The following is a 70,759-nucleotide window of genomic DNA, read 5'->3' as shown; positions in this document are numbered from 1 at the left end:
ATCTAATTTCTTTTGCTTGGAATTATCAAGAAGTTGGTGGGGAAAGAGAGAGGAGAGAAATGGAGGTGATAGGACTTTTCATAGTGGGTTAGTGTTAGTAGAGTTAGTATTAATTTACAAATGGAATTGAATATTTACAATGGGAGTATCCATGTAGGATACAAATAAGGAAGAAAAAACTCTTAAGAGGTAAGAAAAGGTGGATTTCTTACAAGGTTGATGCTCCAAGTGTCTTGAGTAGGGCCAATTTTGACGCTTGTTGACGGTCCACTAGCTTTGACGGTACATTTTTTCTCCACTCTTGACCTTCCTTGAGAGACAAGGTAATTGAAGCTGAGTAATCAACCACCATGATGCTGTCTTTTAAGAGAAGAGACTGAATTTTGTGGTTTTTTGATAGATATGGGTAATTTGGAGGAGGAAAAATGAGACTAGGTGGTCAATTTTGGAATGGAATTGTGTGTGGGAGGTATGAGTTCACCATGGTTTCTCTTATTCTTCAAGGTTGAGGAGAAGGTGAGTAGTGTGCAGAGAGGAGTGGTGAGAGAGATGGGGATGATGAGTAGAGAAGTGTGTGTGAAAGAGGAAAATGATAGTGGAAGAGAGAGTGTGGCTGCATAGCATGGGAAAACTGGGGTCCACTAAAAAAATCATAGCTCACAGCTGGTAGCTCCAAAAATCATGAAAAAATTTGAGGTGATTATTCAAAGTGTGGGCTACATTTTCTCTTTTGACCATAGCTCCAAATTCGGAGTGGAGATAGGTGCCAAAATTCTCACCAAAAAGCCTGTTTTTTATGCCTGCAAAAGTCTTTTAGTGGTCCCCTCCTTTGTTGAATTTGTACAATGCATCCAAGAGTGAGCCCCTCCTTTGTCATATTATAATACAAAGCATTCAAGTTGCCCTTGACCCATGCATGGAGGAGGATTATTGGTGAAATAAGAAATATATACATGGTGGGACTAGTGTATGGACTATTCATGGACTTTAGCTCAATGAGCACATGGTGTTAGAATAATGAGTAAAAATAATAATAAAAATATGGAGGAGTTATGGATATGGAAAGATATTGGAATCATATCATATGGTCCCTCCTTGAATTATTTTTGGTGAAAGAGGAAAATGTATGCAAGTAAATAATATAATAAAAGTAACCAATGAGTAGAAATCAATTTTTTGTTTTCACGAGGGTGAGGGTGAAAATGTGGGAGTGATTTGTATAAAGGAAAAATATGAGGTTAGAGTATGTACATATTGGCAAAAAAATAAAATTATGATGTAAGAGGATGAAAGAAGGTGTACATAGGTTTAATAAAACACACACCTGAGTAGAAATATTTAAATAAAATACCAAAATAATTATAAAAAATCCCTATATTTAGGCCATATATACAATGAAATATTTACACACAAAGAGGCCATAATATACTTTTATTTTTTTTATTTTTTTTTTTGGCTCACCTAGCCCAGTGACTAGCTAGCTGAGGGTTTTTAAGAAGATATGGGAAAAGTCTCGTGACTCACGCACGCCTATGTACAGTGAAATGGTAGGGGTAGCCACAGTGTTTGGGTGATTTTGGTAGGGTGAGGTAACTCACTGTGGCAATTACAAAGAGCCGAAAAAACGGCTATCAATGCAGAGCTAGGGCACCATTTTGAGGAAAGTAAGAAGAAGAAGAAGAAGAAGAGAGAGATGATCCCTAGCGAGCTCTATTACTGTGAGATATGTAGTGTAAAGGCTGTTGAAGCTTCAAAGGTCAACACTTCTCTGGACAGCCCGCTTCCACTGCAGGATTCGTGACGTGGAAGGTAGGGTTTAGCTACTACCTTTTTTGTCACATGCACACAATTTTTTGAAAAGGCTTTTTTTGCGTCAAGCCTGGCCGGACCTCTGGGCATCTGGCCTTGCCCGCCAGTCTGGGATTGGTGATGTGAGGCTTGCGCTGTAAGTATGTTAATCGTGGTTATACAGTGAACATATGTGGGAGCATGCCAAAAGAAAATTGTGTTCTCGTTTCCTCACCATCATCGACCCAATTGTATTATTTGATCCAGGCTGCGAGGTACCCGATGCAATGTCACATGCGTACCCAAGACGGCTGTCTCCTACATAGGATTCACATTTGATCACCTTTTACGTTGCATGCTTTGTTGCATGCATACCCAAGACATTGTGCTCGTACTGATTTGTCGTCTCTGCGAATGCATTGATTGTGAGATATGGCCATCTTGGGCATAGCCATCAAGCTCTGGGCTGTTTTCGACGGATGCAAATTGAGGGTGTATGCTTGCATCTTAAAGGCATCAGGGTGAGATCTAGGATGTTTTCAGCAGATGGAGAGTAAGGGCATCTCTCCATATGCAATCACGTATGGTTGCAATCGTCTCTTGGAATGAACTGATTGTGGGCGTTCATACCCCTTCGACCCTTCATCCAACTGCCTCAGAAAAGCTATTGAAGAGAGAGATTAGTGCACAGGAGAAGTTTCACAATTTTCAGCTTCAGGTAGGGAGTATAACTGAAACTTTGAGTGATAAATTAAGAAACCGAGACATCAGATTTTCTTGAGGCATTTAAGTTTGATGCTGAGAGAGAGAGAAAGAGAGAGAGAGAGAGAGAGAGAGAGAGAGATCGATCAACTATAGCTTAGTATATCCAAACACTATGCTAGCACTGTGCTCAGTCTGCTTGGGGTCTTTTTCCAGGAAGAGTTTGATACATATGACCCCAAAGGAAACTGGATTCTTCAGCTCAATTTCTTGAAGAAGCGATCAAAGGTTGTTGAGATTGTTGTTGCGAAAGAAATAGTATTTGAATTGGTTCAATCAGGAGTTTGCGCTGCCTTCAGCCGGAGGGGTAAGTGACATCTTTCTGATTTTACTTAAAGATCCATCGAGTCTTGAAATCAAGACCTAATCAGTTCAGGACTTTGCATACTTGATAGGTTGTTAACTCTTAACTAGGAGGGAGGGAGAGAGAGAGAGAGAGAGAGAGAGAGAGAGAGAGAGAGAGAGAGAGAATACCTGTGTAATGAGCGAGCGCACGATGGCAAAGCTGCCAGCTTTGTTGCGTTGCACTTCCTCTCTCAAAGATTCTGATGCCATGTCAGCTATGTGACATGACTAGGACGATCAATGGTCCACGTCAACGGTAAGAAAATAGGATTGCATTATGCTTAGTTGTGACCCTAATGCAAAGGAGGCTCGAGGTCACATGGGTGGAACTTGGGAGGTGAATGTTCTTTATGGATGCAATGATTAGTAGAGCGTGTTCTAGAAGGGGGCACAAGGTTGGTGGGAGTGTTGAGGGCTTGCAAGCTCAAGATTGGTGAATGCAGCAACAACAAGCGACCAAAGTGGTGCGAAAAGCAGGGGTCTTAGTTGGGGCAGTGGGAGGCAACCTACTACAATCAAAAAGAATTCACCATGGTATTGTTATTTAGTGGTTGTTGAAAGAAAACGTCGTGCTTGGCACTGTCCAGGTCGACATGTATGCCACATGTGGTGCACTTCATAAAGCATAAAAAGTACTCAAGGAGCTTTATGTCCGAGATGTCGGCTCTTTGAATTGATTGATTGTGGGATATGCCCAACTTGGGTAGGGCCAAGGAGCTCTGGGCTATTTTTGGCAGGTGCGAAGCAAGGCTGTCTCTCCAAATGTGATCACATAAGCTTGGCACTACCTTGGTCGACATGTATGCCAAATGTGGTGCACTTCATAAAGCACAAAACGTGCCTGAGGATCTTTCTGTCCGGTATGTCGTCTCTTGGAATGCACTGATTGCGGGATATGCCCACCTTGCCTGGGTTGTTTTCTGCGGGTTTTCACTGAAGATGCAATCATCACACCTTGAAGGCATGTGGCATTACACAAGATGCTGATATGTGCAAAAGAAATCACGATGATATGGTTAGTTAGTGGTTGTTGAAAGAAATATGTCATGCGTGGCACCCTCTAGGTTGACATGTATGCCAGATGTTGTGCACTTCAAATCACAAAAGTACTGGAGGAGCTCTTGTCCAAGATGTCATCTCTTTGAATGCAATGATTGCCAAATATGCCCAACTTGGGTAGGGCCAAGAAGCTCATGGTGGTTTCTAGCAGGTGCGAAGCGAGGATGTCTCTCTAGATGAGATCACATAAGCTTGGCACTGCCTTAGCGACATGTATGCCAACTGTTGTGCACTTCATAAAGCACAAAAAGTGCTTCAAGAGCTTCCTGTCCAGGATGTCGTCTCTTGGAATGCACTGATTGCGGGATATGCCCAACTTGGGCAGGACCAAGAAGCTCTCGGCTCTTTTTGGCCGATGCGAAGCGAGGGTTTTCACTCCAACGAGATGTATGGGCTGAGCCGCCAAGGGATGTTTGTAGCGATCAATTAATGGCATGAAAACCATAATGTAATAGCATTCATGGCTTGCCGTGGTTATACCACCCTTATGCATAAAGGACATGCATACTCGAAACACGTGAGCATGTGTTGTGTGTGTGTGTGTGTGTGTGTGTGAGAGAGAGAGAGAGAGAGAGAGAGAGAGACGTTTCGGGGAAAATAAAAGAGAGGTGGTTCTTGAAAGAAAACGTTGTGCTTGGCTCTGCCTCGCTTGACATGTATGGAAGATGTAATGCACTTCAGGTGCTTGAGGAGCTTCCTGTCCGGGATGTCGTCTCTGTGAATGCATTGATTGCGGGATATGCCCATCTTGGGCATGGCCATGAAGCTCTGGGATTTTTTTTACGGATGCAAAGCGAGGGTGTCTCTCCAGATGCAATCACATATTCTTGCATCTTGAAGGCATCAGGGTGAGGAAGCTCTGGGCTGTTTTCAGCAGATGGAGAGTGAGGGCATCTCTCCAGATTCAATCACGTACGCTTGCAATCCTGTCCAGGATGTCATCTCTTGGAATGCACTGATTGTGGGTGGTGCTCAAGATGCTGATATGGCCAAAATAATTCACGATGATATTGTTATTCAATGGTTGTTGAAAGAAAACGTCGTGCTTGGCACTGTCTAGGTTGACATGTATGCCACATGTGGAGCACTTCATAAAGCACAAAAAGTACTCGAGGAGCTTTGTGTCCGAGATTTCGTCTCTTCGAATGCATTGATTGAGGGATATGACCAACTTGAGTAGGGCCAAGGAGCTCTGGGCTGTTTTCGGCAGGTGCGAAGCGAGGCTCTCTCTCCAGATGTGATCACTAGTAAGCTTGGCACTGCCTTGGTCGACATGTATGCCAAATGTGATGCACTTCATAAAGCACAAAAAGTGCTTGAGGATCTTCCTGTCCGGTATGTCATCTCTTGGAATGCACTGATTGCGGGATATGCCCACCTTGGGTGAAGAAGCTCTGGGCTGTTTTCAGCAGATGGAGAGTGAGGGTATCTCTCTAAATACAATCACGTACGCTTGCAATCCTGTCATCTCTTGGGATGCACTGATTGTGGGTGGTGCTCAAGATGCTGATATGGCCAAAAGAATTCACGATGATATTGTTATTCAGTGGTTGTTGAAAGAAAACGTCGTGCTTGGCGACATGTATGCCATATGTGGTGCACTTCATAAAGCAGAAAAAGTACTCGAGGAGCTTTATGTCCAAGATGTCGGCTCTTCGAATGCATTGATTGTGGGATATGCCCAACTTGGGTAGGGCCAAGGAGCTCTGGCCTATTTTTGGCAAGTGCGAAGCGGGGCTATCTCTCCAGATGTGATCACGTAACCTTGGCACTGCCTTGGTCGACATGTATGCCAAATGTGATGCACTTCATAAAGCACAAAAAGTGCTTGAGGATCTTCCTGTCCGGTATGTCGTCTCTTGGAATGCACTGATTGTGAGATATGCCCACCTTGGGTGAGGAAGCTCTGGGCTATTTTCAGCAGATGGAGAGTGAGGGCATCTCTCCAAATGCAATCACGTCGCTTGCAACCTGTCCAGGATGTCATCTCTTGGAATGCAATGATTGTGGGTGATGCTCAAGATGCTAATATGGCCAAAAGAATTCACGATGGTATTGTTATTCAGTGGTTGTTGAAAGAAAACGTCGTGCTTGGCACTGTCTAGGTCGACATGTATGCCACATGTGGTGCACTTAATAAAGCAGAAAAAGTACTCAAGGAGCTTTGTGTCCGAGATGTCAGCTCTTTGAATGCATTGATTGTGGGATATTCCCAACTTGGGTAGGGCCAAGGAGCTCTGGGCTAGTTTTGGCAGGTGCGAAGCAAGGCTGTCTCTCCAGATGTGATCACATAAGCTTGGCACTGCCTTGGTCGACATGTATGCCAAATGTGGTGCACTTCATAAAGCACAAAACGTGCCTGAGGATCTTTCTGTCCGGTATGTCGTCTCTGGGAATGCACTGATTGCGGGATATGCCCACCTTGCCTGGGTTGTTTTTTGCGAGTTTTCACTGAAGATGCAATTATCGCACCTTGAAGGCATGTGGCATTACACAAGATGTTGATATGTGCAAAAGAAATCACGATGATATGGTTAGTTAGGGGTTGTTGAAAGAAACGTTGTGCTTGGCATTGCCTTGCTGGACATGTATGCTAGATGTGGTGCACTTCATTAAGCACAAAAAGAGCTTGAGGAACTTAATGTCCGAGATGTCGTCTCTTGGAATGCAGTATTTGTGTCATATGCCCAGCTTGGGTAGAGGCAAGAAGCTATGGGCTGTTTTCGGTGGATGCGAAGCGAGGATGCAATCACATACGCTTGCATCTTGAAGGCAAGGGTCAGGGTGAGAAGCTCTAGGCTGTTTTCAGCAGATGCAGAGTGAGAGAGAGAGAGAGAGAGAGAGAGATGGAGGGCGAGAGAGAGCGGCGAACGCACGAGATACGCGAAGTTGGCAGCCTGGCAGTGTTTTTTGCACGAAACACAGAGAGAAGAGAGAGAGACCACACCTACCTCTTCCCCTTGCACCTCGAAACCGTCGACAACAGTCTCATTTTCAAATTTCACCAACATTGTCCCCACACGACGCACCTCTCCGGACAAGAGTTCCCACCCTATTTTATCTTCGGCATACAATAGTGTCGAGACACAGGAACACCATGGCTGAAGTACTCAATATCGATAGAGCTATTTTCAGCTGGTGCAGAGAGGACATCTCTCCAAATGCAGTCATATACACTTGCACCTTGAAGGCGTGTGGCATTACACAGGATGTTGATATGTGCAAAAGAATTCACGATGATAGTGTTATCGAGTGGTTGTTGAAAGACATCGTCGTGCTTGGCACTGCCTTGGTCGTTGGTCGACATGTATGCCAAATATGGTGCACTTCATAAAGCACAAAACTGCTTGAGGAGCTTCCTGTCCAGGATGTCATCTCTTGAAATGCTCTGATTGTGGGATGCCTAACTTGGCCACAGCAAAGGAGCTCTGGGCTGTTTTCAGCAGATGCGACATTGTGCTTGGCACCCCCTTGGTCGACACAAGGGAGGGAGGGGCATAGAAACTCACCCCAAAGAGAGAAGGGGAGAGAAAGAGAAAGAGAGATCGTGCGTACCAACTCACCCTAACGAGAGAGTGAGAGAGAGAGAGAGATCTATGAGACCAAAAGTGTATATATATATATATATATATATATATATATATATATATATATATATATATATATATATATATATATATATATATATATATATAGAGAGAGAGAGAGAGAGAGAGAGAGAGAGAGAGAGAATATTTTTCTTGATTTGGTTTATGAAATTTGCGAGGAGCAAGGGACTTGAGGGTAAGAGGAGCCATGCCTCTGCCGAAGGCGGCGCCGTTTTACTAGTAGTACTAAGTATTGTGGCTTTTTGACAGAACTAAGAAGTCAAAACTAAGTCTTTTTATTTTTACTATCACACTTCTCAAAACTAAGTCTTTTCATTTTCTACCATCACATACTTGCTACTTACCCTTCACTTTTACATTTCACACCAAATGTTTCTTAAGATTCTTAAAATGAAGGAGAGAGTGACACGTGGATGCCCTCTCCTTCCTTGAAAATTTTAAGCTCCACTAGTAAAACGGCGCTGCCTTTGGCGGCAGCACCACCTCTGACAGTGCTACATAGACTTTCATCATCGACAGAGCTTCGTGTCGACACAGAATAACATATTTGAGTTTCTCTTTTTTCCCTCTTTATTCGTTTGTTGCTCTGTTGATGATGAAGCTACAGAACGATGCCTTGATTCCTCCTTCTCCTCCTAATTTTTGAAGCCAAGCTTCCTTTGTGTTTTCCTAGCTCCAAGCCCAAGTTGCCCCTATCAGCATATCAGTTTTGTCGCATGGGGGGAGGGAAACCGGCGATGACAAAGGGAGGGCAGTGGTAGACATCTCTCTCTCTCTCTCTCTCTCTCTCTCTCTCTCTCTCTCTCTCTCTCTCTCTCTCTCTCTCTCTCTCTCTCTCTATTTTGAATCTTTCCATTTGCTTCGTTCTACTCATCAATTCCAAGCCCAAGTTGCCCCTGTCAGCAGCAGATCACTTTTGCCGCATATGGGGGGAGGGAAACCGGCGATGACAGTGGAAGGGCAGTGGTAGACATCTCTCTCTCTCTCTCTCTCTCTCTCTCTCTCTCTCTCTCTCTCTCTCTCTCTCTCTTGCACTGTGTGCATCCCTATATCTCTGAGCTAAAGAGCTCACTGGTCGGAGCAAGCAGCTTGCGACACATGGTCCCGGGGGGAGGGGGGTGCGGGATCCCTTCCCCCTTTACATAGTGTATAGAGTATAGGTAAGGGTTGAAGGTTTTTACACTAAATCTCAAAATTTGTAGGTAGGATTATATCAAGCCTTAGTATTTTTTGCTATGATCCCACCGTCAACAGAGCTTCATATCGATGCAAAACAGTGCATCTAAGCTTCTCTTTTCCCCCTCTCTTTATTCGCCTACTACTCCATTGATGATGAAGCTACAGAACAATTCCTCAATTCCTTCTCCTTCTGGGTTTTGAAGCCGAGCTTACTCTATGCTTTCCTGGTTGCAAGCCTAGGTCACCACCGTTAGTAAATTGTTTTCGCCACGTGGGGGTAGGAGAACTGGTTGAAGGTAGTGGGAGGCACTTCTCTCTCTCTCTCTCTCTCTCTCTCTCTCTCTCTCTCTCTCTCTCTCTCTCTCTCTCTCTCTCTCTCTCTCTCTCTTGAATCTTTCCATTTGCTTCATTCTACTCATCAATTCCTCTCGTGTGCATACCCTTAATTGCTTCTATCGATGTCCGCCCTGCCATTGCATCCTCTCTTCTACAACTTGAGTATATATTCAATGTACATTATTAGGTCCATTTCTTCTTCCATTGTTTAAACCCTCAATTCTTGTATATTTATGTCTATTCTCGTTCTTGCCTCTAGAATTCTCTCACGACGTAGGGTAAAGGGGCCAAATAGGGATCGGGTTCCGGAATTAGGATCGGTCCACCCCCAATATTGAATAAGGTTTCACACCACTTGTAGTATAGCATCTCCCCAATGCTAGCGTGGTTAGATGTGTCACAGTGTTGGACCCACAAAATTCGGTAGCATTTGCGGCACTCATTTTACTGCAAATATAGTTGTTGCACTCACTGTTCATTTGCGCCATTTAAAGCTCGACGGAATTGGTTACAAAGCTTAGGTGTTCCAAGAATGGGGACATACATGGGATTTGGCATGCAACGCCTCTCGTTCTCAATCTCTCTCTCTCTCTCTCTCTCTCTCTCTCACACACACACACACACACACACAAAAGATTCTAGTGTAGCACGTGTGACGTAGTTCTTTTACTCTCTCACGAGACTGGCGATAGATGTGCACCAACTTTGATATGACCGGAATCGAGATCACGTCATAGAGGAAGCTAGAGAGAGAGAGAGAGAGAGAGAGAGAGAGAGAGAGGTGCTGAGAGTTAATTTAGTTGAAGGGCAGCGCAGCAAGTAGATCATGGGGCCGGGATGATTGTGTCACAACATCATAGGAGAGAGAGATGGCGCCTGCACAGGATGGACCCTCTGCGATGAGCGCCGCATTGACCCTGTTCGATGAGCTCCGCTTGCAGACTGGTTGTACCCTCAGCCACAACGGCATGGCCGCCTCGACGTGATTCAAGACACGTATGCAAGCCTCTCTTCGAAACTTTAACATCCCTCCCTCCCTACCCATTGTCTTCTTCAACCCGCATCTACAGAACCTTCTTGGGATGTGCCACCGCATCATTCACAATCCCTGCTGAGAGACAGGAGGAGGAACACACACGACCCATGCTTTGTGGCCCATCCTATAGCTCTTGTCAGCCCACTGTCAAACACGGTGAGCACACCCTGCCCTTGTTCAACACCCCCTTCTGCACTTGTGAGTGGTCCAAGCACGACCCACATATCAGCCCGCAAGCACTCGCACATTGATTGAGATTCCCCTTATGCAAAGGCCCCGCTGCATTTCTCACGATCTCCAATCGTCCTGTGGCACTTGGACCTCTCCCTAGCTTCGTTCCTCAATTGTGAGCACACCCCGCCTAACAATCCAACAAAAAACCCCACCCACACGTGCCCTCTTTGAAGAAGCTTCCTGCAGATAGGGCTACCATCAGACCCAACATTTGCTACCCTCTCGCAACTTGAACTGGAGGAATCGAGTACCCTCTGCTCCAGTCAGCACTTCCCCATTTCACAACTGCCCTTGCAACCTGCACGCCTTGCTGCTCCACATGCAATACAGGCTCCTATAGGCCTCGCCCTGCCTGGCGGAGAGGAGTTGAGTGACCCATGCTTTGTGGCCCGTCCTATAACCCACACTGTCAACACGCTCAGCAGGCCTTGCCCTTGTTCAACACCCCGTTCTGCACATGTGAGCTCGCACTTCCTGCCGATTTTCCATCTTCGCTCTCGTCTTGTCCAATAGGAGTGGGATAGCTCTAGGTTATATATTTAGAGTGTTATCCACTTATCCCTCAAGCGAGACGTTACAAAAATAGCCGTTTGAACCCGTTTCAACAATCCGCTGAAGGAGTTCAAGAGGAGCGCCGTGACTCTCAAACAGCCTAACATAACAATAATGTTCACTGGTCGGAAGCAGGAGCTACGGCCACGTGTCAGGGGGGGGGACCGGAATCCCTCCCCCTTTTATAATAGTATAGATTATATATAGTATAGATTCTCCAAAAGTCCAAAGGTGCATTCATTTTTTGACACGCTTGACAATGGCTTTTTGAGAACAAATAAATAAATAGTATATAGGAGTTTGATCCCATGCTATGAGATATTGATAAAAAATCCTTTCATTTAAGGATTTTAAATAATCTTATTTTATTAATTTTATGCTTATCAAATCACTTTTTTAAAATAAAAAACATTATTTATTTATTTATTCCAAGAAACTTATTGAAAAGACTAATAAAAAATTATAGAGTATCTTTATCTAAATAGGTTTAAAAGAGATCCTTTTCTTGAAAAGAGTAGAAATCTTACAATGCCAAACTTGGATCTTCAATTGCTTTCTTTTCTCTTTCCTTTCCCAAATCCTCTTTAAGAATGGTTTCACACTCCCACTCTTGATAGTGCCTCCTCCCCTAATTTGGCTTCTCTTGGGCAAAGATAATCAAATGACACTTTCATGAGTGTCTTTCTCAAAAGAGCTTCCCTTTCCTCTTCATGGTTCACTAAGGGTGGAGCTAGTCATCTATACACATGCTAGATTTATGTAGAGGAACGAAGCTACAAAAAAAAGAAGAAGAAGCATTTTGTGTTACAAAAGGCACATACGTGGATCACAAATTGCGAGGTGTCAAGAGGGCAAGATTGTACTATAGAGCAAAAGTGGTGAATGTGTGTAGAAGATACGAGGTAGATAGCAAGGGGTGGTGAAGGAAGAGGCTTGAAGTGGTTTAGAAAGCCCTAACAAAAACAATATTTTGTTGGTATTTCATATTTGAACTTGAATAATGAAGAGGATTGAAGTGGCGTAGGAAGCTGCAACAACAATATTTTGTTGGTATTTCATATTCAAGCTCGTCTGACCATTTAAAAAAATTCATTTCTTTTCCTTTGCTATATCTTATTAGAGGCGGGCCTCATGTTTTTACCACTTGTTTTTAAATTGTGGAGACATGTGGTGAAGGGTTTAAATTTTTAATTGTATCCTATAAGACCAAAAATTGCAAAGTTCTTTTTAGTCAAGGCAAGAAGAGTTTGGCAAGTTAAGGCAATGCCTTTGCACATGCCAAAAATGGGTTAATGTCAAATTTCATCTCATATCATAAATGTTAAATCAAACATCCTTTTAAAGTTCTCTCTCTCTCTCTCTCTCTGTGTGTGTAAATAAATAAATAAATAAATAAAGTCATCTTCTCAAATACATTAACTAGTTCGAAAAAATATTTTCAATGTGTTTGGATGCTTTTTTTGTGAAGAGGACTTTTATATAGTGGCATGGATGATTCTTTAAGGCTTCGATCTCCCTCCATGGCCAATGAGATAGAGCAAGATCTATTGTAACCTTGTAAAGAGGCAAGCTTTTATAACCCCTTTGATGAAGTTCTTTAAGAATGCATAGGCAAACAAGTAACAGCTCTATGTTCTTTAAAATGTGAATTTCTAAGCTTTGTAAATGATTTCTCAATTAAAAATGATAATTATCCATTTTTATCTTTTGTACTTTAATTGTTATGGCTAAAGTTTGCACACTTTCAATCATAGATCACAATTAATAGCTTAAATTTTATAAATATACCTTTACATTAAGAGCTAAGTAAAAAGTTTCTTTTAAACACTACAACCCCCCCCCCCCCCCCTTTCTCTCTCTGTGTGGAGATTATTACGAGTTTTTACCTTTCTAAAATAGATTTTTAACTCTCACGCCCCCTCAATAGTCACTTTTTCTGCCTTCTGAAGACTTCAACTTGCTAGATGTGTTTGTGATCCAATACTCAATGCCCCTCTTTAAAGAGAAAGTCACACAAATGTCAACACTCTCTCACAAGAGCTTACAAGAAATAGCAAAAAGGAAAGTTTGTTGGCATGTGGCACTAATGAACAAGCTTTACCCAATGGTCCACAGGTTTGTGTGCCATGTGGCACTAATCAACAAGCTTTATTCAATGGTCCACAATTGCACCCAAAACGCAATCATTTACTAAGGCCTTGTGCAATCCAAAAGTTAGGAATCCACGGCTATTCACATTGTGGTATCCACTCATCAAATACAAATAAAAGGGCACCATCACTTTTATTTAATGCATAAACTAAAACTAAGATCTCCACCTTAGAGTAACCTTAGCCTCAATCCTTCCACTCAATTTCTCTACTTGCAAATTAGCCTCGTGAATTCTTAACTTGTGATACTTTATATTTTATCTCTTTCTTCTTTCTTAATATAAAAGGCATGCTAGTTTAATTATAATCTACAACCTTTGGAGACAAAGCAACTTGGATCAACGGTTACCTTTAAGTCATTGTTTGTTCTTTAATGAAAAATCTTGAGATTGAAAAGATAAAGACAATTCCCTCTTTGTTGTGCACTCATTTCATGAGCCTCCCCCATCTCTTTCTCTCATATTTACACATGCATTTTTGGCTTGCAGGTGGCAAAGCCCTTGGCCTTTTTAGCTTTGAAGATAGAATAACGATGGTTTTGAATGGACACTTTCAAATCATCGTTTGTTCTTTAATGTAAATCTTAAGATTGATAAACCCAAGGTCATTGTCCTTCAATTTTCACTCTCTCTCTCTCTCTCTCTCTCTCACACACACACCTCCCCCTCTCAGCACCAGAAGGCATAGAGAAGTGGGAGAGGTGGGATCGACGGCACAGAACTCGGGCACAAAAACAGATGCGCTATGGGACGCACGATTTCACTTACAAATAAACTAGGACATAAATAAGTAAACTTGGACAACCAGACCCACAACCATCCAACTTTACTTATTTATCTATACTCTATATGAATGAGACTAATATTCCGACTGCTACGTGTCTTCAAAAGCACATTCCGGCTCAAATACAGGCGGGGCAATCTGAGGAGTTCAATTGCAAGAAAACGTTAGGCGAGCACTTCAGCCAACCTTGCAAGAAAACAAGAAGAGAGAGACCCTTCAACTCCCCTGGCCGTCGTGCTATAAAAGCATCGATGAGTGAAAAGTTTCGCTGCTGCTAACCTACGACATTGTGCAAGGTGAGCTAGATTATAGAGTATAGATAGATTTGGCTCTCTCCCGCCACAGTATGCAATAGCCAACTAATGCTCTTTCTGTTGCTATGCTAGGCGGTTCTCTCCATTGGCTGTAGGCGGTTCGCTTCTCTCCATTGGCGTAGCCACCTGATCGACAACGACCAGCTGCCCAGGTTCTCTCTCTCTCTCTCTCTCTCTCTCTCAGATACTCTGTCGGGAGGGCAGCAGGAGGCTTATAAGCCTTTCTCAACCTTTCTCTCTCTCTCTCTCTCTCTCTCTCTCTCTCTCTCTCTCTCTCTCTCTCTCTCTCTCTGTTCTCCCTTCGGCCAGCAGGGGAAAGAAAAAAGGCAGGCCCCTGCAAGCATTTCACTTCGTGGACGTGGGAAGCCGTCGCTTGCCACTGCTTATGTTGTCGCCTTCGCTACCAACAGAGCTGCCTCTGCACTTTAGCTATGATCTCTCTCTCTCTCTCTCTCTCTCTCTCTCTCTCTCTCTCTCTCTCTCTCTCTCTCTCACACACACACACACACACACACACACACACAGAGGATAATTGTCTCTGCAACTGCGCTGCCTCTACCTGCTTTGTGAGCTTGGTGTGCATGCATGGGAGGAAAGCATGGCGGGGAGGAAAGCTTGCGGCCGCACAGAGAGCGAGTGAGAGTGTGCCTGCACGCTCTAGGCTACCACGGCCAAGCAAGGGAGAGAAGAGAGGTTGTTGTACATTTGTCGGGCTGTGAGCAGTCGCGGGTGTCGATGGACAGCATCCGAACTGTCCGTAGTTGTCGACGGATTATAGCAGCTGAGCTGTCCGCAGCAAGTGAGCAACAGCCTGGGTGTGAGCAGCAGAGGAGTAGGGAGGTGCTCCGGCAGGCCTGCAGCGTGGTGCCCTTGCATGGAGGAGGGCCTATTCCCATGCGGCCGACGCCGCTGCCACCCCAGCTGCAGCATGCGCCCATGAATTGCTTCATTATTTTTAGCGCACTCAAAAACGAAAACGAAATATAATGAATTGCTTCATTATTTTTAGCACTCATTATTTTAAAATCTCAGGAATAAAGTCTTTAACAATCCAACCAAAATAAAAACAAGGGTATTTTGGGGAAAAAAAAATGAAATTTGATGGGTATTGTGGGAATTCTTGCAAATCAGAGGGGTATTTTGGTAATTTTCCCTAAATGTAATTATGGGCGGCACCCACATGTGCGTCCTTGCGAGAGTAGAGGAGAGAGAGAAAGCCTTTTGTTGAGCCAATACCGAGTTCATCGAGGGGTGAAGGGGCAGTGTCCTACTCCTCGCTCTCCTTCAACCACTAGACTCTCGACAAACGTTAACATTCTTCTTTAGCCCTGCATGTTATGTGAGGTTCTCAACAAGTGAGCTTATATTACTGAGAATGTCTTGCTCAACAGAAAGTTACGAAGGTACCCAAGCTTTCAGGTGCGAGTTGCAAAGAGAGACATAGGCAAGACCGCTGCGTTTAGAAGTAGCCGTCCTTGCGGCCCTTGAATCCATGAAGGAGAACAATGAAGACATTGTCTTCTTCTTTATCTTCTACGTGGAATTTATTGCTAAACTGGGCGAGCACGAACATTGTCCACGTGTCTTGATGAGGCAAGGGTTGGCGCCAAGATGCGTGCAAAATTTGTTTATGGAAGCTCTCAATAATGCTTCCAAAATTTGTTTAAAAATACTATTTAGATGGGATTATTTAGATGCCATCACAACCATTTGGAAATGTATGCCTAAGAAAACTCATTAGAAAAGAATCAAATTATGATGATTGTTAAGTAATGATTAGGACTCACATGGGTACTTCTACTTATATATGCTTTGACACAATATATAGACACTTGGATTTGAGGCCAAAGCACATAGATGATTGGATAATCACATGCAGCCATCGACACATGATACTCATTCAGAATTACCCATCTTTGAAAACGCCACAATATTAAGCTGAGACACATTTTTTCCCAGACACTGGAAGAGAGGTGCAGCACTGACTTCATGGCCATTTTGCATGTAATCTTTGTCAAAGCCTTTACCAATGGTTATTGTAATCGGGTTGAGTATGCATTGATATGAAAAACTTGGTCATTTTTAAGTGGGACCATGGCAAGTGAAACACATTGCCAACAATAGATAGGGCTAGGGCCACAAAGCTATGGCCTATTTTTAGTGGATATGAAGTGGAGACATCTCTCTAGATGAAAGCGTGATGCTTGGCCAAATGTGGTCTCCCCCCCTCTCCCCCCCGCTATATGCACCTCCATGACTAAGCAATGACAAGTGTCTCTCTCTTTGTAGACCTAAGTTGTTCCACTTCATCATAATTTGTTTCTACTTAACCAAAGCATACTTTTTCATGATCACTTGCAATTAATCGACGCATCTATTCTCTTTCAGTGATGGATAGCCCTTCTTCCGACTCTGGGAATGTTTCTCAAAGAGATCATGATGTAAATGAAGTCATCATGCCTACACCTCCAGAGTGCAATAGTGTGCGAGCCGCAAAGCAGTTGGCCAGATCAGGGGGGCGATTGAATTGCGAGGGGCCTTCAAAGCGTTTACAAATCATTCATGGACTTTGTGAACACAACGAAGCTGTCCAACAAGAGTGCAAAAACTACTTACAAAAGGTTTGCAAACAAGTTCAAGGTGAAGAAGACCACATCACCTTTCGAGAGGAGGTGATTTTGGCATTGCAGGGTATCAAGGACGAAACTGCACGTTTGGAAATCAATCAACATGAAATCTATACATTCATGGAAAATTTCCAGAATGAGGTTGTGCAACAATTGTCTTTGTGCTTCAAGGAACACAAGGACCAAGTCGAAGCCTTGAAAGCACCCTTTAAAGAACACAAGGAGCAAGTTGAAGCTCTGAAAGCGCATGTAGCAGATTTAGGGTTTGAGATGAAGACCTTAAAAATTGCAATTAATCTCTTGAATGCCATCGATAGGAGACTTAGTCGTGTTGTCATGCCTAACGCACAGGGAGGTGTTACTACATCTTATTCTAAAATGTAATGTTTTTTTAACTAATGTTGTAGCAAAACTTCAAATTATCATTGCCACGCATAACGCACAAGGGGGTGTTACTGCATCCTATCCTAAAATGTAATGGTTTTTGATCTAATGATGTTGCAAAATTTCAAATTATCATTGTAGTCTCTCTCTCTCTCTCTCTCTCTCTCTCTCTCTCTCTCTCTCTCTCTCAGGAACACATGCATGAAAAGCTCTGTGTGTGTGTGTGTGTGTGTGTGTGTGTGTGTGTGTGTGAGAGAGAGAGAGAGAGAGAGAGAGAGATGAGGGGACGAAAGAAGGTTTTAGGGGTAGGGAATGAACAAAAAGGAAAACTTAAAAAGATATAGGGAGGGGTAGAAAGACAAACGGAGAGGTAGCGAAAGGGGGAGGAAATAGTCAGGGCCAAGTAGATTGGTGGCTCATATTAGATAGATGCAAATCTTCCTATTTAGAAGACTCCAATTTATTGACAACCTTTAAAAAAATTTATTTAACACAGATGGTGTCCGGACCACGGGTTTTGTCCCCAGGACACACACATCGAGCTAGATTGTGCAACATTTCTCGAAAAGCTAGGCGAGAAACAACACGGGCTAGGGCTCAACGATCTTTGTAGTGAATCCCATTGGGTATTTTAGGAGATTGTGTGAATATCATGCATTTAAGCCATGGCGGTCAACAAATGGATGCAATGGCTATGCATATTGAAAATTGTACTACAAATGCTCAAAGCACTAGACCTTTAGAAGTACCTTCCGTTATTGGAGTTGCCAACAATTGGGAGGGTCAACAACAACATCCCTGCATTGTTTTTGAAGAAGGAGGATTCTCTAAAATTGAGCATTATTGTCTATCTATTCGTTGCATTTATCCAAATGCAACAATCTTGAAGCATGACTCTATGCTTGTCCTCTACCATGGAAAATGCTTGGTCCACAACTTGGGTGGCTTAAATTTTGTGTGCTCCTTTGTGGTGCATGTGCTTGGAAGGTTGAAGGTAGGTCTATACGCACATTTATAGGTAAGTATTGTTGCTTATCAGGAAAAGTCAAATTACTTCCTTTGAGTGATCCGCCAATGGAGCTCAAAGAATTGATGCAAGGTGGTACTACCAAGAGCAAAAAATTTATTAAACACATCAGAGCATATAATAATGTATTGGCTTTTGCTTCTTTGCGTGCTCATGTTGATGAGAAACTTACGCGAGGGAGAGGTGTGTACACTTTTAAAGTTCACGGTGCCATCTACCATAATATTGGGCCCATGACACCGTGCGAAAGAGTGGATTAGATCCCTTGCTTTGCACAATTGTACTTTTTTGATACAGAGAATGAGCTCAACAATAGATTGCATCATGTGCCAGATTTAGATAGAGATTCCTTGCATAGTTTGCAAGCTATGATGCATCGTGTTAACCCATATGCAAATGCCTTTCGGTTTGCTGCTACAACAATGGGGAATGAAGGAATCCCAAACATGAAGATGGTCATTACTGAGAAGCGTACAAATGGTTGGCAATATTTAGCTCCACGTGGATCTGAGGTTGCAGCTATTATGCCAGGGCAAGGAGATGAGAGCAACATCGGCCATCGTGATATGTATTGCAGTATCGTGATGGGGGGCTTAAAAGGATCTCCAGCCTACATCGATCATATATGCCTTTACTGTATGTTCTATTATTTCCTAATGCAGAGGATGGGTGGCATCCATATATACCGCAAACTCCCAATGAGCAGCAATTTATTACACAAAAACAATATTACACTTTTAGGTTGCAGATTAGGAGTGACACCACAGAATGCCTTTTACGTGGAGGACGATTGTTGCAGCAGTACATTGTTGATGCCTATAGTACTATGGAGGAGTCAAGGTTATTATGGTTTAGAAACAATCAAAGATCAATTCGTGCAGAAGTGTATCAAGGCCTTGCAGACATGCTTGCTTCCAGTGACAATGCGCATGGGGTCATAGGTGTTAATGTTGGAAGAAGAATTGTATTGCCTTCACCTTTTGTGGGGGGACCTCGGTACATGCAGCAACTCTATCAAGTTTCTATGGCAATTGTACGTAAGAGAGGAAAGCCTGATCTATTCATAACTTTCACATGCAACCCAAGGTGGAAGGAAATAGAAGATGCGTTATTGCCTGGACAGACTGCTTCTGATCGTCCTGACTTGACTACACGTGTCTTTTATCATAAATTCAAAGATTTGACGGACTTGCTTCTTAAAAGGGCTATCTTTGGAAAGGTTGTTGGACATGTTTGTGTGATAGAATTTCAGAAGAGAGGTCTTCCCCATGCTCATATCTTACTGATTCTTGCATCCGAATATAAGCCGACAGAGATGTCGCATTACGATAGAATGGTTTGTGCTGAACTTCCAGATAAAAAATTATTTCCTGATTTATATAATGTTGTGAGTCGTTGCAATGTTCATGGTCCGTGTGGCGCATTGGATCGAAATGCTCCATGCATGGTAGATCAAAGATGTAGATTCAAATACCCGCGCGAGTTTTGTGAATCTACTTCTGTTGATGGTGATGGATATCCAAGGTATATGCGGCGAGATGATGGTCAATATGTGGTTCAAAAGCAAGAGAGGCTTGATAACAGATGGATTGTTCCCTATAATCCATTGTTGTCTCTAAGATATAAAGCTCACATCAATGTAGAGATATGCTCAACCATATCAGCAGTGAAGTATCTGTATAAGTATGTGTACAAAGGACATGATTGGGGCCACAATTGTGCTCCAAGATGGAGAAGGTGTTCTTGATGAAATCAAGAGTTATTTAGATGCACGCTATGTATCCGCATCGGAAGAAATTTGGAGAATTTTTGGATTCTCACTGCATGAGGAAAAGCCTATTATATTGCGTTTGCAAGTGTATCTTCCACAACAAAATATGGTTGCTTTTGGAGACTCTACTGACATATCCAATTTGGTGAATAATGATGATAATAGAAAGACAACACTTACAGAGTGGTTTGTAGCGAATCAACAATATCCAGAAGCAAATGATTTATTATATATAGATTTTCCCTCCGAATGGGTTTGGAACCCCACTAATAAAGTGTGGTCACATAGGCAAAGAGGTGATACTATAGGGAGAATGTACAATGTTGTTCCCAATGCAGGCGATCTATATTATTTACGTATGCTGCTTACCATATGCAAGGGTTGTAAATCATTTGAGGAGCTTCGCACTTTCAACGAACAAACCTATGCCACTTTCAAGGAAGCTTGTAGTGCCAGGGGTTTGCTACAAAATGATGATGAATGGTTTGTGTGTTTGCAAGAGGCATCATGTACAAGTACCAACTTGCAATTACGACAACTATTTGTTATGATCTTGGTATTTTGTGAGCCATTATGTCCAGGTACGATGTGGCACCGATTCTCCTTGGAGCTTTCTGAGGATTATGTTTATGATTTGCATGAATGTACAAGTGATGAGGATGTATGTCATGAGATAGCTAAGAATCGAGCATTATGTAGCTTGGAGTCTCTGCTTCAATCATATGGAAAACGACTTTGTGACTACTCTGGGATGCCCGAAGTAGACCGTTCTGTATTATCTGGATGTGGGAGTGGTTTGATAGCAGAAGAGAGGATGTTCAATGCAAATGAGCAAATGACTTTAGCCATTCGTATGGAAGCATCTTTGATTTGTGGACAAAGAGCTGCTTATAACGAAATCATGCAAGCAGTTGACTCATCAAATGGGACAATTTTTTTCTTGGATGGACCCGGTGGGACTGGGAAGACTTATCTCTATAATGCACTACTTTGTCGTGTACGTGCTCAACAGAATGTCGCTTTAGCATGTTCATCCTCGGGAATTGCAGCTTTACTTCTTAGCAATGGATGTACAACACATTCGAGATTTAAGATACCAATAGAAGTGCATTCTGAATCAACATGCAACATCAAAGTAAATAGTCAACTTGCAGAGCTTTTGAGATTAGCATCATTGATCATCTGGGACGAGGCTCCCATGGTCCATCGTTATGCTTTTGAGGCCTTGGATAGGACATTGAGAGATGTTATGCAAAGTGATGCATTGTTTGGGGGAAAGGTGTTTCTCCTTGGGGGTGATTTTAGACAAATTTTACCAATTGTGCCCAAAGGAAGTCGAGTAGATATTGTTGATGCCTCTTTGTGCCGATCTTATGTATGGAAACATGTGAAGACTTTGAAGCTAATAGAGAATATGCGTGTACTTCATTGCTCCAATGACTTGGTTGAGAGAGACTTTGCAAAATGGGTACTAGACATTGGCAATGGGAATGTATGTCATGGGGATTTTACTTGATATTGTAGCATTTCTAAGTAGTATGATACTCGAAGATAACAATGTTCAAGGCCTAATTCACAGTATATATGGTGACTTACAAAATGTCCAAAGACATGCAAGCTTCTTTAGGGACAGAGGTATTCTTGCACCACGCAATAAGGATGTTTCCAAAATCAATGACTTGGCTATGCATAAAATGAGAGGACTTGACAAAAAATACTTGAGTGCAGATTCTCTTTGTACATCAGATTGTAATGGTAGGTTATATCCAATAGAGTTTTTAAACTCATTGGATCTTGGTGGTGGCTTCCCACCACACTACTTGCACCTGAAAGAGAATGCTCCAATCATGCTCCTTCGCAACCTGGATCCAAGGCGTGGTTTATGCAATGGGACAAGATTGATATGTAAGAATTTTTATCACAGGGTCATTGAGGCGGAAGTAATCACAGGTTCTCATGTTGGAGACAATGTGTTCATACCAAGGATCGACTTTATTATAGGATCTTCTCAAGGATTACCTTTTGAAATGAAGCGCAGACAATTTCCGGTGAGACTTGCATTCAGAATGACCATCAACAAGGAACAAGGTCAAACACTTGGATTCTTAGGTTTGTACCTTGCTACACTTGTTTTTACTCATGGTCAGCTCTATGTAGCAATGTCTCGCGTGCGTTCTTCTACTGCCATAAAGATTTTGATAGATGGTAGTCAAACATCGATGGCAAATTCAAATGCAAATCCAATGGCTTGTAGCCCAAACATTGTCTACAAAGAAGTGCTAAAGGTCAGAAATGTTTAAGGTATCATACTATCTTTCATCCATGCATTACTCTTTGTCATTAACTTTTTGTTAAATGAAGTTTTATATTAATCCTAATTTTTGTTGTCGTTTATAGATGGCCAGCCGATCTACAGTCAAATACACAATGGATAGGGTGTTTGAATATATTCGAGGTAATTTGTTGAAACTTTACAAAAAAATGACCCCCACTTTGAAGTTTGAATGATTAAAGCATACTAATCATGTTGTATGATGCATAGATCCACTTTTTTGGAGGGGACCCATACCTGCAAATGATGTTGTCCATATCTTAGAAGACTTTGATGTCATAAGGTATGGCTTTTGAATTATTATTATTTATTTATGTCTTGCAATAGGCTTGGATTTTTTTTAACATACTCTTCTTTTTTGTAGAAAACACTATTATCCAGCCCATCTATTGGTAGGTCTATATGAGTCCACGTGCTATTTAGGACTCATAGGATACTATCATGTTGCCTTAGAGCTAGACGAGGCAGCAGGACGGGGTCATGTCTCTCTTAGAGAGATAGGGTATCAACGGCCCATAAATGCACTACCTTCCTTTGGATTTGAAGCAGAGAATTGGAAAGTGAGAATGTATGCTGTCGATGATACTCCAAGGCGGCTTGGACGAAGTGTGCAATACATTGGGCCCTGGGTGTTACGGGTGCGAAACCGTGTCTATCGCAAGCTTTGCTTTCAACCTAAATGATGCCTTCTACAATGGGTTTGGTTTGATGGTGATCTCTTTTTGGGGTTGGGATTCCTTATGTTTTATCCCTTATGTTTCTGATGATTACTCTCTTATCAAGAAGCCTCTTTTTTGTAACAAAACTATTGGCTCCTATTTGGAATGAAAACCATGGTGCACTCTTTGCGCGCGCGTGTATGTGTGTGTGTGTGTGTACCATGAAAAAAACTAATTAAGATCATACAAGCACAACTTATATGAATACCATGTGTGTCATCAATTTAATTTGTGTCAAAGTAAGAGCGAGCGAGACCCATCGGTCGGCGGGTCGCGCAAGCTAGTGTATTTGTAAACTCGGACATATTTCACAAACGTCACGCAAGTGAGGTGTATGGCACAATTACCTTGCTAGCATGAGGTCTCACAGGTTCAAATCTCGAAGGTGTGACCACGTTTACTTTTCATTTTCCTCAAATCCAAAGCGCCTCGAGATTCTCACTTTCGACCAACACTCTGGATCCCATCTCTCCCCATTCGTGTCCTTTAGTGTTGAGGCTCCCCCTCCCCCTATCAATGTTAGAAAAGAACCGGAGTACAATGTATTTTAACCGATTAAAATCATAAAATCTCGATTAGATTTTGAGTTTGTCTTAAAAAAACCGACAAATTTACACAATTTTTAGTGTAAATACCGAAAAAACCTTCAAATTTTGACCTAAAAACTGATAGAATTTCAAGTTTGCCCTTATTTTCTTCGGTTAAGAAAAATGTATTTTTCTAGCCTTGCCCCCTATCACTCTCCAAACTCCCCCTCCCTTAAGGAATACTATTTCCTATATTATTTCTTTCTTTTAAGATAGGCTTTTTTAAATTTTAAAACAATTTTTATGTTTGTTGGACCACCAATGACAGAATCCTCAACGTTCGGTTGGTTTTTTAAGCTTTAGTCATAAAGTAATGATGGTTTTGAGTGGACATTTTCAAATCATTGTTTGTTTTTTAATGTTAAATCTTCAAATTGAGACAACCAAGACCATTCTCCTTGAATTTCCACTCATTTCTTGATATCTCTCTCTCTCTCACACGTGTACACACCCACCCTCCTTGACAATTCCTCTTCTTTATTTTATTTCTCGCCTCTCAAGCAATCCGTTTTAATTTTTTTAACATTTCTTATGATTGTTAGCAATACTATTCTTTGTTTTTTGGAGGCCATTTCAACTTTGTAACATTTCTCACTTTTGTTAGCTTTGGAGATAAGATAATGATGGTTTGAAGTGGTGATTCTTTCAAAATAATTGCTAGCTTTTTTTATTTTAAATCTTAACCTTGAAACCATGCTAATCATTAACCTCGGAAAAACCAACGTTGTTACTTAACTTTGTTGGTTTCTTTGATGTTAAATCTTGAACCTCCAGAAAACCAATGCAAATGATTAACCTTTGTACTTATTCTTTCAACACCTCTCTCTCTCTCTCTCACACACACACTTGAACACTTTCATTGTTCCTTTGCTCATTTACTCGTTTATTAAAGTTACCGAAAGTAGGCCACCTAAAAATTAGCATTTCCTATGTTGATTCTTGAACGCTTAGTTAATGCATCCGCTAGCTTTTATTTACACAAGTGCTAGATCTTTATTTTTCAAAACACATTATCATAACACGGCGTATGTAATTGGTTGCTCTAGCCAATGACAAATTTTTGCAACCAAAAAACTATTTAACAACGGCCAAAAGAAACCCTAAGTAGGTAAAAAGGGACCCAATTCTGTGCATTCAGAGACTTCACAAGCGCTTGAACATGTGCATTGCCTTTAGACTTCACAAGCGCTTGAACTTGAGCATTGCCTTTCGCTCTCCAACCCCTTCAATAAAAAGTTGTGAGTAGGTGCTACAATTTTTGAAAAGAAAAAGAAAAGGAGAATCTTCGTGGATCCCTTCTCTCTCATCATTGTTTTGTAGGTATGTTTGTATGCACTGCCCATGCGACTCTCTCTCCCTCTCTCCCTCCCTCTCTCTCTCTCTCTCACACACACACACACTGCCCATGCGACTCTCTCTCTCTCTCTCTCTCTCTCACACACACACACACACACACACACACAAACCCCGCCCATGCGACTCTCTCTCTCTCTCTCTCTCTCTCTCTGTCACACACACACACACACACACACACACACACACACGTTTGAAAAGGATGACGCCTTGAGATTGCGAAGTAGGGCAGGGGTTTTGTGTGTGTGTGTGTGTGTGTGTTTCACGAGGTTCGTCGTCCTCGAGGATCTGTGTCTCGATTGCGAGGCATGAGTTCTCTCTCTCTCTCTCTCTCTCTCTCTAGTTGCGTAGTGCACGACTCTCGCTCTGTCTATGCTTGGAGGGGGACGCAAGGCTAAAAGCAGGGGAGCAAGCTTGTCAGGCTTGGCGGCGAAGGTAGGTCACAAGGGAGCGGATGCAAATTGGGCGCGCACATGCTCACGATGAGGGGCACATTTGGTTTAATATGGAGCCTCGAGCGAAGTAGGAAGAAAAACAAGGAATAGAGAATAGGGTAGAGGGGCCGATAGAGAGACTCCTAAATTCAAGGGGAGAAATCAGCCCTTCTGCTTCACAATTGCTAGCTCTGAGAGGCGCATTTGAAAGTTGTTGGCCCAATGACTCTACAACAAAAGCATTCACGTTGGCGATGAAGCGCAGAAGAAACGCGAGCTCCTTTCGTGTTTTCAATGTAACAAAAAGTGGCAGTAGAAGGCAACCGGAACTAGGGGTGAAAGGAGACACATGCGCCAGTAGGGCTCAAACGCCTTCCCTCACGAATAGGAGAGAGACAGCCAACGTTGGGTTGCTCACTACTCAAATGAAATCGACTTGCTTTTGAGGCTTTATATGCGAGGTATACTGAGGGTCAACCCGTCTTTGCGGAGGACCCTTGCTCGTCATTGGCCCCTCTACCCTATGCTCAAAACGAATAGCGATGGTTAGCTCATTGGCTAGTGAGCTATAACTTATAGGTTTGATTCGATGCCTGGGCTGTGAGGTCATGCGGGCAGTCTGAACGCTGCTTTAATTTAATATTTGGGTGTCGTTCCCATGCCCGCGCGCACGCACACTTAGGTGAGTCGGAGACGGCTCGGAGTCGGGTCCCACACGCCACAGCCCCCAGGCCCCCGTCTCGCACACGCGGGCCTTCACACACGATCCGGTGGCCGGTTTCTGCTCCAGCGTAGCGAGGGTAGCCCGCCATCGCTGCGGGCCCTCTCGCTTTGAATTTTCTCCTGGTGAGCTTGGGAGTTCTTCACGTCAGACACTTACCCTTGTCATTGTTGCATCTCTCTTTACTGTTGGCGATCAGATCTCTCTGTGTGAGTGCGCTCGGTCAGAGTGGGGGCCAATTTTCTTGGAGCTGCCATAGTTTCTGCAAGAAGGCTGTCGAGGGTCTGGTGGAGCAAGCATTTCCACTTTAGGAAACGACTCGAACTTTGCAGACAAGCTTTTCTTGGAGCTCTGTAGGAAGGCCAGAATGGGGCAGCTCTCCCCACGTGTTTCTTTGAGCAAGCAATCTTTGTAGCAGAAGCCCATTTTTATTGCGTGTTTGTGCAAGTAAGTGAGCAAGCGGTCCAACAGATGAAGTAAGCAACAAGGTCTTTACATAGGGGTGTATGAGTGCATTCGGGTTCAGAGAGGGCACTATTTAACTGGGTAGGAGCACGGAAAATCTCGGAAAATTGGACGTTTGTCCACATAATGCCATCCCAGCTTGGACCAGTGCATTTAACATTCTGAAGTTACTGGAATTCCATTTGAAGATAGAACCCTTCATTTCTTTGAGTCAATATCTGGAAGAAAAGCATGTGTGCCTGTTGGGAAGCATTGCATGTAAAGTTCTGGTCCGGCTCGTGCAAAGAGGAGGCTGCAACAGATGTCAGTAGTGGAGCTAAACCAGGCATGCGCTTAATGCTTCTGTTTCTTGCAAGGTCATGATAAGCTCTATTTGTTCTCACTGATATGCATGTAGGCTTTAGGTTATTTGCTAGTAAGGCTGTTAATTAATCTCTTTCATTCAATGATTCCCCAGTGCTGAAATGTCTTCTTGAATCTTTCTGTTGGAACGTGCAAGAATCTTCATTTTTCATTTGAAACTTTGGTAGATATGATAAATACTTTAATGTGAAGGGAGGACAGGTATATTGTGGAGTGGTTGTTATATTTATAGGTAGAGGATATATGATGAGAGGGATCTCTGCCTAGAATTCCCGATAATATAATACTTGATTTGTTCTTGACTTGCTTAAGTGTAGGAACTGATAGATGAAATGATTGCAGCATTTTGGTCTGAATGATCTCGATAGACATGGTTGCAATAGGAATTAGTCAATCAAGCATCTATGAGGTCCTGAGTGGATCTAGATGCGATTGCTAATTGCATTGCCGATAAATCATGGTCTTAGATCCGAATGAATGTTGAATGTGATTTGTCATGTGATGTTTGTGATGTCGTTTGATGTGACTGTCGATTTGGTACATGTGCTAGATGTGTGTTCCTAGTGAGTCAGTAGTAAGAGTCAGTGTCTGCTAGGACAGTTTATGGCTTCTGTCTGTTTTGCATGCGTAATCGAGGGCGATTACAATGCTTTCAAGAGGTGGGTATGTCACAAACTGGTGACGTGGTTGCCCAATACACACACATACTCTCCCTTGGCAATTGACCCCCGGAAATGCAGGCTGTATGCTGACGTGGCACTGCCGTACGGACCAGTGGAATCTGCGGCGCGTTTTGTGGCGGGAAAAGCTGGCAGGCAGCCACGTGGCAGCACGTACAGACGGCAGCTTTTGGGTTGTTTTGGCTACGCAATTGCTTGCTTTAATTTATAAGAGAGAGAGAGAGAGAGAGAGAGAGAGAGAGAGAGAGAGAGAGAGAGAGAGAGAGAGAGAGAGAGAGAGAGAGAGAGAGAGAGAGAGCCTTGACGCTTTATTTTTACAAGGCTTTTTATTCACAGCTTTTGGGGCTCTGCTTTTGGTACCCTTGTAAAACCTTTATAAGTATGGACAGGCCTCCCACTTCTCAGAGTATTTGGACGCAGAGTCTGAGAGTGAGAGCCTCCCACTCCCTTGTACAGTTGCAGATTAATACAAAAAGAAATACGAAAGGGGCGCAAGTCTAGACTCTATGGGGCCAATTTCTCTAGGCACGGAACGCTGGGCGAGTGTCAAATCAATTGTGAACTGTGAACTGTTTTGAAGTGAATTCTTGTGATGTCGCGGTAGAATCTCGACTTGGAGTGTCCAAGTCTGTTACATCAACAACCTCCTCAAGGACGTAGGGAGCTTGTCATGGATTTCACCCACCACTTAGTGACGCCAATCAAATTGACTTTTGTGCTCAACCATCAAAAAGTGCGCCGAGAGTTCTCAAAGAGGAGCCACTTGTCCTTGCTTAAATATTCAGAGATAAGATTTGTACTCAATTGGCTTATGTTAGGTTGCTTGTCTACATGTGGCGGAGCCTTAAGGCGCCTCTTTCTCAGTGATGAGTTCCATGCCATGCCAGAGACTACATCAACAACAAGGTTGAAATGCCGAGAATGGGCCGACAGTCGCCACTTGGTGGGAGGAGGCTGACGCCATGGTCAAGCCCATTCTACACCTACTTCGAGTTGTGGATAGCTTGCAGCAATGCATTGGCAAAGTCTACGAAGCCATGGATCGGATCATAGAGACACTTCAGAAGCTTGTGCTCGACCCTATTCAGTATGCGGAGATTCGTGGCTTGTGTGAGTCCAAGTGGAATGCATACTACTCTCCACTTCATGCTGCAGCTTATGTGCTTGACCAAGAGTTTCAAGGAAGGCGTCAAGAGACCGACAAGGAGGTGAGCAGAGGACAGCTACCACGAAACCTGCTGAAACGCGAAACGAGTGAAACGGCCGAAACGTTTCACCTGCAAGGTGAAACACCTGGAGTGAAACGCTTGAAATGAAAAATTGCCTTCAGAGAATTTAGCCATTAAATAGTTATTTATTTATTATGTATATGCTATTTCAAGGTTAACATAGCATGTGTCTCTACTCATTGCACTGTGAACACCTATTTTGTCTATACATAACTCTATATATACACAAAATTGGCGTTTCGGTCAGACGTTTCACTGAAGCCTTAGCCTAGGGTGAAACACTTCGGGGTGAAACGTCACGTTTCGGGGTGAAACGTTTCGCGGATGGCGGCTTGCATTGGAGCGCCTTGAGCCTAGCATTGACATTAGGCGCAAGATTAGAGATGAGCTACTCAACTACATGCAAAAGAAGGGCTCGTATGGATGTGTAGATGCACAGGTTGATTGCAGCAAGATTGGCTCGGTTTTGTGGTGGGAGGACTATGGAGGAGATGGCCCACATTTGCAATGCTTGGCTGTTCGTGTCCTTAGCCAAGCATGTACCACTAGTTGCTTTGAGCAACTATGGAGTGTGTACATCCACATTGCCTCTAAGAAGAGGAATCGCCTTGGGGTCGAGAGGACCAATGATTTGGTGTTTGTGAGCGCTAACTTGCGCATGCTTTCCAAGAACGTTACACACAAGGCAGATCCCTTCACTGAGTGGGAGATGACACAAGAGAATCCATCTACGATTGAGACACTTTTGGAGGAGCTAGAGGAGGTGTAACGAACTGCTGACGTGTCGACCTACTGAAGAACGGAGCTACCGGTCGAGGGGCCTAAACCCTAAGAAGAACAAGTAACAGAAGAAGTGTCACAAAGTGATGACGTGGTTGCCCGAGAGCAGAAACCCTAACCCTAATTGCCAGAAACCCTAATTCTAGAAACCCTAATCCTAAAACCTGCAAACCCTAATTCTAGAAACCCTAACCCTAAAACCTGCAAACCCTAATTCTAGAAACCCTAAGAAGAACAAGTAACAGAAGAAGAAGTCCTAGCGACTTATGGGGGACCCGTCCGATGGGGCCCCAAGTGACATAAAGGCATTCAAAGTAAAGCAGAATACGCTCAAAAGACTTTGCACATCAAAATATGATGATGTGGCACCTGTACGGACGTTCCGGAATTCGCGGCCGATTTTTAGGAAAATCCCAAAATTTTAGGAAAGTGATTTTTTGGGGTCAGCTTTTCATATTTGATGCTTTTAGGCTTTGGGCCTTAAAATATGAGCCTTGGGGGCTCTCTCTGGCACTCTTTAGTGCGCAAATTGCAGAGCAGGTGCTCCCCGACTGTTGTACTTTGCGAATAAGCAGTAATATAAATAAATACCAAAAGGGGTGCCAAGGTTTGGGGCCAATACTCTCTGGGGGGAATTCCGCCACTCCGTGTTGCATGTCGTCTCTCTCTATTTCAGTTCAGTTGTTATTTGAAGTGCTTAAAGTTGTTCAGTCTGTTCTTTTCTATTGGCACGTGGTGCCCGCCTTGTGATAGGAGGACCGCGAGGCCTCATATGCCAGTGAGGATCTCGACTATGATGATGATGTGGAGATTCAAGAGGCGAGCACTTTCGAAGTTTGATGATCATTGCTCACTCTAGAGTCTAGACCATAGTTGCCACGGAGTTTCGAAACGTTTCGTTTGAAACGAGTTTCAGAAGTTTCGAAACGGTTTTGTCCGAGAAAGAAACGCCAAAACAGAAGTTTCATGCAAACTAAAGAATGTACGTAAGTTTAAGTGGTATAGCTGAGATCTTAGACATGAAAAAGAGGCAGAATAGGACTAACTTTCATCATTAGAAGCAAGACAGAAGCTACATTCATGACGTTGAGGATTTCATGACATAAAAAAATCAACGCTACGGCTTGACGTGCGAAAACTTACGAGCCTTGACTTTTCCTTTGAAACGTCCAAACTCATACAGAAACATTTCGTAGGTTTCATAAGTGAAGAAACACGTTTCTTGGCAACTATGGTCTAGACTCTAGAGTCTAGAGTCTACTCCTCTACCTAGCCCTTTACACTTTTTGTTATCCTTGTCCTTTTTGAGCCCTTGTGGTATGCACTTTTCATTTCGTATCCATCGATGTTTTATTAGCACATTTGCGTCTATATGACTCATGTTCTTTGGTCTATTTAGTGTAAATTTGTGGTCAAAGTGATGCTCTATGTGTGTGGGTCAAAAAATGCCAAAAAACTCTTTTTTTTTGCCGTTCCGACCCTCGTCCCCGTTCCCTTACTTCTGCTGCCCCGTCCCGACCCCGACCCCCATTCCATGTAATTATGTTCGTATGACCATTTGGAAGTGCAAGTGAAAAACACTCCCTCCCCTCTCTAGCGAGCAAATGCCAACAAGAGTTTCTCTTTTTAAAAATTCATGCCTTTGGCCTAGTAGATCTAAATCTATATCTGCACCACCCACAACTACAGTCACACTGACTTCCATCAGCTTCTTAGGTCTATTGGAATCCTTTTTCTGTTTTTCCTCACTTCCTAATGCAGGTCTTCCCCTTTTTTTTGGTGTGCGACTAAGATCGCTTGTTAGTAGTGTGCCTCTTTTTTTCAATGGACGAGTACACTCATCCACCGTTCCATGTGCCAGTTTTTTTTTAACAGCTCCCCCACACTTACAAACACGTACATGTAACTCACAATCAAATCTCATCTCTCTCTCTCTCTCTCTCTCTCTCTCTCTAAGCTGCGGCCATTTTCCCTCTTTGTTCGCTGTCCACCACTTGGCTCTGCATGTGCAGGAATTTCACAGAGAGAACAACAATAGGTGGAATGCAACGGGGCAACAGGCAACCCGGACACACACGCACACAAACTGATGTGCTACGCTTCAACCTCGCCGCATGCTCATGCTAGCTGCTTGATGTCCATATTGCCAATGGGAATGAAGCTCTCCCAACTGCAGCAGGGTGTACACACACCTTCTCTCGTCACACTTTCCTCACCCACCATTCCCCGCAAGCTATTTACCACTCATATTCGCAGATCCACTCTTCAAGCTAAACACAACGACCCCATCAATGCCCAAATACAATAGCAGACTGCTTAACGGCGTCGTACCTGATGCTTGTCCTCATCGCCTCTAGAAAGCCGACTCTCGAAACAGAGTGCAAACGCATTATATATAGCCTGTCATGTCAATTGTCCACTTCGTCTCCTGGTGCCGCTTGGTGGTCGTGCATGGCGGTTGTGTATCGTACTGCCAAGTGTCGACATCTCCAATCCACAGGTGTGTTGGTACAACTCACCAAACGTATGTCGGCCAACGCTGTCTCTTCTGCCCTACGTTCACGAAACGCACAACTTACAAGTGCCCACCGTTGACACGACCATGCTGAATACGTTTCTTCTGAGAAAGAATCTCTACATATTCCTCTTTTTTGCGAATTGTTCAAAATCGGGTAGACATACTTGTTTTCGTCCAAGTTACGACCAGTTGATATTGTGCTAATTCTTTCTATCCTTTGTGGTGCGTATGCCCTATCAACTACCTCATTTTTGTGCTAATTTTTCCGATTTAATGCTTCTTTTAGTGCTAGGCTTCATTATGGCCGAGTCTGCCCTTGATCTCCGGAGTCATGACAGAAACTCAGCACGCTGAACTTTGTGTTGATGTATGCTCATGTGTGTGTGTGTGTGTGTGCGCGTGTGGTGTGTGTTGTGTTGGGGAGCATATGTTAGTAGTACCTAGTTCTACACCCACTATTGGGCACTGACGACGTTAGTGGGGATGTCGTGGTATTTAGTCAATACTATGTATGATGGAGCTGATGGTTATATTGTCTTGTGGGTGACTACCATGGGTCTATACCTTGCACTTTCCTTCAAGGGTGAATCTGGGCTTATCCTGGATTCATCTAGGTATATTTTTTAGTCGTATTGCGGACATGCAGACTTCACATTGTGAAGTTTTCGTCCGAGTTACGACCAGTTGATATTGTGCTAATTCTTTCTATCCTTTGTGGTGCGTATGCCCTATCAACTACCTCATTTTTGTGCTAATTTTTCCGATTTAATGCTTCTTTTAGTGCTAGGCTTCATTATGGCTGAGTCTGCCCTTGATCTCCGGAGTCATGACAGAAACTCAGCACGCTGAACTTTGTGTTGATGTATGCTCATGTGTGTGTGTGTGTGCGTGTGTTGTGTGTTGTGTTGGGGAGCATATGTTAGTAGTACCTAGTTCTACACCCACTATTGGGCACTGATGACGTTAGTGGGGATGTCGTGGTATTTAGTCAATACTATGTATGATGGAGCTGATGGTTATATTGTCTTGTGGGTGACTACCATGGGTCTATACCTTGCACTTTCCTTCAAGGGTGAATCTGGGCTTATCCTGGATTCATCTAGGTATATTTTTTAGTCGTATTGCGGACATGCAGACTTCACATTGTGAAGTTTTCGTCCGAGTTACGACCAGTTGATATTGTGCTAATTCTTTCTATCCTTTGTGGTGCGTATGCCCTATCAACTACCTCATTTTTGTGCTAATTTTTCCGATTTAATGCTTCTTTTAGTGCTAGGCTTCATTATGGCTAAGTCTGCCCTTGATCTCCGGAGTCATGACAGAAACTCAGCACGCTGAACTTTGTGTTGATGTATGCTCATGTGTGTGTGTGTGTGTGTGTGTGTGTGTGCGCGCGTGTGGTGTGTGTTGTGTTGGGGAGCATATGTTAGTAGTACCTAGTTCTACACCCACTATTGGGCACTGACGACGTTAGTGGGGATGTCGTGGTATTTAGTCAATACTATGTATGATGGAGCTGATGATTATATTGTCTTGTGGGTGACTACCATGGGTCTATACCTTGCACTTTCCTTCAAGGGTGAATCTGGGCTTATCCTGGATTCATCTAGGTATATATACTTGTTGGTTTAAAGTTGAGTACTTTTTTTAAGGTTTAGTCAAGTAAGCCGCACTTATTTTTCTTATGCCTTTTCTAAAAGCATTTCTAAGTGAATAATGTTTTATTTTATCTAGTTTTGTTAAATAGCAAATAATGTGATTTAGTTTTTTCTTTTTTTGTTTTCTTGTGTCCCGTACTTTTGTATTTTTATCCCCTCTTATAATTCTTAAGTTCAGACTATTTGATCTCATGAAGGTATACATTTATCTTCCCTTTCTTTCCCTGCTCCTCTGCCGCTTTGGAACTTCTGGTTTATCCTGTGCCTTCTCCTTTGATTCGTTCATTGGACCCAAATAGCCGACATAATCCTTTGACTTACTGCCCTTCTGAGAGTGCTTTTTAGCGTACTGACTTTCATCTCAAGAGCTTCATTAAACTCTTCTTGGGAATAAAACTTCTACTTTTCTGTACTTCCCTTGGCCCTGGTCTTCATTGCTGACTTGATCGCAGTGTTGATGGCCTTCTACCATCTCTCATAGACATCAGGATCGGATAACCCTTCAGATACTCCACATAGTTCGGGTCCTTGGAGTATCTGACGAGGTGCCTTGCACAAGTGTCCTCTTGAAGCTGTCGCTTGTATCTTGATCTATCAAGATCCCCTGTTTAAGGCGTGCCATGGTCCTCTCGCGACTGATTAGAAGAAGGCTTGCCCTCGTTAGAATCTCCGTTGGTTCTCTCCGTATCCCTGCTGATATTCAAGTGTTGTTCATCCTCCTGCAAAACTGTAGTAGGTCGGATGTGTTCCTCTCTGTTTGATTCGTCGTTGGAACCTATGTGTTCTACAGAAAAATCGGATCAGATCCTCTAGAAGAGAAGAATTGTGTAAAGCTCTGATACCACTGTACTCGAGCAAGAAATCAATAGCAACACGTGAATAGAAATTGCAACAAACTGAATTGAATAGAGAGAGGAAGAAGAGTCGACACGAAGCGGTAGAGTTTCGCTCCCAAATGCAATGGCCCCAAAGTCAGGCGCCCCTTTTGGTACTCCTTTCTTTATTGATATTCACAGACAACAACCGCCAGGAGGTAAGCTCTGCAAGCTGCATCCATGCATGATCTGTCGGAGTTGACGCCCAAGGCTTTCTTTTATATGTACAAGGGGCCTCTAAATTGGGCGTCCGCAAATAGCTTTTCATCTGCTAAACACAGCCCACGAAAAGCTGATCAAAAGCATTCATTCACTGTCCATGAATTGCGGCACAAAATCTGGAATTGGCTCCCACGTTAGCATTGTGTCAGTTTTTGCCACATCATCAGTTTTATGGCATCCTCTTCAGTGGTCCGATTATTAGGCGTGCCACATCATCATAGTTGTGACACCCTCGATGTGTTTTGATTCTTCTAGATCTGCAAAAGTCTTTAGAGCTTTACTGCGACGCTTGTGATAGCAGTTTGGGAGCGGTCTGGATGTAGGGGCCCATGTGGTAGCTTACGAGAGCGGGATGCTACCGAAGTGACAAAGGGTTGCATATATTTACGAGAAGAAACTCCTAGCAATTGTACATGCTATACATGCTTTGAGTTAGTGAAAGCATTACTTGCTCGATGCAGACTTACACTCTACATAGATCTCATAGTTTTAAGTATTTCTTGTCACAACCGAAGTTGTCGGAAGAAATAGATGAGATGGGTGAATATCCTATCTCGATTTTGCTTGGTTGTCGATTTGCTATTTTGCAAGCCACAAATATCGACGATAAGAGTTGTCACAAACTACTGATGTGTTAAGTCACTGAAGAGATCCTGGCCGAGAGGCCTAAACCCTAAGTGAAGAAGCTGAAGCAGCAGGAGAAGTTTTACCGACTTACAAATTCTTGCCGAGTGGCCTATTTCTTAAAGAAGAGGATTTCCCGCCAACTTATAGGACCCCCTCCGATGGGGCCCTAGTGACCTAAAGGGGTTAAATAAAGCAGGACCACACACACACACTCACACTATTTGCGTAGAAGATGATGACGTGGCAACTGTACGGACATGCCACAAAACACGTTGCTTGATGACGTGGCAACCTGTATGGATTTTCGCTTTTTGCGCTGGCTTGCTGACGTGGCAGCCTGTACGGATTTCCTTGATTTACGCTGGCTGATTTTCAATGCCAGCTTTTGGACCAGATGCTTTTGAGTTTGACTGCTTTTCATGTAACTGCTTTTCAAGGCCAAGGGCCTTCAAATAAGTGCAGAGGGCTTAGTCTCTAGCACACTTCGGTGAGAAGGTGCAAAGCGCGAGTATCGGCATTGTACTGAGTTCAAGTAATATAAAGAAATACCGAAAGGGGTGCCAAGGTTTGGGGCCAGTACTCTGTGGGGTCGAATTCCGCCACTCCATGTTGCATGTGCTCTCTTTGTCTTTTTCAGTTCAATTCAGTTGTTGAAGTGCTAAAAGTCTGTTCAGTCTGTTCAGTCTGTTCTTTCTATTGGCACGTGGTGCTGTTGAAATTAGGGTTGCAGAGAAATGCACACAGCTTGGAGAAGACGAAGGAAGCTCAAGGCACACAATAGAAAGTGTGTGACTTAGTGTGCAATGGAAAGATAGATAGCCCTAGAGTGATGGGCGTATATACAATGCACGGGGGAAAAAACCTCCTAAAGAGGGAAAAAATGCCCCGGCGGTCCTAGTGTGTTCACACACATCACTACCACATGTATATGGTAACAAATCCCCCCTGGACTGATGCGGTGAACGAGAGCTGGCACATGAGTAAAGGGAAGTGCCATGCCCTGAGGACATGATCAGTCCACAAAGGGGAGTAAGCCCAAAGCTTTGCGGAAAGCTTCAAGCTTCTCACGAGACAATGCCTTTGTGAAAAGATTTGCAAGGTTGTCCTGTGTTGGCACATAAGCCAAGCTGATCTCTCCTGCTGAGAGCCTCTCCTTGACATAGTGGTAATGCACCTCAATGTGCTTTGTGCGAGCACGAAAAACTGGGTTCCTCGCAACTGCCAATGCGTTCTGACTGTCAGTGTAGATAGTGTTGGCAGTGTCCTGTCCAACACCCAAATCAGCCATAAGGCGTCTGAGCCATACACACTCAACCGTAGCTGTGAAGACTGCCGTGTACTCAGCCTCACAACTCGAAGTGGCCATAGTAGGTTGCTTCTTGCTCAACCATGATATACATGAATGCCAAGCATGAAACAAAAACCACTTGTGGACACTCGCGTGTCAAAACAACCAGCCCAATCTGAGTCCGAAAAAGCATGTAAGTCTGGCAGCAACGACCCCCCTTGGGATAAAACAAGCCAAGATGTAAAGTGCCACTAAGGTAGCGGAAAATCCTCTTGACAGCCTGCCAATGCTTAGACCTTTGGCTATGGATAAATGTGCTGACCTGTGAGATTGCAAACTGAATATCCGGCCTCGTGTTGCATAGATAAATGAGGCAACCAACAGCAGTTTGGTAAAGAGTGACATCAGCAGGATCGCCAGCATCATGTAGACTCAACTTCAAACGTGTTTCCATGGGAGTGGCAATAGGCTTGCAATCCTCAAGTCCAAACTTACATAGCAATGTCTCTATGTAACTTTTTTGACCCAAGGCAATACCACCATCACACTGCTTAAACTGTATACCCAAGTAATGATGCAACAGCCCCAAATCTTTCATCTTGAAAGTGGCGTTCAGATCAGCCTTAAATTCAGCAATATGTGTCTCATTTGGTCCAGTGATCAGCAAATCATCGACTCAAAGAACCACAATGAGAAGTACATCACCCTCACGCTTTACATACAATGTGCTTTCTGTTGGACTGTTACGAAAACCTTGTTTGACCAAATGAGTGTCAGCTTTCTCATGTCAAGCACGAGGAGATTGCTTCAACCCATACAAAGCCTTGTTACATTTGCACACTTTGTCCTCTTGTCCTTTTATGACAAAACCGCGAGGCTGCGTTACATAAACTTCCTCAAATATGTCACCATTCAAGAAAGCAGTAACAGTGTCCGATTGATGTACATCCCAACCAAAATGAGCTGCCAATGCACATAGAAAACGCACAGTAGTCATACGACAAGTTGGAGCAAAAGTCTCTTCATAATCTATGCCTTTTTGCTGTGCATAACCCTTTGCAACAAGTCGAGCCTTATGGCGATCGATCTCACCATCCGGCTTACGTTTCAACTTGTAAACCCACTTCGTACCAATGGCCTTTTTGCCAGGAGGCAAATCACATAAAGTCCATGTGTCATTTTCTATAAGTGCATCATATTCTGATTGCATGGCAGCCATCCCATTTTCTGAATTCTGTGCTTCATCAAAAGACAGAGGATCCTCAACATCATGTAAACTAGACACAGCCAAAGCATAACAATCTGATGCATAAGATGCATGGCGAGAGCCTGAACGAGTACGACTAGATAAAGGTGCATCCAATTTACTGTCACGCAAATTGTGCACCAGCCATTTTGGCATACCTCTAGCCTGCTCATTTTCAGCCCTTTCCTCATCAAGTACATCATGTACATCTGCATCAGTAATAGGCTGATTTAGAACATTTTCAGAAACCCCTATAGGCTGTACATTTGCCTCATTGGAAATTACATTCGTATTTCCACAACTGAAAAGAGGCAACAAAGTGTTGTAAATGTCCTATGAGTTTACGTTACTGTCTCTAGTACATGACAGCAAGGGCTGAACAGAATCTTCCACAAATACTACATCCCGTGAAACCAAAATACGTTTTGTTTGCACTATAACTAAACAAAAATACATTTGTCAGCCTTATCATCCAATTTTCTGCGCTATGTTTGTGTCACCAAAGCATATGCCAAACAGCCAAAATCACGCATGTGCTCAATAGAAGGCTTTCTATCATGCCATGCTTCATATGGAGTGATTGATTGCAAAGCTTTCGTAGGACACGTGTTTAGTACATAAGTGGCACACATGATATGGCCTCAAGCCAAAAAGAATGCGGCAAAGCTTGACTTTTGACCATACATCGTGCCATTTCCGTCAGTGACCTGTTTTTCCTCTCAGCAACACCATTTTGCTGAGGTGTATAAGGCACTGTACATAGGTGTTTTATCCCACGACTAGCCAAAAATGCATTAAATTCATGAGACATATACTCCCCCCCTCGATCGGAACGGAGGGTGCCCATAGTACATTTCGAGACATTTTTCAGCCATAGCCAGAAATTGTTTGAAGCACATAAAAACTTCGGACTTCTCTCTAAGCGGAAATACCCATGCATGCTTGGAGTAATCATCAATGAAAGTCACGAAGTACAGGTAATAGCCCAAGGACGGAGTTTGCATGGGTCCACAAACATCACTATGCACAAGCTGTAACCTGTATGTGGCCCGAACTGAACTATCCTTTGGAAACTTAGAATGTTGCATCTTACCCAAAATACAGCCTTCACAAACATGTTTGACAGGTGCTTCAAGAGGCGGCAAAGAAGCCACCATATCAGATTTCTGCAAACGCAGCAAACTGGCAAAATTCAGATGACCAAAATGTGCATGCCAAAGTTTTGCATCTGAAATAGCCCTTGAATCTGCAACAGCATTTGCAAAATTTTTTCCAGACTTGTCATACAAAGTGAGCTTATACAGCCCACGGCACAAAAGGCCAGATGCAACAATTTCATCACCAAAACTAAGATCATGAACTGTACATCTGTCATCCACAAATTTGACTACAAGTCCAAGTTTAGCAAGTGCGGATACAGACAAGAGATTCTTTTTGATCCTAGGTACATAAAGTGCATCAACAAGTGTGAAAGAACTGCCATTAGCAGCAGTAAGCACAATCTTTCCAACTCCCTGAATTGGATAAGAGGCATTGTTGGCACAAGTGATAGAATTCCCATGAGGGACAGACTCGAGAGAGGTAAACAATTCACGATGTGAGGTAATGTGCTTTGTAGCACCACTGTCAAAATACCACACATGTGAATCTGCAGCAACTGACAAGCATGCATCATGGACAACAGGATTGTAAGTGCACTATGCGCTAAAAGCCCATTTCGCATCAACATCAGCATTACAGTCTCCTTTCACATAAGACTCAACAATGGCTGCATTTGTAGTGGAACCAGCATTTGCAGTGGAACCACCCTCTTTCTTCTTAGCCTCTTTGGCCTTCAACTTAGGACATGACTTGATCAAGTGATTATTAGCTTTACAATAATGGTAGCGCATCTTCTTTTTGCCCTTATCACCAGAATTGCCAGAGAAGTGCTGCCAGCAGAAGCATTGGGAACAGAAGTTTTGCCACTCGCAGCAGAACCATAAGAAGTGGCTGCATTGCTGTTACCACCCTTTCTTTGAGAAGCAATAAAAGCCTGTTCAACTGCACGTTGTCTAGTCCTGTTTTTTCTAGAAAGTGACTCTTGCAACAGCAATGTGCATAATGCTCAAACTTGACAACTTCTGGATTTCCTTGGGTCATAAGTCTCCAAGTACTAGCAAAAGTTTGGTAAGAATGTGGTAAGGCATCAAGAATAGTCTGCACAAGGGAACTGTCTGAAATGACTTCACCTGCAGAAATAAGTTGCTCGTTGATATCCTTGACACTAGCAAGGAAAGTGTCCATATCATCTTCCTGATGCATAATCTTCGACTCCAGCTCTTTACGCAGCAAAGCAATTTTAGCCTCATTGAGGCTTGCATAAAGACTTGCTAGAATATCCCAAGCTTGTTTTGCAAATTTTGTTGAACGGATGTGAGGAACAACGGTGCGCTTCACAAACAATGTAATCAATGCATGAGACTGTGCATCCTTAACATCCCAACGAGCTTGTTCTGCCGTAGGCAAAACAACTCTAACAGCAGCAATCCTTGCAGTAAGACCTGCAACATCTTGAACATCGCCTACATCCTCAAAACCAGGACGTACATCAATGCCCTGCACAATATTCCAGACGCCCTTTGACACAAGAACGTGTTGCATCATATAAGCCCACATAGGGTAATTGTCCCCATCCAACCTGTCCTCAGCAACAAACATCTTGAACACATCTATATTGTTGTTGTCAGCCATGGTAAATGTTGCACCTGATGTGAAAACTGCCCGAAAATAGGAGAAACGGAACGGGAACAACACGTGCTATATAGCACAAACCGTAGAGGTCTATAAGGCACATGTTATGCAGAAAACGGCACTGACAGATATTCTGCACAAAAATGACAAAATAGTCTGTGCAGTACTGCCTGTAGTGGAAACGGAGGCCGAAATGAGCCCAAATCAAAAATCTGAGCAGACCGAGCTCTCCCGAAGTATTTGTCGACCTGCGAATGCTTGCCAAAGCTTACTGAAATCGGAGAAAGTGAGCAGGCGTGTGTTGGAGCAGTTGGCGACTAAGCCCGAGAGGAGGCAACCTACTCTGATACCAATTGTTGGAATTAGGGTTGCAGAGAAACGCACACAGCTTGGAGAAGACGAAGGAAGCTCAAGGCACACAATAGAGAGTGTGTAACTTAGTGTGCAATGGAAAGAATGATAGCCCTAGAGTGATGGGCGTATATACAATGCACAGGGGAAAAAACCTCCTAAAGAGGGAAAAAATGCCCCGGCGGTCCTAGTGTGTTCACACACATCACTACCACATGTATATGGTAACAGGTGCCTATCTAGTGGTAGTGGTATTAGAGCTTCAGGCGTGTACTTTTCTAAAAGCATACCGGTCCCACTAAAGAGCAGACAGAGCAAACCGGTGCTTCCAAAGTCTACTGGAATTTTATTTTAAGCATCTTCGTGTCCCGACCGCGGACTTATTAGCCACTCCCACCCTTACTTCATCGTGCATTGGGTGCGCTCCCGTCTTCACCGCTCTGTCTTATAGGTCATAAAGCCATAAAGAACCCAAGACATGGCGTTCATGGATTCAGTAGAATACTTGCAGTTTCTCATCGACGAGCTTCGCGACATACTTTCATGGCATCCTCAACAGAATCTTCCGATGCTTCAAAGTTTTGAACAGTTTTTGAATTACATGTTACTCCCTCTGATGTTCCAGGTGGTAACCTCCTCCTCTAGCACCAGAAAGTAGGAGAGCTTCCAACCGGCAACCTTCCCAGCCGTCTGTTCCGATCGGGGGAGGAATATGGTGCAGCCATCTGATCCTGACCCTGTGCAACAGCCTTTGCCACCGTTGTTGCCCCCACCTCCCTCACCACCATCGGCACTAGGCTACAACGGTTGGAGCCCATATGGATACCCTTATTATCCGTACTCGAGATATGTGCCTAACCAACCAAAAGATTTCAAGGAATACGGCACGACAGTCAAAATTTTCGCTTTTTCTGGGATGAAAGATCAGAAGAAAGCATTGTAGTTCCTATAGCAATTTGACAACATCTATGCTTTGGGGAACCATACATAAGAATCCAAGATTCCTTGAGCAGTGGGATTTCTCAAAGATAATGGTATGCAGTGGTGGAGTTCACTCGCGACACAACTGCATGCTCCAAGGACCTAGCAAGCTTTCAAGACAGTCTTTGCACGCAGTTACATGACTTCTCTCTTTGAAGTCCGGATTTTGGCAAAGTGGGGCAACTTGAAAATACTTGCCATCGAAACCATGGACTATTATAACCAAAGATTTCTCGACGTATACCTTCCGGTGTCCTTCTTTAGGTTCATCCCCTTGGAGGGCCAATGCGAGCGAGAGAGTCTCGTGAAAATCAACCGCAAAGACGTCGTTTGACACCTCAACAACGAGACACCTTACTATAAGAAGGCTGATGCTTTGGATGCTTTCAAACAGGGCATAACCATTCTAGTTGTCCCCATCGCACTGATAGACCAGCAGAGCCGACGCCCGCACCAACGATCGACAGAATCCCGGCGCCACATCCAACTAAGAGAGCTAGATCCGCTATTGGACTAGTCCTTGATATCTATGGCATACGCCTTGAGAGTACAAATGAATTGTGCCAAGCATATGTCAAAGTCAATGGCTTTAAAGCCCTTATTTTCTTTGACCCCGGAGCTACGTAGAACCTTATCTATCGAGAATTCTTGAAGCAGATGCACTTTGATTATGAAATGGATGGTATCTGTTTTGAACCTGTCTTGGTGCCGATTCGAATTGTTTTGACTCTAGTTTTGAATACTGGTTGCAATGATTAGTGATTTTACTCCTAGATGGAGTATAGAGAAATGATGTTTGAGAATGCTTGCACATACTCATGGCCCGGACCCTTGTGGTTATTTGCGGGGGGAGTATTAAATGCCTGAAAAATATTGTTGATGTTACTCCCGGCCCGGACTTGAATGGTTATGCAGGAAGTCTGAATAGTGGTTACTCTTAGCACCTCCAAACGACGCAGGCTGCGGTTTGGGGGCGTTTGGTTGTGTTAGGTGCAACGGAAGTGAATGTCGAACTTTGCTCAAGATGAGTGCTCCGAACTGTGCTCAAGGTTCCTTTTACTTACGGAAGGGAGAGCCTTTCGTTCCTTTAGTGAGAGAGTGCAATGGACACAAACAAAGTGAATAGACACTGTAAATGAAGGTGCTGAGACTGAGAGATAGAGAGAAGAATACGACACCAGAGTTTTGTCAAAACCCTCCTCCGAAGGCTCCACTCTCTATGGCGAGAGCGGTCTACTATTGATTGCACAAATCTCTACAATGCTTGGACTTGCCGACGAAGTCGACGACGACGAGACGGGCTGAAATCTGCAAATCTTTATCTGCTGAATTCTGACTCTATGTCGGTGACGACGGTACGACAACGACGCGCTGAAAACGCAGATGCTGAAATCTGTGTTTTTCGGGCTGAAACTGCAAACTTCGATGGATCTGACCGTGCGGCAAGGATCTGCTGCGGGAAGGTGAGATCTGCGAGGTTCGGGGGTTCTACTGCGGGTACTGACTGCTGAAAACTGAAAACGCTGAGTCTAGGGCTGATTCCGTCGCGAAGATCTGCAAAAACACTGAGGTGTCTTGTAGATGCAAAAACGCTAGGGCTGGAAATCTTTTGTTGCGGTGGAAAACTGCTAACTGCTGTAGAATCTGCTAACGCTAGTGGATCTGCTATCTGTTGTGGTTGCTGGGGCTGATCTGCTGTGCAAAAACGTGAGGGCTGGTCTATGGTGCAAAAACGCCAGTGTTGATGCCGTGTTACGCTAGGCCTTGCTGAGAAGTTGCCTGTTGAGCAAGGTGCTCCTGTTGCCTCTTCTGCCCGAAAGTGCTAGCGCTAGGTTTTCTTATATACAAACTTGATAAATTTGCCCTACCTAGTTTCCAACAAAAGTCACTTAAAATTAATAAGTGAAAAATGTCAAAAATAGGGAAAATAGGTTTATGCACTATAAAAATGCTCCTGATGGATTCGGATGGGAATGCTGATGATCGTGCTGTGTGCAATCGGAGGATATGCATCTAATCTAAGTGTCTAGACATGCACGGTTTGCGAACAGACTTACGAAAGTGCCAGATCACTTTTTATTCTAGACTGACTTGACTGAACCGAACCCTGGTCATGCTGTAGCTTATCCACGGAAACATAGGATTAGATGTGTCACGTGACATCCCCTCCTTTTCAAAGTGAGGTACTGGTACCGAACTGTATAACGTCGAGGGAGATCGCCAACAGGGCCTGGAATCCTGGAAAGGACTCTTCGTCTGCCCACTCTGATGTGTGGGTCGTGCGATACTTGAACTGATAAAGGTCTGCAACGCTTGCTTCTTTGGGCTGCGTCGAAAGCAACACAAAGTCTTCTCTAGCTCCTTCAATGCTTCAACTTCGTCTATAGTCGTACGTCTACCATCTTCAGAATCTCCGAGGCTGAAAATTCCTGAAACCACTTCCAATGCAAAAACATGAACATACCCATTCCATGTAAAGTGACTGGAAACATTTTAGTCTTCCTAAAAGACTATGCATGCAATGTAGATGAACATATAAATGGAGTGCCAAAACCGTTCATCAAACACACGCAAACAATGGGGTTGAAACTTGTCTTTCTGATCTAAATCAATCAACTGTGGCAAAACACAATGGAAATGCCTATGCTTGATACTCAATCCTTCTTGTGTTCTTTCTTCGACTGTGTCGTGCCAAGGAAGAGACATGGAATGTGACTTCCTTGAATGCATACTTTTCAGCTTTTCATGAGAAATCCGCATACATCCGTGCTCATTCATGAGTGAAATGTGCTCAACATACAATATGTCATGCCTAGGAAAAGGGATCACAAAAAGACGCTGACTGAAATACAAAAAACGATCACGAAGGAAACACTCGAACAATGCGTGCTGACTAATGATGTGAATTTATAGTACTTCCTGTGAGGGTTCTCTGGGCCTAGGCTCGAGAGCCAAGATCGGTTCTTCCTGACGCGGTTCTTTGGACCTTGACTCGAGAGCCAATATCGGTTCTTCCTGATTGATCGTCTCTGCAATGAGATTAGCTTCACTAGAGAAAGTATCAACTAACACATCATTCTTGTGAACAATCACATCGTGGTCATACAAATCATCATGCTCGTGAGAAAGCACATCTTGATCATGCAAATCATCATGCTTGTGAATAATCACATCTTGATCATGCAAATCGTCATGCTTATCATTATCATGCAAATCATCATGCAAATCATGTGTGTCATGCTTTGGAGAAGAAAAGACTGAATGAGTCTCCTTCTCCTGATCCTCTTGCATCTGTGCCTGCACATGAGAAAAGAGTCGCAACAACTCTTGCATGTGTTGATCGTTCATTGCTTGTCTTGCTTTGTTCTCGCGATCAAATGTTGCTTGTCTGTCTTTATTCTCGCGATCAAATTCTGCTTCTCTTTCTTTGTTCTCGCGATCCAACTTTGCTTTTCGTGCTTCGGCTTCCAAGCGTGCTTGCTCGTTCTCACACTCTATGGCTACCATTGTTTCTTTGTGTTCACGCTCTATTTTTGCTTTTCTTTCTTCGTGTTCACGCTCTATTGCTGCTTTTCTTTCTTCGTGTTCATGCTCTATTGCTGCTTTTCTTTCTGCGGCCTCCAAGCGTGCTTGCTCGCGCTCACTCTCATGCTCAAAGTCGGCCTTTCTTTCTGCTTTCCGTGCTTCGCGTTCTAACTTTCTTTCCATAAACATCTGCTCCAAAGCCTCCATAGGAGTTAGTGCAATCCTTGGCGTAGATGGGGAAGGGGGAGGGTCGGAAAAACCTCCTGGTGGGGAAAATTCTTCTTCACCACCCTCATGCTCATCACCTCCATGCGAAGTATCCATTCCGCTTTGGGTGATGACCATACACTGAGATCTTTGGTTCTTAAGTTCACGAGGAACTTGGGTTCTTGTGGGTCTTGGGTTCTTGGGTTCTTGAGGTTCTTGAGGGTCTTGGGGTTCTTGAGGTTCTTGCGGTTCTTCTTTTGCTTGCAATCTGTGTTAGAGAAGGATCTTCTCTTACCCAAGCTATACTCTTCCTTGCGGGCGCACCCCTTGGCGGCCTTGCGCTCACACCAAGGTTGCTTTTTCCCACCTCACGTTGATTGGCCGGCCGCTAAGTGCACGGTCCGCTCACAATGAGTGAGAAGAGAGCAAGGGGAGGCTAGACAAGCCCTTCTTTCTTGGGTTTCATGTCACTCCTCAAAAACACGATTAGGAATCGACACGCCCAAGTGGACTTGTGTTACGAGCGACCGCAACAAGCAATTTTTTTTCTTTCTTGTGGTTCTTTCCTTGAGTGATACAAAACACTGCCAAAGCTCTGATACCAATCTTAGGTGCAGCGGAAGTGAATGTTGAACTTTGCTCAAGATGAGTGCTCCGAACTATGCTCAAGGTTCCTTTTACTTACGGACGGGAGAGCCTTTCGTTCCTTTAGTGAGAGAGTGCAATGGACACAAACAAAGTGAATAGACACTGTGAATGAAGGTGCTGAGACTGAGAGATAGAGAGAAGAATAGGACACCAGAATGTTGTCAAAACCCTCCTCTGAAGGCCCCACTCTCTATGGCGAGAGCGGTCTACTATTGATTGCACAAATCTCTACAATGCTTGGACTTGCCGACGACGACGAGACGGGCTGAAATCTGAAAATGCTAATGGCTGAAATCTGCACATCTTTATCTGCTGAATTCTGACTTTATGTCAGTGACGATGTCGATGACGACGGTACAACAACGACGCACTGAAAACGCAGATGCTGAAATCATGTTTTTCGGGCTGAAATTGCAAACTTTGATGGATCTGACCGTGCGGCAAGGATCTGCTGCGGGAAGGTGAGATCTGCGAGGTTTGGGGGCTCTATTGCAAGTACTGACTGCTGAAAACTGAAAACGCTGAGTCTAGGACTGATTCCGTCGCGAAGATGTGCAAAAACGCTGAGGTGTCTTGCAGATGCAAAAACGCTAGGGCTGGAAATCTTTTGCTGCGGTGGAAAACTGCTAACTGCTGTAGAATCTGCTAACGTTAGTGGATCTGCTGTCTGTTGTGGTTGCCGGGGCTGATCTGCTGTGCAAAAACGCTAGTGTTCAGTCAAGTTGGTCTAGAGTAGGAAGTGATCTAGCACTTTTGTGAGTCTGTTCGCAAACCGTGTATGTCCAGACACTTAGATTAGATGCATATCCTCCGGTTGCACACAACATGATCATCAGCATTCCCATCAGAATCCATTAGGAGCATTTCTACAGTGCATAGACCTATTTTCCCTATTTTTGACATTTTTCAATTATTATTTTTAAGTGACTTTTGTTGGGAGCTAGGTAGGGCAAATTTACTAAGTTTGTATATAAGAAAACCTAGCGCTAGCACTTTCTGGCTAAAGAGGCAGCAGGAGCACCTTGCTCAACAAGCAACTTCTCAGCAAGACCCCCCCCCCCCCCCCCCCCCCCCCCCCCCCCCAGCAAGGCCTAGCGTTTTTGCAACACAGAACCCTGGTCATGCTGTAGCTTGTCCACGAACACATAGGGTTGGATGTATCACGTAACAGGTTGTAAGAGGCCTCTATATCTCCCGGCCCGGAGCTTTTTAGGTTATGCAAGAGGAGTGACGGGGAGTTGTTAAATATCTCCTGGCCCGGACCTTGTTAGGTTATGCGAGAGGAGTGTTCATCGACAACTTAGTGTTTCTATGTCTTGTAACATGCATATGTGAACATTTTTGTTGCATTGTGATGTGTCAATCACTGAATATTCCTTATTGGATGAGATACTACTGGGAAGTCAATGACCCAAGATATCAAGAGTTCCGATCTGGGATGAGACTCCCTATTGGATGAGATTCTTTGGGAAAGCCAGCGACCCAGGAAATCAAGAGCTCCAATTTGGATTAAGAAATTGATCATCCCTCGGAAATTTTTGAGCTAACTTGAGTTGTTTTGCGGATATGTTGTAATCACGGACGATTACTTTCTTTCAAGAAGGGGGGATGTCACACACTACTGACGTGTCAAGTCATTGAAGAATGGAGCCAACCTTTAGATCTCGATCAAGGGGCCTAAACCCTAAGTGAAGAAGCTGAAGCAGCAGGAGAAGTTTTACCAAATTACAAAGTCTTGCCGAGTGGCCTATTTTTTAAAGAAGAGGAGTTCCCGCCAACTTATGGGACCCCGTCCGGCCGGCATACGCGCTCTGCACCTTCTCACCGAAGCATGCTAGAGACTGAGCCCTCTGTACTTATTTGAAGGCCCTTGGCCTTGAAAAGCAGTTACATGAAAAGCAATCAAACTCAAAAGCATTTGGTCCAAAAGTTGGCGCTGAAATCAGCCAGTGTAAATTACGGAATTCGTACAAGCTGCCATGTCAGCAAGCCAATGCAAAAAGTGGAAATCTGTATAGGTTGACACGTCATCAAGCGGCGCGTTTTGCAGCATGTACGTACAGTTGCCACATCATCATCTTCTACGCAAAGTGTGAGTGTGTTTGTGGTCCTGCTTTATTTAATCCCTTTAGGTCACTAGGGCCCCATATTTTACAAAGTTAAAGTAATATAAAGAAACACCGAAAGGGATGCCAAGGTTTGGGGCCAGTACTCTCTGGGGTGGGAATCCGCCACTCCGTGTCGCGTGTGCTCTCTCTCTCTCTCTCTCTTTTTCAGCTCAGTTGTCATTGAAGTGCTAAAAGTATGTTCAGTTTGTTCTTTCTATTGGAGTAGTGTTTTACCATGACTTCGATGATATGAGGACCGGGGGAGTAGTATGTTTCTAATCTAGACTTTGATGTCGTATTTGAGAGAGTACACGGTAGGGAGAGTTGAGACAGTTGGAGGAACTTCTTCAAGGATGGTTATTTGATGCAGAAAGCCAAGTTGTGTCACGAGGACTTTGAGGCAAGAGTGTTGACTGAGAGTCGTAATCTTCTTTTGTTGGGCATAGAGGGCTAGATGGGACCTTTAAGGTAGTTGAGAGCTACTTCTATCAGCCTCAGCTCAAGAAGGATGTGAGTGAGTTTGTGCGTGTTTGTTTGTGTATCAGTAAGTGAAGTATGAAAGACACAAACTCACAGGACCCCTATAGCCTTTACCTATTCCACATTGACCATGGGAGAGTATTGCTATGGACTTGATTTTTGACCCCTTGAAGACTCAGAGTGAGCATGATGGTATCTAGACTATTGTGGATAGGTCTAGTAAGCACTCACTTTGTACCAATGAAGGAGACAAGGAAGGTCGATCATTTGGCTAAGCTGTTTGTTTTGAACATCTTGGGTGTCTATGTCTATTGTGTCAGACAGAGACCCTAGATTTATGAGTTTGTTTTGGAGAGAATTGGCGATAACGTGTGCCTTGCACTAAAATCTCTTCATCGTTTTATTTACGGACCGATTGTAGTCAAAGATTATCAACATTGAAGTGTTACATCTCTGAAAATAAATCTCAGTGGGAGTAGTATGTCACGAATAGATGGAAGCGTAAATTGACTTTCAAATGCAATTCAAATACTCAAGAGAATTGGGGAGAGGGAGAGAAAGCTTGACCCATCATTGGGGAGCAGAAGATGGGTTGGTCCCCCCTCATAAAGAGATTATCTTTATTACTAAGGGAGAATCTTTACAAGCACAAGAATGGGGCAAATGCCCGTCCTCTATTCTTTTTTTGATCTTTTTCTGCTTCTGACTGAGAGAGTGAGAGGTCTACTCTCTAACTACTGCGAGGGTTTTTCCCTCTTTTGTGAGATTTTGGAAGCTGCCGCAAGCGAGAGTCTATCTGCCACAAATCTCCTCGGAAGCTCTCGAAAAGGAGAGTCTATCTTCCGCTAAATGTGTCCCTTCATACGTAATCATTCCTGCAATGGACCCAAGGAGGAAACACACAAAACGCACACACACGCTTGCTGTAATTTTCTGCACATAACCTGAAAATCTTACCTGTGCACGCACCAATGCCAAAACGGAGGCCTTTTTCGCGATGGAATTGCATCAAACTTTGTGTATGCGTAGGGGAGGTAGAGGAGACTGAGATTCTAGAAGTGCTCTGCTGATATTCACATTCGAGTAGGAGAGTGTATGCAGTAGCTTTTTTCGCGACACAACTTCGAGAGAAGACGGCTTTGGCTGTGAGAGCCCTTGTTCTAGACTATGGGAGCTCAAGGCTACCACATAAGTCGCAAGGGGCTGCTCTCAAGCTTCAATCGAGAGCTCCAACGCGTAGAGCACACTCACATCAAGGGGGGTAGGTGCACTGCCAACCTCCCATGAGGGGAAGGGGCTTCTCTTAAGTAGCCAGCAAGAAGAGGGGGCGCTAGAAGATGAGGGAGGGTGCGAGAGCAAGAGAGAGAGTCACTTTGCATGGGTAAGTGTGCCAAGTGGCACACTTAATAACTTAAAGACCATTTAACTTTTGACTTTTAAAAGTTCCTAGGCCATTGATGAAATGTGCAAATATCGCACAAATGGTCACATGAATGCTATTTATGAAAACATTATATGCTCCTCGGCAAAATGTCGTACCGGCACTGCTCCTACATCACCTGTTCACACTTGTCCGACCATTTGCCTTGACGCAGATGATTAAAATTTGTTTATTTGTCTTATCCTAAGGCCTTATTTAAAATAATCCAGGCCTTAGGATTATTGTTCTGAGGACCCCATCTCATTCCTGTGCCCGCACTGACGCGCGTAATTTTCTGCATTTAAAATCTGAGGCTACTGTTTACCCCTTATTGAATGCCCGATTTCCCAATCACTAGGGCTTCAGGTTATTTTTCTGCTAGGGTCTCTCTAAGGTGTTCTATGCCTCATTCAGGCACACCTGAGGCCCTAGAACTACTAGTTCTATTCTGATGTGCACACAACTAATTAAATAATTATTTTCTAGTAAATAAATTAATTATTTACAAAAACTGACATTGATGTATGCTAATTAACATCACTGTTTATGCTAGTTAGCACCTAGTATGCTCAATAGCATGATGGGTGTCCTAATGCGTATACTAGTTAGCTAGTGAGTATGATAGTTAGCATATGGACTGTGCTAGTTAGCATATGGACTATACTAGTTATCATATGGAGTATGCTAGTTAGCATGCCTTGGGTTCTAAATAGCATACATAGCTAGTTGGTTAACACAATATGTATGCTAATTAACATACATATTATGCTAGTTAACATACCTAGTATGCTAGTTACATACCCAGTATGCTCAATTGCATGATAAGTACGTTGTCTAACAGAAAGTGATTATGCTAGTTAGCACATGGAGTTTGCTAGGTAGCATATGGAGTATGCTAGTTACTAGGCCTTGAGTTCTTTGCCATCGGTGGAGTTTGCATACAACACCATACAGACATCGATTGGGATTCCGCATCTTGTGTACTGAGATCAAGATCTTTCAAACTAATCATTCTGTAGAGGATCTAGCCACAACATTTACCAAGTTTAAGGAGCCTTTGCAGAAGTCTCAAGGACAATATGATAAAGCAAGAGACAAGCATCATCACGAGTTAAAGTTAGAGGAACGTGATTGGGTGCTTCTTAAGTTTGAGAAGGCATGATTGACCAAGATGAAGAGTAAGGAAATACTTTATTCAAAGCTTAGTATGCGTGACAATGAGCCCTTCCGGGCTCGGAAAAGATCAAAGAATTATCCTTTAGACTTAAGTTGCCATAATTCTTTTCATGTGAGTCTACTATGAGCTTTCAAGGGTGAGGCGCCACAGGACAAGGAGCCAGAGGAGCAACACGAGATAGAAGAAACAGAAGAGATTCTTTCACTTGAGCAGATTCCAGCGCACAAGGAAAGGAAAGTGAAGGGTAATCTAGTTTGGAATACTTGGTCAAGTCCAAAAACTACCCTACTCTTGATGTGAAGTGGAGGACTTGGTAGGTACTCCTCAGTTGTTAAAGCTTTACCTTGAAGCTTTTGGTTTAGTTGCGAATAGTCCAGAAGTGCATGTCAATTCCAAGGTGGAATCCATACGTACGTACCTTACGATTCCGTACGGTACAACCGTACGATACGGAACAGTACGTACCGTACGGTACTGTACGGCAAGTTTTTTTTTTTTGGGGGGGTGTTTTTTTGTTTTTGTTTTTTTGTTTTTTTTTGGGGACCATTTTCTCCACGGACCACTCGCGCTAGAAGCGCTTTCAGATTGGGATAATAGGGTGAAAGGGAGAGAGCCTTAGGCTTTTTTAATTGACCAGGATTACAAAAGACTCTCTCTTGAAAGGTCTGTGAACTTAAATTTAGTGTAATTTTCCTTTTTATAAATGGTACGTACCTATCACGTACTTAAAGGTTGGTTCAGTACGGAAGAACGTTCCGTACGTACGGGCTGAAAGTCTAAGCACTTCATGCCCCTCATAAGGAGTGACCACAAAGGCCTCAAAAGGGGGCAAAACTACCTTCCGAAAGCTAGAAAGGGTCTAATCAGCCTACTAGCATGTGGAGTTTGGTCAACCAAAGTCACAAGTTGTAGCTCTGTATTGTATTGACTGCATTGCGCTGTTTCTGCTTGACTGCCATGGTTGTCTAACTCTGGAGTATTAGTCGACAATTTGTATTCATGCACTAATTTTCTCTAATTTTGTGTCGTCTTTGTGGCCCTGTTTTCAGGTTCACTGAATGTTTCATTTGTCAATGAAGCACCTTCAGTTCAGCAAATGTCGAGTGAGAGCAATGGGGGAAGCGTTCCTGCAACACCTAATTTTGAAAAAGGTTTGCAAGAGAGCTCCAGTGTACGAGTTTTTACCTACAATGAGCTAAAATCAGCTACAAGGAATTTTCGACCTAATAGTGCTCTGGGAGAAGGGGGGTTTGGCACTGTGTATAAAGGCTGGGTTGATGATATTGGACCCAAAGGAGTCAAGATTGCCTCAAACATCACAGTTGCTGTGAAAGTGCTTAATCAAGAGGGCTCACAAGGTCATAGAGAGTGGCTGGTACTGTTTGTCATGTAAATAAATAGCCTTCTACTTACGCATTGCCTGCACGTCTCAACTTTTACGATCTTTTAATTGCTGCAGGCAGAGGTCAATGTATTAGGCCAGTTGCGACACCCACATTTGGTCAGGCTGATAGGCTATTGTTGTGAGAATGAGCATCGGCTTCTGGTTTATGAATACATGCCTTTCGGCAGTCTGGAGAACCATTTGTTCCGAAGTATTCTCTCAGGCTCTCATGTGTGCTTCGTGCAGATCAAAATTTCAGCCAAACACTGGATTTCTTAAATGTTGCTGTTTGTTGCTGTTTCTCAGAAGCAGCATTGCCCCTGTCATGGGCTACTCGGATGAAAATTGCGTACTGTGCTGCAAAAGGGCTGGCCTTCCTTCATGGAGCTGAGAAACCAGTCATTTACAGGGATTTTAAGACGTCTAACATCCTGTTGGACTCGGTACAAATCCTAGCGATTCCTTGTTCTCTTTTTACTCTGTGTACTTTTTTTAAGTTACCTTGCGAACCTGTTTTCCAGGACTACACAGCGAAGCTGTCCGACTTTGGGCTAGCCAAAGATGGGCCACAGGGTGATCAAACTCATGTGTCAACGCGTGTTATGGGCACATATGGTTATGCAGCACCTGAATATGTAATGACCGGTAGGCTTTGCTGATTTGAAGCTAAGGTCATTCTTGTTAAAAGTGTACAAATGCTGCTTGTAAAGCATGATTTAGTTAAAATGTACCCACTTGTGATTATCTCACAGGTCACCTGACATCGAGAAGCGATGTATACAGCTTTGGAGTGGTACTGCTGGAACTTTTGACGGGTCGACAATCTATTGACAAGACAAGACCCAGTGGAGAACATAATCTGGTCGAATGGGCTCGTCCCTACCTTCGTGACAAGCGGAAATTCCTGCGTATTGTCGACCCAAGACTAGATGGAGTGTATTCAGTGAAAGGAGCACACAAGGCTGCCACCCTAGCATTTCAATGTCTAAGCCAAAATCCTAAAGCAAGGCCTTTAATGAGCTTTGTTGTTGAAGCATTGGAGCCCCTGCAGAACATGAGAGATATGGCAACTGCCTCTTATACTTATGTAGCGGGGTCGGGGATTGTTACATCGTCACAAACTGGAAACGGGGCTCAATAGCCCTTGGCATGCCTTCCCCAGCATAGAGATACACCCAACTTGGTACTTGTCTTCTCACACGAGAGTAGTCTTCCAAGTACACACTCTGATTGATGAGGCTTGCATGTACCGCTGTAATTAGCATTGCGAGGCAATGTGCCATAATGCATCATAGGAAATATTTCAGTCTCTTGAAAATACCACACTTGCAAGCCATGTGTAGTGGAAGGACTCTTGCTCTTTGTTTTGGGTTTTTTTTCGTGGCGAGGCTGAATGCTGTCACAGTACCCCCCCCCCCCCCCCCGAGTTTATTCCCACAGGTTTTTTTGTTCTTTTTTGTGGATAAATTTGTTTATGGTAAGACTTTAAAGCTGTTGTTGTCATGTTTGAAAATAGCAGGTCAGGAATGGGTCCCCCTTTGATGGATAGCATTCAAGTGTATGAAACTTTTTTATCAATCAGTCCTAAATTGCAATAGTAAGTGTATAATTGTTTGCCAAAGCATACAGGCAGCGGCAGCAGATGAAAATCCATGTGCTGAGATGGCGAGTGATTATTGGCGCAGCCGATAGAGGATAGTTTGATTAATTCCACGTGCTGAGGTGTTGAAGATCTGAGGGTTGAGCTCAATATTCTGTCAAAGAACTGACAGTAGATGCACGGCTGAGATCTTCAGCCCCGCGACTCTCGACCTTGACGGTGTAGGGAATGGCCACTGAAGGACCATTCCCAGCCGTCACCGTCGAGGGAAAGGGGGCCAGGGACTGGGCTCTGACAGTTGCAGGAGGGCTTGTCACTAGGCTTCGATAGTCGCAGGAGGGCTTGTCACTGGGCCCTGACAGTCAGAGGGGGGCACTGAGGCGTTCCGAGTGCTGAGGTGTCTTGCTTTCACGCCTCAAGACTGCACGGAATTCCGAGTGCTGATTTGTTTCTGCAAGAGTTGATTCCGTGTCGATGGTGTTGGTGCAAAAGCTGCTTCTGCAGATTGACGTGGCGGCCATCCAGCAGCTGCCGTTATTTATTCTGGGTTGGAAGGGAAGGCGAATGACAGCTGTGATCACCAGCCCCCTGACCCACGACTGTGACGGTGTAGGGAATGGGAATTGCCTTGCAGTGGCCATTCCCTGAAATAATGGGCGACCTCATGGCGACAGGCGGAGGGCAGGAGACACGACGGGAGCGCATTATTTCAGGGAATGGCCACTGCAGGGCCATTCCCGGCTGTCAAATGTCTAGGGGAGGGGAGCAATGCAGCTTGCGCAGACGACACAGTTGATCGGATGCAATGATTGGCTGCATGAAGTCATTTTTCTGCATGCTGACTTGGCGAATGCTCGTGAATATTCTGACTGTTGACGTGCGATTAAATCATTTGCGAAGCTTGGTGATGATTCTCCATGCTGACGTGTTGCCCATCCAATGGCTGCAGACCCTTATTCCGCCATGGAATCGACAGTAAACGGAGGGCCACGAGTGGCCGCCCCCCCTCCCCTGGACTTTGACGGATGGTGCAGGTTGGTTGCCCCTTGACCCCCGACCATGACGGAACTGGTAGATGCAAATTCCGATATTTTATGTCAAAACTCTTTAGTCCACAATAATTATTGCAAGAACATGAACTTCACCATGCAACATTTGAAGGATTTAGAGGCCTCCCCCATATGCCCTATAATTGTGCACGCAGTGCTGCCCCTGTAAATTTTGAAATGTGTCCCATACCAAAAGCCTTGGGGGTGCTCATATGAACTTGGGGGTGATTGCCACCTTTTAGTTAGGGGTGCCCCAACCACCCCCTACAACTAAGAAATGCCTTCTTAAACTTGCATTTCTTGATTAGTAGGTTGCCTACATGATGGAAGTAGAAATTGAAGTGGTCATCTTTTTAGAGTAACCGAAAGATAGGAGGGATAAGGGTCAATGATGTTGTCTTTTGAGGGTCCTCCAATAGAAAAGGGGCCCTCCAATGAAAAGCTACTTTGAAAAGCTACTTTAGAGGGACTATGGGGGAGGGCTGTTCTTAGATGTGTAGGTTTTTCAAATTTTTAGAAACAGCCCCTAGCTTGCCATATGGAGTAAACCATGAAACCAATAGTTGCATGATTATGGTCGAGAGAGATACTCTCTTTGCAATTCACTAACGGTCACCATACAGTATAATACAAAAGAGGGTTTTTGTAATGCAAAATAGGTAGATTCTACAAAGGAGGGTCCCTTATTGTAGGGGTAAAAAAGGTAGTGCACACAAGTAACGTTTCCCTAGTACTACTAGTGAATCCCTCTAGAGATACCCTTAAGGTCTTTACAATTGGGAACTGACATTTAAAAGGTTGATCCTAATGATAGTGCGCAAAAGCGAAATCTATCAGTTGAAAAAACACAAAGGTGAGCTTGTAAACTGAGGATACACAAAATTCGATCAAAATTCTTGGGAATTCAAGGGCCACACAACCCATAATTTCAACGTGCTTGATAATCCGTCCTTTGTATTTAAAATTTGGAGAAAGTTACCTTTCAAAAAGTACACTTAGAATATTGGTCAATTTCAAGCTTTCAACTCTTTTGGATCTCTGGAGTCAAATAAAAACTCTACAACATGTTCTTATCCAAGGCCGTTGACATCTCCATGTGGTAAACTAGAGAATCTTGCGGTAACAATCTTTCAATGACCAGAAGCACACACTAGGGACAATATATTCCATCAACAAAATTTTTCCTTTCCAAAAGCAAGCTTAGTGCACATAGTAACTTCAAATGCATTGTAGTATGCCCTTATATTGACGGTGATTTCCTATTGAATGATGGATAACTAGCTTACTAAGCATTCACTTGATTAATTTATTAAGGATATATAATTCATTAGCTTGCAAATAAACGTGGGAAGATTTTGTATGCAAAACTAGGCAGTATGCGTTGAGACATAAATGGTTGCCACAACCCAATTCTACTCAAGAAATTTTACGTTTAACTTATCCTCGTAGTTTTCAATTTGTTTTGCAAGGTAATAAAGTCTAGTCCCTAGTTTTGAAAAGGCTCCTTGATGCAACAATAAATGACTGTAAATTAGGTTGCACCATTCTTGATATTTTGCTTGCTTTGGGTGATAGGTTGTGATTTAGGGGACTGGAATGTGAAAAAAAAACAAGCAGAATCGATGCTTGAGTTTGGGGTTGATTTTTGCTAGGGCTTGTTTGATAAATGTCACAACGTTAAGACATCATAATGTCCACTGGTGTCTTACTTCCCCAAAAGTCGAAGAATGAAGTTGATGACCTAGTAGTGTTGCTCACTTAAAATTGGAAACTTGAATGAATCCTCCATATAGTAGTTTGCATTGCCAATTTCTACTTTTTTGGGGTCAGATATGAAAGCTAGCCTAGAAAAATGAGCCCTAGGAAATTTAAAATAATCAAAGCATCCAAAATCTTAAGAGATAGTGAGGCCACATTCAAGGTTGATAGGTTTCCAAAACCGTAGAATGAGTGGGGAACTAGTACAATGTTGTCCCTTGATAGAGAAGACATTGCAATCTCGTCGGTAATAAAAAAATTGGCAAATTGTTTGGTATGTCACAATGTTTTTTTCTACAAGGAATTGTGACAATTTGAGACTTAAGATATTGCAATATTAGCAATAAAAAACCATAATTCATTTAGGTGTACCAAACTAGGACCAAACTTAGCTTGTACCTTTTCATTAGGAGAAGTTTTTCAAAAGCATTGACTCCATATGTAGGCAATTCCATTAATTGCAATTTTTGCATGTTGTGAGAGTATGTTATTCTCTTCTCAAAGTTGAACCACATTCGAAGCAAGCAATCCTTGCGATAGTGCTAAAAAATGTGGTGATATCATGGAAAGTTTTAGCCAGTACAACATATGCATCAACTAGCCGATTATCAATAACTTGCTTTGAAAAAGTCTATCAAAGTATGAGTAATAAATCCACTAGGAGACATACTCATAGCTAGATTACACAGGAGAAGAACAAAAAGCAAAAGGAGATTTTGGATTTGGGACACTAGAAGATCTCATGCAAGTGGTAGAGCTTTGCATAATGGAGAAAATGGTTATAGAAATGGTCCTTGAGTTTATCTTTACCTAGAAGTTAATGTTTCCACAATTCTAGCTATCTAGGAGCAAAATAAAAGTTAAACTAGTAAGGGGGGTGATGACTTTGATTTGTTCCCATCTTAAGGGAATAAATCAAGATGCCTTCTCTTGAACTTGAGAGGCAAAAAGATAGGGTTGGGGGGGGCGGGGGGGTTTGCAACTAGCAAGCATGTTGTGACTCCTCTCTCTCTCTCTCTCTCTCTCTCTCTCTCTCTCTCTCTCTCTCTCTCTCTCTCTCTTTCGAGCAATCTCTCTCTTTCTATGTCTTAATGGTGGAGTGAGGCTATGGCGAGTGGGACAGTGTGAATTGCAGGGAAGGGTAAGTGGGAATCTTTTCAATTTATGGGTTCATAGTAAAATAGAGCCACATGTAGAAAATGTATTTGTTTAGGCAGAATTGAGCATCAAATCACTCAAATTCTTGGAAGAATTTAAGGGATATCTTAAGGTCAATCTTTTAAATAAAGGGGGAAGAAGGGAAGATGAGGGGTGATATAAAGTCTCCAACATTTTATGTAAGTGCTTTAAATCACAAGCACGGGCCAACAAGCAACATAAAGAGAAGTTTCCATAGAAAATAAAGGCTCCAATTCAATATGTGAATCTATTCAAAGTGCTTTGGGATGCAAACCTTGAGGACCCTAGGATTAATAAGATGGATGCTTTCTAGATTGAGGTTTCACTGAAAGCATTAGGAGAAATATGAACCTTGCATGGGCCTTGTAAGGAATCCTAATTTTTAGGGATTAAGGTTAATGGTGTGTAGGGTTAAGGGGACAAGGGCACTCAAGAAGTTAGTTTTGAGTAGGCTTTTCTAGCCTTTTTTTTAGACACATGTAGGATGTGGACCTAGGAGGTCACCTTCTCTCTCTAGCTTTTTGAAAGTGAAGGGAGTAAAAAAGTGTGGCCACATCATCAAAAACGTGGATCACTAAGAGCCAAAATTTGACTTTTTTTTTAAAAAAAAGTTATTTTTACTTATTTTTGACTTAAAACTCTCCCCCAACATATATCCATATCAAAAAAGTATTTTTTGACATTTTTTTAAACTTACAAGCACTAAAAGTCCAATTTTTTAGAAAAAAAACTCCCCCCCCAAAAAAAAAACCTTTCTTCTCTGTTCCTCCTCCCTCCTTTCTCCCTCTCCTCTCCCTCCCTGCCCCTTCTCTCCTCCTCCTCCCCTCTCTCCCTCTCCCCCACTGTCCCCTTCTCTCCTCCCATGTTCCTCCCTCTCCCTCCCTGCCCCCTTCTCCACTCTCTCTCTCTCTCTCTCTCTCTCTCTCTCTCTCTCTCTCTCCTCCACTATCCCCTTGTCTTCTCCCATGTTCCTCTCTCTCCCTCCCCCCTCTCTCTTTTCATCCTTTGCTTCCTCATGCAACAGCTACCATGGTGCTCAAGGACATCACAAATCGTATGCATACATATTTGCTTGTTCGCAACGTTTGCACCGAAGGCCGTAGAGGTCATCCCAGGAATGTCGTACCATCGGTGAGATGAATGTTGACGATTCTTCAATATCTTGCCAATACCATCACATATTTGAATAAAACACCCATTTATGCAAGGTAACAATATACTTCTTACTTTTGATTGTGTTCTTCTTATCATAAACTTTGAAGTCTAAGGTGTTGCCTCTACTTGTTTTGTAGTGCTTGGCACAAAGGTTGCTTTTATGCACAAATAGTGAAAGGCTGCATGTTAGAGAGGCCAAGTGTCACCACTTTTCCTCTAAAACAGTCTTCTTTGTTACATCTTGCAGGTAGGTGCTTCAAATCCATGCTTATTAGGGGTGGTTGTCTCATCCTAATGTATATTTTTGTATTGTTTATTCCCAGCTAGATAGAAATACTTGCAATTTTGTACAACATATACTTAACAAGTGTCTTCATTATATAGCTTGCAAATGTTGAATTCATACATGTTTTTGTTACAAGGTGACCTCTTGCTATGCTAGTTGAGTGGCGTTGTTTGCAAGAATGGCTCAAGGAACTGGCATAACATGAAGCTTTTACGGTGGCACAAAGCTCTCCTTAGCGGCAATGTGGCTCCCACTACACCAAAAATCATTATGCTGACATGAAGAGATCCCTAGTAGGACAATGAAAAAACTTTTCATCAGCAGAGCAACACACTCTATCCTCCTACCAAAGATATTTTTATGTGATACGTCACCCCAGGAGCATACCATGTCATGGAATGGATGTAAGAACTATGACCGCACCACTCCTTGGAAAGTGTTCACAGATGTATGTTTATCAAAGTTAATGAGAAGAATTTGGACTTTTTTGTTTGTTAATGTGTAAGAGCACTCTAGGTCTACCATATTTTAGATTGTTTGATAAGTTAAATAAAATTTGTAGTCATTTAAAGTGTAAGTTTGTTTTTGTTTGGTAAGATTGTACATGAGAAGACATAATAAAGTATAAGAGATCTTGACGGAATAAGCCTCGATTAGATTCCTACCATGCACTTGTGACACCAGACCTCTCCTTGAACCTTTTGATTTCTATCATTGTGGGAAGTCCAAGGGTGGTCTATTTCAAATTTTTAGCAATAACTTTTTTTTAAAGGAAATTTTGGTTATTTTAAAGTTTGTACACAGTCTAGGAGTTCATTCTGATTGTTTTCCTTCAGTTTCAATTTTTGATCGAGGGCACTCCTTGGAAGCCACTTTTAAAGGTGTTAGGGTGAGATTTTGAGAAAGTTTTGTATGTAGGAAATGCAGTCCTTAAGACAATAAAAAACATTCGTTCTCTGAGTATTTTCAGATTTCATGGTTTTAATGCCCGTTCGAGCCCGTAGATTAAGGAAAAAGTAAGAAATGTCTGTTTTACATCATTTTTTAAGAAATTGCCAACTAGCACATTGATTTTTGGAAAATCCGAGTAGGATATGATTTTTTTGCATCACACGATGGTCGAAGAGCGCGACGAGATGAACAAATTTATGTGAGACAAGCCCATACAGATTCGGAGCCAATTGAACACTAGAAGCTCTTGAAAACAGCTTAAAAGTTCAACACTTGAATTATGACCATGCATTAAAAAACATCTTGTACTTGTCATTTTAGGGCCCTAGGGACCCTCAACATGAGGGGCCACAAGGGCGCGCAAATCGGCCATCCAAAATTTTGGATGGCCGATTTGCGCGCCCTTGTGGCCCCTCTTGTGGCCCGCAAATCGGCCATCCAAAATTTTGGATGGCCGATTTGCGCGCCCTTGTGGCCCCTCATGTTGAGGGTCCCTAGGGCCCTAAAATGACAAGTACAAGATTTTTTTGATGCATAGCCATGAGATAGAATTGGACAAATTAATGTATTCATAGCAAACTCCCCCCCCCCCCTCCCAATGGCAAATAGCTACACATTGTATCATGCCATGCATTAACAAAAAGCTTGTACTTGTCATTTTAGGGGCCCAAGGACCCTCAACAACTTTTTTAATGCATGGCCATGAGATAGAACTGGGCAGTTTAATGTGTTCATAGCAACCCCTCCCCCCCCCCAAATGGAAGATACCTAAACCTTGTATCATGCTTATCAACCATTTTTTACTTCCTTGTGTCCATCCCCTGTTCTTGGAAATATCTTGGTCCCTATTTGTGCCTGAATGGGAATTCTACGTGCCATTGTGGTCCCTCTTGTTGAGGGTCCCTGGGGCTTCAAAATGACAAATAGGGGCTTTGTTTTAATGTATGGCCATGAAATAGAGTTGTAGTGTTTGATGTCCGGAGTATTCACTATGTCAAATTTTCGTATATCATGTGCGTTCACCACAATGGATTGAAAGTAGCCCTTATAGGCCTTACCTACACATGTTTCTGTAACTTTACAAGAATATAAATTCCCTTCTGTTGAACACATGTGCTATGTTACATATACTTTAGTGAACTCCCAAGGTCAAAGGCCTCACAAATTTTGTGCACTCAAAACATTAAGCACTAGAAATCAACCAAACAAGGAGCCAATTTTTACTTCCTTGTGTTCACCTCGTGTTCTTGGGAATGTTTTGGTTAAGCCATTTCTTTGGTATTTAAAACCACATGTGACCCCTATTGTTATAGTATCCGACCAAAGGTTTCTTGATTAGCAGTTATATAGGTTCGAGTAATACATATCTTCTACGTTAACAATGCATGTATCTATAATTTATGTTTACACTTTCTCTATCCAAATGAGCTACGTAGTAAAAATCAAATCCTCAATTCAACAATTGAGTTCACAAGGTGATAGCTATTGGTATGATCTTTAGCAATACCAAATAAATAGCTACCAATAGCGAATGAATAGGGATATTTAAGAAGGTTTGATACCAAAAACTTGTCAACACTACTCAAAAAGGTGGAAACTCAAAGGCTTTATAATATATATGATGAAACAAGAATCAATAATAAGTCACCCCTATATATCTACACCTCCATCTCAAGTTGTCATTTCTCTAAGTCAAGCTTGGCATAGGCATATTTCTCTAAGTCAAGCTTGGCATAGGCATAGCATTTCTCTAAGTCAAGCTTGGAATAAGCATAGTTGGTGTGCTTGAGAACTATACTAAAAAATGTAGGCATGATTGGGACCTCAGAGGCTCAGTGTAATTGGAAGGGGGTTATATCAGGGGTTGTTTTGGATTGGTCTGAGTTACAAGATGCAGATTAGTTGCAATAGGAAATTCCAATACTATGGATAGAAAATCCAACAATAATGGGATCCTAAAGATGAGGAATCTTGCAAACGATGTTGACTTTAGATAGTTTCCTCATTACTAAATTGGCTTCAGTATGGTGCGCACGCATGCGCGGGCGAGAGAGAGAGAGAGAGAGAGAGAGAGAGAGAGAGAGAGAGAGAGAGAGAGAGAGATTCAAGTTATCACCAAGTTTTGTAGGGTTCTGGTATCTCAATCTTGAATTTGGTTATATGGAGGAAATTAAAGGGTTAAGTGAATGATGTAGAGCCAGATCTCAAAGCATTGGGTTTGAGCAGCTTTGTGAAATGAGCAAGGAAAAGTTTGGGGTTTGAGACAAGGTTCAACAAGAGGAGTAGGTTCTACAACAAGAGGAGTAGGTTCTACAACAATGTTGCAAAGGCGATATTAAAGGCAATCGGATGGAATTCATTAATGTATGATATGGGATACGTTGGGGTCTTGGAAAAGAATCTTGAAATTAGATTGAGGCAACTAGGTGCCATGGATAGTATCAAACCTAGTGTCGGCAAAAGGTGGTTGAAGATGACTTAGTTTGGGCCAACAACAAGATTTGGGCTACACATCATTACTCGAGCATTGAAGGGGACAAGTGATAACTTCATAAGAGAGGAGGAGAGTGTGGTCTCAAGGTTTAAGAACAATAGCTGCACTGGGCCAACAAGAATATTTGGGCTACTCATCATTACTCAAGGAGACAAGTGATAACTAAATAAGAGAGGAAGGAAGTGTGTTCTCAAGGTTTAGCAACAACAGATGCACGTGGTTTCCACTGCAATGTTGGAGAAGAGGAGCGGACAAGAGTTCTTCATAGTCCTTTTAACACTGGGATCAAACTGGCGCTAGGGTTGGGGTGTTGTACCTCATTGAAAAAAATCATAATCAAGAATCACATCTTGTGCGCATGCGAGGGGTGCCAATTTAAGGGCAGGGAGATGACTAATCATGCTTAAGTGGTTAGAGCCAAGTTTTAGGAAACAAGAGCGATTATAGTGGGTGGGGTTATGCACCATGAAAATACTCTTTGGAAACGGTGAAGGCCATGTAGCCCTATCTCGTGTTTAAGCCATTTATAATGGGAAACCCAAGCAATGATAGTGAGTGGGGTTATGTACCATGTAATCCTTCTATATAAACAAAGGCAAATGTGAAAGCCACCATGGCTGTTACCCGAGAATAGGTTTGACATGGTCAATTGAGCTTTGGATTTGATAGGTGATCTGAGAAAATGTGACAAAGGAGCATGGGGGGGTGTAGAATCAAAGTAGTAGGGAATGGGAAAATGTATCAAAGGAGCATGGGGGGGTGTAGAATCAAAGTAGTAGGGAAGGGAAAAATGTATCAAGGCTATGACAAAGACATTAGTGGCAACGGTTGCAACATTTTCAAACTAGATAATGGAATGGGGCAAAGAAGATTGGCACTAAGGGACTATGTATGTCAAAAGGGCATAGGCATGGTTTTCTGGAGATACCATGGTATACTAATGAAGCCCTCGCAACATTTACTAATAAAATAATGGGCACTTGATGGCTCTGGGATAAGGAAGCTGAAGGTGTTGAATGGCCACATAAAAGGCACATGGTGCACAAGGCTTTGAGGAGACTAGCTTCATGATTGCAAGGTTGCTTGGTGGTGGCTATGAGATATGAGGCCTGCATTGGTTTGAAGGCTACGATCGATGAAGATTTGGGCTGCCAAGGTTGAGCCATTGAGCAATAGGTAGGCAATACCAATGGTCAAGATGTAAGCGAGGGTCGTTGATGCTAAAGGAGGTGTCAAGAGATGTAGTAGCGTGGGTTGTTGATGCTAAAGGAGGTGTCAATAGATGTAGTAATAGTGGGTTGTTGATGCTAAAGGAGCTTTCAAACTAGGAGCATGTATTAATTTATTAAAAGCTTGTCGATCATGGTATGGGCCACCATGGAATTCACATCAGCTGTGAATGAGTAGAATTGGCACAGGACTAGTAGCATGTGAGACTTAGTGGTGGCATGCTAGGGTAGGATAAGCAAGCTTGGGGTAAAGTTTGGAAAATGCAAGAGGTAGGGCTGCTATCCTGTCTTCAAAGGCTTGGCGGGGTACAAGATTAGGAGGAGCCTCAGCCGTTTGCAAGTGAGAAAGAACCGTCTCGACCATTCAACATTCCAAACAATCTACCAACATTTAGAACTAGTTACTTTAGTTTTCTACATTAATAGCGCCCATGCATGTATTGCTAAAAGGACAAACAAAATGTTTGCTGCTAGATGAGCCTTGAACTAGGTCACCAAGGGGCTATCCTCAATGAAGGTAGTTTTTGGGTTCAATAACTTGCCTGTTCTGTGATGAAAGCATTGGCAGTGGTAGTGCAAGGAGCACAAGGAGGGGAGCACTAGGAAAAGCATATAAAACTGTTGAATGCCAGTAGAGGGCAACACCAAAGGGTGAGCAGGAGGATGGTATGCATTGGAGTGTGCCGACTGAGTGTGTTTACTTTGACAAAGCATATAAAGTTTTTGAAGGCCAGTAGAGGGCGACACCAAAGGGTGGGCAGGAGGATGGTATGCATTGGAGTGTGCCGACTGAGTGTGTCTACTTTGACAAAGGTAGGGGGGTACAGGTATTGGTTCTGTTTACTTTGACAAAGCATATAAAATTGTTGAAGGCCAATAGAGGGCGACACCAAAGGGTGGGCAGGAGGATGGTAAGCATTGGAGTGTTTCGACTGAGTGTGTCTACTTTGACAAAGGTAGGGGGGTACAGGTATTGGTTCTGTTTGGGGTAAAACTACCTATAGTGTCTTGCTTGGTTAAGAGGGCAGCAATGTTGAAATCATCCAGCTGAGAGTCTTCCATAGGTGATGTACTGCAATTACATCATCACATAGTCATGTCCTATGAAGCTAATGGTTCAAAGTTGGATAATCAAGCCGCATCAAGACAACTTTTATTACCATCTTAACAAGAAAAATAAATTCCATGTGTGTAACAAGGTGCCAACAAGGAAGTATCCATTGTAGGTAGGTTAAGGTAGATGTTAGGGAGTAAGCCATGCAGTGGAAAAAAGGGCGCAAATCACCAGATGAACTGGTTTAGGACAAGTTGTTAACCATTTAAGATTACAGATTGGGTGTCGTAGGGTGAGTGGTTTAAGGCCTTGAAGCAAGCCCGTGATATTTGCAGAAGAGCAGTAAGACATCGTGCCTGCTCAAGGCATGAAGGGAAAGATATGTCGGGCCATTCAAGACTAGGCAGAAATTGTTCAAGCCTATCAATGGTGGGATTGAGACCAGGTCCAAGGTAGAGAGCATATACCAACAATTTCAAGGGTAGCCACTAGAGCAAAGAGGAATTAATGTTGGTGGCCAAAACCTGTAGCATTCCCAAAAAAGAACCAAGGGTAAAGAGGCTCTGTCTCAATGCACGAACCTGTAGCATTTCCAAAAAAGAACCAAGAACCAAGAGATGGGAGAAAGCTAGTAGAGAGATAAAGTTGGACTATAGGGGGTGCATGTGGTTGTTGCAGCCATGGAGAGCTTGGAAAAGGGTTTGTAGAGAGCGAAAATCACTTTTAGCTATAGAATAGGTTTGGAAAGACTTTGGAGGGTGGAAAATGATGTTTTGAATTTTTTTGAAAAATTTTAATTTTTTGGAATTTTTTAGTGCACGTTTTTTACTTTTGGAGGTCAAAAATACTTTTTTGACCATGAAATAGGTTAGGGGACCTTTTAAGGAGGGAAAACTTGAAATTTGAATTTTTTTGAAAATTTGAAATTTTTAGTGTATTTTTAAATCCGAGCCAAAAAGTGGGAGAAAAAAGGTCAAAGTGGTCCCCCCCCCCTCCCTTTCCCCTAGCCACCTCCCTTACCTTCTCACTAGATAAGAGGCCATTAAGAGGTGTAAGGTTACCTTGTCCCCCTACTTTTTTGAGGGTATAGAGTGTGTCCACCACCCTCTTCCTATTGGCTGGCCTCTAATTAACCTTAATCCCAAAGGGCCCCTAGAGGGTTCATATTTTTCCTAATGGATCATAAAGACAGAGAAATTGATCTCATGGAGGATGAAGCCCATGAGAATATAGAGGAAACCCTCCTAGAGATGGAGAAGTTTGTGCTGCTCTCTCAATAATGGAGGAATCAACAACGGTCTCCATCATGGAATGTGAAGGGAATAAGATCGTACAAAAAGCATGCCCTTTAAACGATGTGGCAAGAAAAGAGAATAACCTTAACACTAGAATGGTAACATGACACTTTTATGTCCTTAGACACTTTTGTGTCCTGTTAGGTGACCATTTTGCTTGAATTATTTGAAGAGTATGAAAATGAATTTCTAGGTGCTATATATCCACAAAGTTGCCTTATGAGCTGAAAAAAACTTAGCATTTTTTTTTGAGTATCGATCTCACCATTAACCTTACTCTTGCACAACATTTTTGAACCTAAACTGTGTGAAAAAACGGGTCCTATTTTTTGTTTTTTTTCAATTTTTGGCAACTCTACCACTCTAAACTTCATGTTTGTGAGGTTTAGATGGCTAGAGGTTAGGCCTTCATAGTTCTCAACATGTTTTGATGCTTGTAGGGAGAGCTAAGTGTTAAAATTGAAAGTTATGACCAATTTACAAGAATTACATAATCTTGTTTTTTTGGCCAAAATTAGCACTTTTATGATTTTTTTGGTGGCTTTCTTGATATCCAAATTCAATTTTGATTGTGTAAGTGTAGTGTATAACATAAAGCTAATCTTCCTTGAGTTTTGGGGGTCCTAATGTGCTATATAGCATAGTATATGATGATGGTTGAGTTTTTTGATTGCTGAAGAATACGATACATTTTAGAGTAGCAAGTATAAGTTTCTCAATATTGCTAGTTTCTTAGGCCAATTGTGTGTATTTTGTAGGTAGTAACCATATCTATCATAGACTACAAACTTGGCTAGATATTGAGTAGTTTCTATGGGTTTCTAGAGGTCATAATGCTAAACCCAGTTTTTTCATGTTTGCTGTATTTAGCACTTTATCATTGCCCCCAAGGTTCCAATTGTAAGAGATCCATTACCTTTTGACATGCTCCATGGCTCCTTTTGAATCCAGAGGCCCAAAGGGGACTAAGAAAACATGTATATAGTATCTGTATTGAGCGTGACTATAGATACTTTGATGATAGGTCTGTAGAATGGCAAAAATGCAACTTTTTTGTACCTATTTTTTTGCCCAAAAAAAATTTAGTGAGGTAAAAGCAACCATATGTTTTGGTCACCAACCCATTGAAGTTAACGGGGAATTTTATCTCATGTCCTACAAAAATCTCCACTCTTATTTATATGCAATCAACCGTAAGAAATTGCTGTTTTGGGCAAAATGCACTGGTCCATCAACTTTGGAGGCTTGTAGTGAGCAAGGGATGAGAAAAATTACAAGTTTCTCATTTTTCCTATATGTAGTAGTTATTGAACTATAAGCTCATGAAAGGATTTTTCAAAATGAGTGGATCTACTATGGTTTTGGAATTTTTTCCCAAAACCCTGAAAGGACACTTTTATGTCTTGTTAGGTTACCATTCTAGTGTTAACTATTGGGCTATCCAAGAACATCACTTGGATGCAACAAGTAGTAGGAAACAAGCTTTAAGAAAGAAGCTAGTATTCTATGGAGAGGGAGGTGATGGCTTTAGTGGCATTCCAGACCTTAAGCCTCAAGTATTCCTGAATCATGCTTCCAAAAGAATCCTAGGCATGAAGATCAAATGGGTAGGGTGGTCGTTAACCATTATCAATGTGTACAACCCTTGCAACATCAAGGAGAGCCAAAATTTGGGTTGGCCTTAGAGCCTCATGGGGGATTTTAATATGGTGGAGTCTAGGAAAGACATGCCCATCTAGCTTCTTGACAGGATCAAGAAAAGCTAAATGGAAAAGCATGTGCAAGAAGTGGGCAATGACGGACTATAGTCTATAGGTTTGTGGAGTAACTCGCTGACCTTTACATACACAAGCCTTTAGTATGCTAGCACAACCCCTCAATTGGACATATGCTATTGGTCCCATCAAGGTGATTGACTACCCTAGTTGATCAAAATGAAGTTTGATACCTCTTAGAGCTTATCAAATCATGTGCCATTATCAATTAAACTAGGATGGGTCAAAGGAGAATAGAAATTCCCTAAAGGGAAAAAGAAGAAGCTAGTCACATGGAAACACCTCTTCAAGGAACCACGTTTTAGAATCTTGGTCAAAATAGCACTTAACAAGCTTGAAAAATATGTGAATGCAGATAATTCAAGAGCTTTGGACACTTTGGATCGATGTATCTAGACAATGATAAAAAGAATAGGGCAAAGGTTGAAGAAGGCTTGGTAGGACAAGTATCAAAGGCTTACAAAAGAATGGAGCGCTAACTATCAAAAAGCAAGAAGGAATGGCCACAAAGGTAGAGCACAAGAGTTGGCTTTAAGTAAAAGAACATCTTGTGGAACAGGAGCTCGAAGATGTAAGGAAGGCTAGATTACAATCAAGAGGATCTACCTCAAACCGAAGGCTCCCGCTCCCAATCAAGAGTACTTCTTTAGAATTTTTAAAACCAAAAGGAGATGGGGTACCATCATAAAAATCACAAATGACGTGTGGAATGAATGGAAAGACCTTGACATAATGGCCAAACTAATGCAAGAGCCTTAGTCCTTTGCAGTGTCAAAAAATCTATAGCACCCATAGAAGCAGACCTCCTGGAACCAACCATCTCTAAAGACGAATTCTTGCTTGACTTATGATCCTTGGCGAAGGAGAAGCCACTAGGATGGGATGGAATGACTTTAAAATTCTTCAAGGAGTTTTGGGAAGACCTAAAAAACCCATCACTCAATAAACAAAACCCTTTTAAGGGAGTGCTAGATCCCAGCATGAAAAGAGGTCTTGTCGAGCCTATTCCTAAACAGATAAATTGTGCCTAGTCAAACACTTACAACCTATGACAATGATTATAGCATAAAAAATTATCACTAAAGTTATTGCCCTAAGGATTTTTTCAAACTTGGAAAAGGTGATCACCGCCACCAACCTAGCTTTATTAAAGGAAGGTCAATATATGACAACATGCTTATAGTGATGGTTAGCACAAAATATGAAAACAACACCAAACAAGAATGTATCCTCCTCTAGCTCGACCTTGACAAAACCTATGATTAAGTCTCTTGGTCGCACCTACATAGAAGAAGTCATGAAATCTCTAGGCTTTGGACCCCGTATGTGTTAGATGGTGCACATCTTAGGAGTAGGAAGCTCTTTTGAACTTCTCTTTAACAACAAAGTTGTAGGAGTCTTTGAAGCCAAAAGATCAATCAAACAAGGGTGGCATCAAGCCTCTCTTTTATTTGCAATTGACTCTCCTTGCTATCGTACTCCCGAAAAGTGATGAGGAAGGGGACATTCAAGGCTTCTCTCTCCCTAATACAAAACAACTCCTAGCCAAACTCTTTGGTGATGATTCCCTTTTGTTCCTCAAAGCCCCCTCACAGATACTGAAAAAGGCACTAGAGATATTTCAAATGTTTTGTACAACCTCAGGCTCATAATGCAACATTGACAAGTTGAGGTTGATTTCCCTTTCCAAGAATGATTCATTTGTCTCGTCTTGGTTGGGAGAAATTATCTCCGAAGGAATGGTGTTTTGCCACCTTGGGAGCAAAAAAAAGTTCCACTAGGTCATGGAAAAAATTAGGAGCAAGATGAGAAGCTAGGAATAGGTACTTCTTCCCTTTTACATCAAGCATAGGTAGTCAATTCATTCA

General features: G+C 42.8%; 5 protein-coding genes and 1 pseudogene across 6 annotated transcripts; 5 read left to right on the top strand and 1 right to left on the bottom strand.

Moving 5' to 3' along the window:
- Positions 1-3,273: 3,273 nt before the first annotated feature.
- Positions 3,274-4,456, bottom strand: LOC147458916 (uncharacterized; annotated as a pseudogene).
- Positions 4,457-18,231: 13,775 nt separating this feature from the next.
- LOC147458915 (uncharacterized) lies at positions 18,232-19,931 on the top strand. Its single transcript, XM_086511518.1, has 3 exons — positions 18,232-18,367; positions 18,482-18,760; positions 18,847-19,931. The coding sequence occupies exons 1-3, from the start codon at positions 18,232-18,234 to the stop codon at positions 19,929-19,931; spliced, it is 1,500 nt and encodes a 499-aa protein (XP_086367644.1).
- A 130-nt stretch (positions 19,932-20,061) lies between these two features.
- LOC147458914 (uncharacterized) lies at positions 20,062-21,471 on the top strand. The gene has a single exon (XM_086511517.1). The coding sequence runs from the start codon at positions 20,062-20,064 to the stop codon at positions 21,469-21,471; it is 1,410 nt and encodes a 469-aa protein (XP_086367643.1).
- A 22-nt stretch (positions 21,472-21,493) lies between these two features.
- Positions 21,494-22,255, top strand: LOC147458913 (uncharacterized). The gene has a single exon (XM_086511516.1). It carries the CDS (start codon positions 21,494-21,496, stop codon positions 22,253-22,255), a length of 762 nt encoding a protein of 253 aa, XP_086367642.1.
- Positions 22,256-22,352: 97 nt separating this feature from the next.
- LOC147458912 (uncharacterized) lies at positions 22,353-22,970 on the top strand. Its single transcript, XM_086509728.1, has 3 exons — positions 22,353-22,410; positions 22,498-22,570; positions 22,652-22,970. The coding sequence occupies exons 1-3, from the start codon at positions 22,353-22,355 to the stop codon at positions 22,968-22,970; spliced, it is 450 nt and encodes a 149-aa protein (XP_086365854.1).
- A 3,074-nt stretch (positions 22,971-26,044) lies between these two features.
- LOC147458911 (putative serine/threonine-protein kinase PBL8) lies at positions 26,045-54,456 on the top strand. 2 transcript variants are annotated; one of them, XM_086510333.1, is made up of 6 exons: positions 26,045-26,891; positions 52,732-53,057; positions 53,142-53,277; positions 53,373-53,509; positions 53,588-53,711; positions 53,819-54,456. In XM_086510333.1, the coding sequence occupies exons 1-6, from the start codon at positions 26,798-26,800 to the stop codon at positions 54,205-54,207; spliced, it is 1,206 nt and encodes a 401-aa protein (XP_086366459.1). In that variant the 5' UTR covers positions 26,045-26,797; the 3' UTR covers positions 54,208-54,456. The 2 variants fall into 2 exon arrangements, with proteins under 2 accessions (XP_086366459.1, XP_086366460.1); XM_086510334.1 differs by having other exon boundaries at positions 26,785-26,922.
- Positions 54,457-70,759: the final 16,303 nt, after the last annotated feature.

This window comes from Adiantum capillus-veneris, chromosome 4 (genome assembly GCF_014529385.1).
Source record: "Adiantum capillus-veneris isolate H3 chromosome 4, ASM1452938v2, whole genome shotgun sequence".
Lineage (NCBI taxonomy): Eukaryota > Viridiplantae > Streptophyta > Polypodiopsida > Polypodiales > Pteridaceae > Adiantum > Adiantum capillus-veneris.
Note: the sequence above shows the minus strand (reverse complement) of the source record. Positions and strands in the feature narration are given on the sequence as shown.

What these genes read in the sequence shown, in the direction of transcription:
- LOC147458915 (XM_086511518.1), top strand. Translation starts at nt 18,232, where the DNA reads ATGGAGCTCAAAGAATTGATGCAAGGTGGTACTACCAAGAGCAAAAAA. An exon ending in GAAACTTACGCGAGGGAGAG is followed by an intron (nt 18,368 to 18,481) that starts GTGTGTACACTT and finishes TTTTTGATACAG; the next exon opens with AGAATGAGCTCAACAATAGA. An exon ending in CCATCGTGATATGTATTGCA is followed by an intron (nt 18,761 to 18,846) that starts GTATCGTGATGG and finishes TTCCTAATGCAG; the next exon opens with AGGATGGGTGGCATCCATAT.
- LOC147458914 (XM_086511517.1), top strand. Translation starts at nt 20,062, where the DNA reads ATGGTTGCTTTTGGAGACTCTACTGACATATCCAATTTGGTGAATAAT.
- LOC147458913 (XM_086511516.1), top strand. Translation starts at nt 21,494, where the DNA reads ATGATACTCGAAGATAACAATGTTCAAGGCCTAATTCACAGTATATAT.
- LOC147458912 (XM_086509728.1), top strand. Translation starts at nt 22,353, where the DNA reads ATGGCCAGCCGATCTACAGTCAAATACACAATGGATAGGGTGTTTGAA. An exon ending in GGTGTTTGAATATATTCGAG is followed by an intron (nt 22,411 to 22,497) that starts GTAATTTGTTGA and finishes TATGATGCATAG; the next exon opens with ATCCACTTTTTTGGAGGGGA. An exon ending in GAAGACTTTGATGTCATAAG is followed by an intron (nt 22,571 to 22,651) that starts GTATGGCTTTTG and finishes TCTTTTTTGTAG; the next exon opens with AAAACACTATTATCCAGCCC.
- LOC147458911 (XM_086510333.1), top strand. Translation starts at nt 26,798, where the DNA reads ATGTGTGCCTGTTGGGAAGCATTGCATGTAAAGTTCTGGTCCGGCTCG. An exon ending in GGAGAACCATTTGTTCCGAA is followed by an intron (nt 53,278 to 53,372) that starts GTATTCTCTCAG and finishes GCTGTTTCTCAG; the next exon opens with AAGCAGCATTGCCCCTGTCA. An exon ending in CTAACATCCTGTTGGACTCG is followed by an intron (nt 53,510 to 53,587) that starts GTACAAATCCTA and finishes CCTGTTTTCCAG; the next exon opens with GACTACACAGCGAAGCTGTC.